The sequence below is a fragment of the Anarhichas minor genome, unplaced genomic scaffold, assembly GCF_050575085.1.
Source record: "Anarhichas minor isolate MPS153535 unplaced genomic scaffold, ASM5057508v1 ptg000017l, whole genome shotgun sequence".
Lineage (NCBI taxonomy): Eukaryota > Metazoa > Chordata > Actinopteri > Perciformes > Anarhichadidae > Anarhichas > Anarhichas minor.
Genome location: NW_027466463.1, coordinates 16,715,219 through 16,769,342, shown reverse-complemented (window position 1 = coordinate 16,769,342; position 54,124 = coordinate 16,715,219). Strand labels below are relative to the sequence as shown.

The window sequence follows — 54,124 nt, the reverse complement described above, 5'->3', positions numbered from 1 at the left end:
GACACACACACACACACACACATTGCATAAGTGCATGCACATGCACGGACAAACACTCTCTCCAGGGATCAATATTGATTAATGCAGGTCTTGTTCTGAACACAGTAGGCCTTTCTGAACCACTGATTTTGCCTTTGCGTCCGTGTATGTGCATAATAGAGATGCGGATGAGTAGAGGGAATACAGTGACGGCTGTATCGGGTTTCCACCGACGAGCGTGCCTATGTTCTTCCACAGTGTGAGGGCTGCTAGCATGGCGGTGCTAAAAGATGGTGTCACACGGATCCAGAGTGGCTCACTAAATGTTTAATGTGGCATGAGTGGGAGGCCATCAGAGGACAGGCGGGTGGGGCTGGAGGGAGCCATAGAGCTTGAGAGGCCCTGTGAGTGTGTGCGTGGTCGTGTGTGTGTGTGTGTGTGTGTGTGCGTGTGTGTGTGTGTGACAGCCCGCTCCGCGCTCTGGCTCAGAGGTGGGACAGCGAACAGCACATAGACACTGTCAGAGAGAAAACAAATTGTGATTTCACTGAAAAATCTTTATGTGCGGTTGCCTGCGTGGGAACACAAAAGCTGAAAAGGTTCAAATATTATGAGGCAATATCTGCAAGTGCAGCCTGCTGAATGCGCGATGGAGAGCAGCAAAAGGAGGCCAGCATGTGTGTGTGTGTGTGTGTGTGTGTGTGTGTGTTATGTGGAAGACAAATAAGCACTGCAACGTAGGCTACTAGCCCTCTCCTGCCCTCCTTTTCCTACGTGCTAACCCTGCTGCCTCTCCTCCTCTTCCTCCACCTCCTCAGCCTCCACAGAAGTTATATAATGGTGAACTCCTCAGCCTTTGTTATCTCACGCCAACCACACACTACGCCTTGCCCGCTTGATGAGAGACAGAGGAGCAGAGGAGGGAAGAGGAGTGAGAGCACGGGAGGCCGGGAGAAGAGAAAGTAGGATGGTTCCAGCAGAAAATTGGCACTCAGTCGAGGGATAGAAAGAAAGAAAGTCTGCGTGCCATTTTCCATATTGTAGTATTATTATTGTAGTATTACTGCAGTCAGACCTATATCCATTCTCATCTTGAGCAGCCCCATTCTTCACTATATGCACTTAATGTGTGTGTTACTCCAGTTCTCGCTCATAAGACTCGAGAACACCAGCTGACTCTGACTTTACCCTGACACGAGAAAGCTGTCCAGCCCCCTCTATGTCAAACCTCCCTCTTCATTTTGCAGTGGAAAAGGTCACATGACGATGGCAGCTATGTCCGTTGACATCACTTCGTGTTCTCATGAAAGAACCCTGCTGTGAAAAAACAGACTCAGCACTTTTGAAAACGACTGACTTTTTGTTCAACCATATTTAGTCAATGGAGACATCTTGCGCTGTGCATGTTCTCCATCCAGCTTCATGTCACTTGTCTTTTTGCATGGGGCTATTTGAAGCGTATTTATGCTGACGTGTCAATGCTTTTCTTGGAGCTAAAACAGTCCTGTGGTATGATCTGCATGAGCCAAATCATCACATTTGTGTTTGTAGCAGACATCCCATGGCTAACTGAAGCTCTGCTTGAAATCCAGAATAGACTAATTGTGCAATCAGAGCTCCAGTAGCTGCGAAACATTTAGGCATGACTTTCTTTTCTTTGTTGTGACTAATGAGGGTGAATATGCCATCTGTTACATCATCACAACTGAGAGAGTGGACGAGGCCAAGAGCTGAGTCATGACACTCCTGTTCTGTACTGCTTTGGAGACGTAATCTGACTGGGCGGGGGGGGGGGATGAGTAACTCTTGTTTTCCCTTTTCCTTCGATAGATGCCTTCGTGATGCCCTGGAGCAAGGAGCTACTGACCTCCAACTGCTCAGTTGTGGACGGTCGTGGTCGCGTTTGGACAGCGTCGGCCTCGGCATCAGTGTGTGTGTGTGTGTGTGTGTGTGTGCGTGTGAGTGTGAGTGGCTGTCCGGGTGAAAAGGAGGGTGTCGCTGATGAAATGCCAGCGTCAGCTCAGTCAGCTCAGTCAGCCAGTGTAAATAAATAACGGTACGTTTTTGAACATTGCAGCAAAAAATCAGAGGTGACATGCAGTCAGCCCCCGTTCCTGATTCAAGGGTTCAAGGATAATTTATTAACATTATGCAACACAGGGATGCTCAACAACATTCAGTTGTAGCCAGTTTGTAGCTCAGTTTTGTAAATTAATAAATGAGAGAAAGTTAAATCTACATCAGAGGATTTGGTGCCATTGTTTTGCTGGAATCAACCCTTTCGTTCAGAGGTCACGTCCTGTCAATGTAAGTGATGGGAAACAAAATCCGCAGCCTTCGTTCTGTGCAAAAACACATTTCAAAGTCACAGTAATTTTAGCACAAACTCCTGTGTTAATATCACGCCACCTCGGCTCAGCAACACGGTTGAGGTAAACACAAAGAGAGAATTTCACATTAAAATCACAGCAACTTTTCATCCCCACTTCATCCGATTAACTCAGAAGTGGATGCTGCACATTAACATCAGACAACTTTATAAAATGTGAACGGTATGAATGATCACAGCAAGCCAAACGTTTTTAAACGTACATATGGGCACGAGAATATTGTATTGAGACAGACTTGAAAAAAATTGAAGATATCCTTTAAACTTGGGCAGCATAGAAATCTTCTTTTTGTTCATCTTCAATTCAATAATGCAAATATCGTAGCTATTTTAAGACTGGCAGTGTTGGGGTACTTTAATGTAATGTAATGTAGGTTCTGTCCATCACTGGTCCGTTGCAGCGGCGAACAAATACAGCTGAGACCAGAAAAAGTGAAACTTTCAGTCATTGTTTGTATAAAACATGCACAAGGATGCACAGAGGAAGGAGCAGCTCCTACTAACAAAATCTTTGTGAAAATATTGGATGCAAAAAAAACAAAGGTGGGCAGCAAATGGTGGCGATGGAGAATTACATTTTTTTGATTGATCAGTACCAGCTAACAATAGTTTAAATAAGCTCGCTCGGCTCTCCTGTGTGCATCCTATTGTTGCGTCACTAGCTCAGTTGCTTTGCATCTTTACTTTTCTTGTTTGTCTTGACTTGTATTCAGGTTCAGCTTCACTTTCTAATACCGACGTAAACAAGAGTTAACTGAAAGAAGTGAACACACTGGAAATGGCAGTTAAGTTTCCGCATTCAAGGCCACCGAAGATACGAGATTAAGAACTTGCTTCCTCGTGGTAAGAAGCCAGCTATGTAGTCTGGAAACAACACATTTATACTAATTTCACCTTTTTTAAAAGATTTTTACTTTTACCTTAATTACGTGCATTTCAAAATATTTTTCTTTTTTATATAAAATAAGTCCTCTCTGACAAAATCATCTCATTTAAGTCATCAATGTTGAAGCAGTTTCTTCTGATTAAAGGATACGTGCATGATTCTCAAGTCTGTCTTGAAACCATATTCAGATGCTCGTTTAAACACTGAAACTGGTTTTAATCGTTCCTCCTGTTTATAATGGCCAATAAAAGGTCCCTTCTTTAACGCACTTTCAATACAAGTGATGTAGAACAAAGTCTACAGTCCTCGTTCATATATATTCCAAAGTTTTTTCTGAATCAAATATGAGCCTTTGGCAGTCTGAGTTCGACAAATCAATTGGACAAGTTCATTTTTAGGAGTGAACAGTTTCTGTGTTAACAGGAGGAATGTTCAAAACAAGAACAACCTGTTTCAACATTCACGCGTGCCTGAATATTTTAAGGCAGACTTGAAAAACTTATCCTTTAATGTTACATACAACATTTGCTGTACAACATCATTTACTTGAGGTAATGTAGATACTTAGATATGTTTTAACTTGCAATTTTTGGAAGGATTCCAAAAAAAACTACAAAACAGCCTCGGTCCAAACTAATATTGGCATCACTATCTGCCTATAATGAACTCATATCAGTCACAGCATGTCCTGCACATGGAGGAAGTAAAACGGCACAACTTGCACTTTGCTTCCACCATCTGTTCAACAGGCAAAGATGCAGCATGTAGAAACTGTCACTGTAAAAACAGAAACTGAGACCCAATAAAGAAAGCAGTTCTTCACTGCGCTGGTGAAATGATTACATGTCGCTCGATGGAGAGGACCCGAGTGACAGAGTGTGAAGACAGAAATGGAACAAAAAAACTTATTTTTGAGAGAAATTGATCAACTAGGGGCTGCATGGTGGTGTAGTGCAGCACTGTTGCCTCACAGCAAGAAGCTTCTTCTTCCTCCCACAGTGCAAAGACATGCAGCTTAGCTGAATTGATTACTCTAAGATTGCCCGTAGGTGTGAATGTGAGCGTGAATGGTTGTCTGTCCATGTGTCGGCCCTGTGATGGTCTGGAGACCCGTCCAGGCTGTACCTTACCTTCGCCCAATGTCAGCTGGGATCGGCTCGAGTCCCCTGCGACCCTGAACAAGATAATGGATGGAGGATTAACTAAACAGAATTTTCTAATTGTTTTTTCACCCCCAAAACACCCCAATATTTTGCTTTTGTTGAAATCGATGATGATGATGATGATGATGATGAGGGGGTCAACAGAAATGATCAGTGGAGGCTCTTTACAGATCTGTGAGTCAAAGATTTCTCACACTGTGACGTAATAACAGAAAATGGCTGCTTCAGATTCAAGAACATATATTACCTTTAATAATTCATCACACATTACTGATGAAATCGTCACAATAGTTCTATCACTGTGTTATGCGTTCTTGTTCTTGTGGCGTGGCTCTCGGGATGATAATGTCGGTCCGTCTGTCGGTGCGCCGCTTTGGTTCAGACTGAAGTACCTCAAAAGCTATGAGATGAACTACGGTGACATTTTGTACAGATATATATGTTCAGTGGAGGATGAATCCCAATGACTGGTGATGCCCCGATTTTTCACATAGCACCACATCTCTGCAAACCCTAATGACATTCCCATCAGCCTCATTTGTACTTTGTGTTTAGTGCTAATTATAAAATGTTGAGATGGTGAACATGATAAACACACCTGCTTAATTTCAGCAATTTTGCATTTTGCATTGTGGGCATGCTAGCATTTAGCTCAAATCACTCTACACAATACTAACACTGAGCAGTTTATCATGTTATCTACTCGGATGTGTTTTCTCTATTCGCAGCATTTTTTCTTAATGTTAAATTGATAAAGATGTTTTCTTAAGTCTCTTGTATTTTGTCTAATTGCTTGTGTTTCAGGGCCTCGCAGAGCTGCTGGCACCACTGTAGACTCTCGTTTCTTAATGAACTGAAGTAATGATATTAAATGAGGAGTGTATGTTTATCTTCAATTTGCAGATGTTACATGATTTTAAATTCTCATAAACTAATGTAAAATGATAGAACATGTTCATGATAAGAATACTGACAAAAAGAAAGAAAGATCCTCATAATTTCCAATAAAGCTAAAAACATGTTGCAGCAATTTTTATTCAACTGACATTTTCTAGTAAATGAAACTGTTCTAAGAGCTGCGGTTTATTCGAGGAGCCTTTACATAGTGCTAGACGGTGCAGACAAGAAACACCAGCTTCCTGTTTTCTTCACCTTCAACCAGGAAGGAAGTAAAACACGTTTTTTGTTTAACACACAAATAACACTCCGCTGTCAGTATGTGAATCAGATGAGATTGAAGCAGGTCAGCATTTCCTTCAACTTTTAATCTATTGGATTTCATTAAAATCCCTGACTGAATTTTGTATGTATTTGTATGTATTTTGTCTGTATCTGAAAGAATGTTTGTTTTAATTTAATGTCATTTGATCCACTGGAAGTAAATTAAAGGACCTGTACAGGAAAGTCTCCGTCTCATGCCCGAGACCAAGACAACTATGAGACGTATCAATCCACAGAAATCACCGGGGCTACGAGGGAGCAGATGAGAAAAACATGGAGGAAAAGATTGTTGCTGATGAAACAGACGACTTTCTTCGAGGTAAGGATGTCAAATTAAGAATAAGAAGTTCCTATGCCAATGAATTGGACCAACAAGTTATGAGGGTAAAGAGGAAGAGTTCAAATCCAAAACCATGAATATAGAATTTGTCAATTGATAAAAAAGCACCAGAAACATCTTAAAATCTAGCTGTAATAATAATTTCTGCTCCACTACACGGTATTTTCGTAACCAGCTACTGAAACTGAGTTTTGTGTTTTTTCTCAGAGTTAGTTCCCTCTATTCAAGCCACGGTTCATCATTTTCAACCCAGCTACACCGCTCAGACCGGAGGCAGTGTGGTCGCTCCCTCCATCATTGGTTCTAGCGTTGGCACCATAAACATCAATATCTTCTCAACGAGCCGAGGTAGATATATATAAGACGTGGGAGTATCCGATACTGGGGGTTGGGCCGTGCTGATCTTGTTTCTTCTTTTGCAGGGTCTATTGTTTCATCGAAAGAAGAATTGAACCATGACACTGCAGACAACTGTGGTGACCTGCAGCCCCAAAGTCAGTAATACCTTGTTTAATGTTTTTGATTCTTAAAAAATATCAAAAAAAACAAAAAAAAACGATTAACCTTTGAATGCATTTCCACCTTCAGACGATAAGATTGCACAATGTCAAGAGACACTAAAAGCTACTCTGAAGAGAAAGTTCAGCCATTTGTACGAGGGGATGACGAAGGAAGCAAACAGGATACCTCTCAATAAGATCTACACAGAGCTCTACATCACTGAGGGAGGAAGTGGTGAGGTCAACAAGGAGCACGAGGTGAGACGGATTGAGACGGCATCCAGGACACATGTGGCCCAGGAGAGATCCATCCACTGCAATCACCTCTTTGATCCTCCACCTGGACGGGACCACTACATAAGAACTGTGATCACAAGGGGAGTCGCCGGCATCGGAAAAACCGTATCTGCCAATAAATTCACTCTAGACTGGGCTGAGGGGGAAGCAAACACCAACCTGGCGTTTGTATTTCCTCTCTCTTTCCGTGAGCTGAATCTGATGAGGAAGAAAACCTTCAGTCTAGTGGAGCTTCTCAGTGTCATTTTCCCCGAAACAAAAGACACAGGAATCTTCACTTATGGTAAAAACAAAATGCTCTTCATCCTGGACGGGCTGGACGAGAGCCGCCTGTCTTTGGACTTCCACAAAAGTGAAATACTGTCTGATGTGACGCAGACGACCACGATTGCGGTGCTTCTGATCAACCTCATCAGGGCAAGGCTGCTTCCTTTGGCTCTTGTTTGGATAACATCTCGCCCTGCAGCTTCCGGTCAGATCCCTCTGGAGTACGTTGATCTAGTGACAGAGGTGCGAGGGTTCAACAACCCCCAGAAAGACGAGTACTTCAGGAGGAAAATCAGTGACGAGAGCTTAGCAAACAGGGTGATCGCGCATGTGAAATCCTACAGGAGTCTTCACATCATGTGCCACATACCAGTCTTCTGCTGGATGGCGGCGAGTGTTCTTGAGAAGAAGTTGTCCACGGGAGACAGTAAAGAGACGCCAAAGACCCTCACTCAAATGTACATACACTTCTTGTCCTTGTACGTGGAGACCATGAAGAAGAGGCTTCCTGGGAGAAGAGAGTCAAAAACTGACTGGATGAGAGATAACCTCATCTCGCTGGGTAAACTGGCCTTCAAGGAGCTCGAGAAGGGCCACCTGATCTTCTATGAGAGCGACCTCAAACGGAACGGTATAGAAGTCAGCCAGGCGTCCATGTTCTCAGGAGTCTACACGCAGATCTTCAATGAGGAGCTGGCGCTGTGCGAGGAGAAGATGTTCTGCTTTGTGCACCTGAGCGTCCAGGAATTCTTTGCTGCGCTGTACGTCTACCTCGCGTTCAACAACGAAAACAACAACGTCTTGGTCAAGAAGTCGTCCACTTCCAGACGTTTCCTGTTCAGAGATCCGTCAGAGCTCATCCTCTACAAAGAAGCAGTAGAAAAGGCTTTGCGGTGTGAAAATGGACATTTTGACATCTTTCTGCGCTTCCTTTTGGGCTTGTCTATGGAATCAAATCAGACTCTGTTGAAGCATCTAATGACCAGCAATAGAACACACCAAAGAACAAGAACGGAGATCATTAAACACATAAAGGGGAGAATCCAGGAAAGTCCGTCCCCAGACAGATGCCTAAATCTCTTTCACTGTCTCAATGAGCTGAACGACCACTCTCTCGTGAAGGAGATTCAGAACTACCTCAGCGAGGGCAGTCTCAACAAAACCAAACTTTCACCTGCCCAGTGGGCCACTCTGGTCTTCGTATTGCTGACATCAGAAGAGGAGCTGAGTGTGTTTGACCTGAGCAACTACACCAGGTCAGAGGAAGGTCTTCTTCGGCTGCTGCCTGTCATTAAAACAGCCAGAGTGGCAAAGTAAGTGATTTCTAAAAACAGATAGTACTTCTAAAGCTTTTTCTTTTTTTGCCCCAAAGTTAAAGATAGCCAGCTTCAGTGCTGGGATTATTTTTGGCATGAAGAATAAGTGATCAAAGAAACTTGTGGTCTGTCGTACCTGAGACCACTTGCAATGTGTGGAAAGATTATTTACCTGGGTACAGTTGATATATAATATAATAGGAAACAAAAGGTTAGGTAGGTAACAAGGAACAAATTCATTCCAGTTGTCAGTGTAAAAAGCTAAATATGCGGAGCTGAGATTCATCAAATGACTGATCACCTGACTCTGCAGGTCCCTCTCAGCTTAAGAAGCATTGCTTTCACTTTACACCACCTGCCCGGCACAAAACAGCAGATAGATAAAGTTAGTAACTAGCTGGATATGGATATTTCTCTATGACTTACCTTTCTCATACTTCCTTTCCTCCTGCAGTCTACATGCATGTAATCTCACTTTGAGTTGCTGTGAAAACCTGGCAAAGGGCATCAACCCATCACAGGTTACAGAGCTGGACCTGGGCAACAACAACCTGACAGATGACGGAATAAAACTGCTCTCTGAAGGACTGAAGAACAGCAAATTGGAGACACTCAGGTCAAAACCCAACAACCACCCCACATGGTCAAGTAAAGATGTTTGAGTTCTAAGCAAGTTACATCTTTTCTGTATTTTGTGTTTGTTAAGACTGAGGAGCTGCAACTTAACAGAGCGCAGCTCCGATGTTCTGGCCTCTGTTATCAGCTCAGCCTCCTGCCAGCTGAAAGAATTGGACCTCTCTGACAATGACTTTCAGGACGAAGGAGTCAAAGCTCTCTCTTGTGGACTGGAGAGTCCTCACTGTAAACTGGAAAAACTCATGTGAGTGTCAGATGAGTTATCTCACAGCAGGACTGTTGTTATGGAGATATATTGGATGAAATGTCTTGGTGTTTTTGAAGTGTGTCCCTGTGCAGAGTGACAGAGGAAGGCTGCACCTTCCTGGCATCTGCTTTGAACTCATCCCGCCTGAGAGAGCTGGACCTGAGCTACAACCACCCGGGAGAGTCGGGCCTGCAGCTGCTGTCTGCTCTGCAGAACGACCCACAATGCAGCCTGCAGGAACTCAGGTAGTGGCGGTACAGATACATTGGTATCGACAAATGTTCGGGCTGTATTGTCAACAGTCTTAAGAAATTTCTATCTTCATGTAAGAAGTTAGTTTTTTAAGCTAAATCCCCAAGATGATCTACTCCATATCATTTTCAGTATAAAAGAGGAAAAGACGTTATCTCTGCTGCATTGACTTTGATCCTGAAATGCTAAATTGGTGGTTTACTGTTTTAACCCCATTAATGATACAAGTGTCTGGTCTTCTGTCATGTTTTAGTGTGGAGCAGTGTGATGAATCCAGAGCACAGCCAGCTCCAAAGAAATGTGAGTAACCAGCACTTCATAAAACAGCATTCAGTAATGTATAATACTGACTGACATGTTTGTTCTGTTCCATCATCAGACACCAACAAACTCACCCTGGACCCAAACACAGCTCACAGAGACCTGTCTCTGTCCGAGGGAAACAGGAAAGCGTTGCGTTGGACCAAGCAGCCGTACCCTGATCACCCAGAAAGGTTTGATTTCTGGACTCAGGTGTTGTGCACGGAGGGGCTGACTGGCCGCTGCTACTGGGAGACAGAATGGAGTGGGAGAGCTTTCATAGGAGTCGCCTACAGAAGGATGTGCAGGGAGGGAGAGGGTCAGGACAGCTGGTTAGGCAAAAATGACTGTTCCTGGGGACTAAACTGCACCAAAGACAGCTACAGGGCCTGGCACAAGGACATGAACACTGCTGTAACCACCCCACCCAACACCAATAAAGTAGGAGTCTATCTGGACTGGTCAGCGGGGGAACTGTCCTTCTTCAGGGCGTCCTGTGGTGCACTGACCCTCCTCCATACCTTCCACACCACCTTCACTGAGCCCGTCTACCCAGGGTTTCGTCTTGGCTGGGTTGACTCCACAGTGTTCTTGTGCTAGATATTACCTGGCAGTGTTAAGGTGGTCAAAACCACCTAAACCAAGTCACTGTAAACCACTTCCTTGTATATTTACAGTACGTCACTGGCAGCACAGTTGCCAGCACATTGCTGTTTTTCTATTTACAATAAACTACTGTAATAGTGTAATGCTATTAACTGTATATGAAACATTAGTTTCTACTCAACAGTATTTTACTGTATTTTATCACAGTATATTGTAGCCTACTGTCATTTTTTAATTACTTGAAATAAAAGTCTTTCTGAGACAAGACATTACCGAGTAAAAATGCGAGACCTTCAGAAAGCGGTTTTGAGATCAAGACCCATCTCGAGTATTACGGTTACATAGTGACACTGTTGACATGTAGCATAATGTTGTGTTTTCTTTCTCCCCGTTCTTGAGCGTTAAACTTAAAGGGTTGGTTCATCCAGATAACTCCAGAACAAGATTCCACCTCTAGTTGTATCGTCATGCAGACAGTTTGGCGTTTATTTGCTCAGAATTCCAACTGATACTGGCTTTTTGAAGGCTGAGACCAATACTGATAAGGGTTTTAAAAATCTGATAGCCGCATGGCTACATTTCAAGAGGAAGTGAAAATAATGTTTTGTATTTTGGGAAACTGAGGAAAAACAGCAATATCAATAGAATGTAATTTTGATGAAATGTAAAATATGTATGTTGTAATTAAGACAAGAACCACCAGAGAAGGTTGAAGCATGTGGAGTTTCACTTTTAACAATCATTTTATTAGCAGTCCCAAGAGGCAATGAAAAAAAAATAATTCAAAACAAAAAAGAACAGAAACTAAGATTACAGTAGAGGTTGGACCAATCAAAGTCAGTGAACGTAAAGACGGAACAGAGGGCTACACACACACACACACACACACACACACAAAAGTCACATTGTTAAAAAAGGAACAGAAAGTGATAAATGAAGACTGAATTTAATCTCACAGGTAGTGTATGTGTATGTGTGTATTTATGCATGTGTGTGTGTTGGCTGATCCCTCTGTTCCTCAGCAGAAATTCACCAGGACCGACCCCACATTCTCTCTCTCACTCACTCTTACACACACACACGCACGCACGCACACATATCAAAAAGCCAGTCACGGCGTCTTCCTCTCTTCAGTAAAAGCCATGATTTTATATTTCGGCTATTTTTGACAGCGGAACCAACCACCAACGAACCACAGCTGTTCAGGCGGGTCTTTAAAATGGTTATTTTCTGTTAATTCTGTACAGATTATATATTTTATTTACACACTGAACATAGTCAGTGCGAAGACAACTCAAAATTTGCAAACAGTAACTTATGTCCATTTATCTGCCGTCGTTCTGTGCTCATTTCTGTCTGCTGGAACTTGTTCTTTTCTTCTTTCTTTCTTTAAATACATTTTTGGACGTCAGAACGTGTGATTTATACAAAGTCTGCAGCACGTCATCAACAGGCAGAATCGTCCACAGACACTAATCACGGAAGAATTTCCCATCGCTGTGATGCCAAGATCAAAAGTTCACACCTGTCCTTCACTTCCTTTTTTCTATATTTCGCGTCAGGCCTCTCTCTCTTTGCTGCATAGACTTTGAACTAATGAAAGCTTCCTCTCACAACAGAATCATGACAGCAACTTGAAATGCACGCCGGCTTCATCGGTGACGCAAACATCTGGACCAGATGTTTGCGTCACCAACAGAAACTCAACGGAAGCCGATTTGAAACAAATCTGGATTATACCAATTACTGTAATAACACAGCAGCAGGTGTTTCAGTTCCCTCGTGGACACTGGAACCAGATTTGATATTTGGAGATTCCTCTGCAGGTAAACAGGTCATCAGACTCCAGAGTGAGCTGTTAACTTTTGCCTCAATTTGGATGCTCACACCCGGAAATAAGAATTGGTCAGTAGACGACTAATCCTCTAACATCTGGAAACACAAACACACACACATTATGGATGATTGGAGCAGCATGGGGAGGAGTACTAAGGCCATGATTAAAGGGGAGAAGAGACAGAACGACCAGCATATATTTAATTCCATTTATGTCTTGGTATGTAAATCTCCTTCACTCTATTGGGATTCAATCATATAAAAAGTGTTTGCTATCTGAGGGTCATTAATGCACTCAAAACAGACTTTCAGTGCTCGTAATACAGACAGTACACCGACTACAGTCAACACCAGCCGTCTCCTTCACTCACTCACTAACACCAGCCGTCTCCTTCACTCACTCACTAACACCAGCCGTCTCCTTCACTCACTCACTAACACCAGCCGTCTCCTTCACTCACTCACTAACATCAGTCGTCTCCTTCACTCACTCACATCAGCCGTCTCCTTCACTCACTCACTCAGTTGCATACATATCAGTTCACTTGTGTATATACATTACCCTCCCTCGCCAGTTATTTTGCTCCTGCTGTATTGGAGCAGTAGATTTGAGGCAGAGTAAAGCTCTATTAACATCAGACTCTCACACACACACACACACACACACACACACACACACACACACACACACACACACACACACACACACACACACACACACACACACACACACACACACACACACACACACACACACACACACACACACACACACACACACACACACACACACACACACACACACACACCAGCTGGCCTCTCAGCTGACAGACAGCTAGGAGAGCTTTAGTTTATAAGGTTAAAAAAAAAAAGATAAAGCGCTTTCTTTCACAAGGAAGGGTGAACCGAGGGGGGGGGGGGGGACCATACAGGTGGAGGTGTGTGGGGGGGTGTAGGCCTAGCTGAGAAGCTGGCGGATCTCCTTGTGCATGTGACACAAGAAGTCCACGTATGACGCTCCCCCGCTGGCGCTCTTGTCCTCGACCAGGAAGTGCCTGAATATCAGCTCGGATTTGTCTTCCTGTTTCACCACCATCAGCTGCAAACAGTAGAGGAGACAGGAGTGAGAGCGAGCTCGTGTGAGTTAAAGAGGAGGGAATCACACCTTAATGTGTCCGTACAGTAGAGTATGAAGAACTGGCAAGTAAAGCAGAAACTAACAATTATTATTTTTCAAGTGTTGAAACGTGATTTGTAGAAAATGATATTCTAAACGAGGCATCAAATAAGAGACAAAACGGAAGCGGGACACAAAGCAGTCGGACTGAAAGACATCGGAGAGGTAACAAAGAAAAGAGAACGTTTACCTTCATGTATCGTGATCTCTGTGCTCTGAAGGATTCGATGATCTCCCTCAGTCTCTGAGAGAAGGGGTTGTCCAGCACTGGCAGACTTGTCTGAAACAGAAAATTTAATATTTTAAACGTTTCATATTCAGTCCATCACATGACTAGTTGATGAAGTGAACGGACAGAAACTGGAAGCAAAGAGTTGTGTAACGTATAAACAAAAACCAGGATGAAGCGTCAACAAGCATCTCACCAAGCTCGGGTCTATCTGGCTGAAGCTCGGCGTGCCGAAGATGCTGACCAGCAGCTCCTGCTGAGCGCTGGCTCCCACCCACAGGAAGAGGTGGAGTCCCGTCTCCAGGATGTAAAGTCCGCCTTTAGACAGCCTCTCCTCCGAGTCCCTCACCGCCACCGGCAACGAGCCACTCTCAAACTTCGTCTGAAAGTCCGACAGTAGACGAACATGTTAGTTTTACTGGCGGAGATGAGCAGAGACTTGAGGGAGTATAGCACAAAGCAGCATCTTCTCTTCTCACAACGGTCTTTTCTTGTATTCACAGTTTGAACACTAGAGTGTGCAAAGCGTGCAGGTGTTAAGCTGAGAACACCACTACTGTCGGGGCTTCAACCGAAGTGTAAAGACATGAGCAGACATGCTCCCAAAGTTTACAAGTGTGATGCAGAACACCACAGAGCTTGTTAAGTCAACAATGCTCCAGACTTAGCATGAGAGAAGTACACACTGTGGAGCATTCTCATGATAAAAATAGTTGTGATGGAGGAAGTTCAAAAGCATCATCATCATCAAAAAGAAAGCCCCGTGTCTGCTTCTTTGTTCTATGAGAGCATAATTATGCAGATGTATTTTCATCTGGTTTGAATACAGTATTATGAATAACACACAGGCTATTATCCTCCTGAGTCTGATAATAGAGGGCAGCAAACTCTTGTTTTTATGGATCTACATATGATTCATACGAGGCTTGCCTCTTTGATCAACACAGAAATGCTTCTGCCCGATCTAAAATGTGATTATTCTCACACAGCTGATGCTATTTTAAGTTTGTCAGTACGTTGGGCTTTGGTACCGGGCCAAATAATTCAGGACCGAAACCCTCCAGGAGAGCACGCCTCTGTGTTGCTGTGTGGCCTCACCAGTGGCAGCAGGCGGGGGTAGAAGAAGACGTGGCTCTCTGAGACGTCCATGCCGCTGATCAGCTGCCTCAGGTAAGCACGGTCGTCCAACGACACGTCGGCTCCCGGCATCAGGACGTCACTCTTCAGCACACAGTTCAGGTAGACCGGCAGCAGCTTCATGCACTCCGGGAGGATCAGCTGGAGACAAACACACACAGTTTCATAATTTTGTGTGCGATGGCATCTATATTTTTCTAAGTGCTCTGAATCTATTTACTTTTTAATAAAACTAAATATCAGCCTGAGAAATCTCTGATATTTAGCGTGATGCAAAATATGATCCTGAGCCTAAATGTCACATAACATTAATAATAAGAACTCTGAAATGTTTGGTATGATTGTGGTGCACTGCGGTGTAGTTGGTTCTTCCATATCTGCCATTGATGCTCAGTGTTCCTCAACGTGAGGGGGGGGGATGTGGTCTCTGCTGGGTACTAACGCACTGTATGCCGAGGGGTTTTCAGTACCTGACCAGCTGATGAGGGGCTTGCACAGTTCTTTCGGTAGCAGGCCAGAATCTGAGCACACTGGTTGATCAGAGTGTCTCTCACTGCTTTAGTGGGGTTGCTCAGGAGGCCTCGGAAAGCTGCAACACACAGAAACAATAAAAATAAGCTGTTTTACACTGGAACCAATTACAATCTGCCCTCTTCCACCTTTCTGAACGCGGCCCGGCTTCAAACTTACAAAGCTGCAAACATTCATAGCAGCAAGCTATCGGGAACAGGTGCGGCTTTCTACTGTTGGCGAACTGGAGCAGCTGGGCTTTGCTTGATAGTATTTTTAGAAAATGTAACTCGTTCCTCCACTCGCACCTTATTCAGACTTTGAGAGTACAATGCTGAATGTGTACATTTGTACTGTACAAAGAGAGCCCCCCCCCCCCCCCCCACCACCCTGTGGCCCGACAATGAATAACAGTGAAGAAGAGATTCCGCTGTGCGAGCTGCTCCTCACCGTATTTGGAGAGGAAGTTGATGATTGTGTCGGTCTCACAATTGCGGTAGAGGTCAGCCAGCTGGGAGCAGCAGTTGACCGCCATGTTGTGGACGCGCAGACGCCGCTGGCCGCTGCAGCTGGTGTACAGCACGGCGCACTGAAACAAACAGGACGAGCATTTCTCACTAAATGAACTGGCTTAGGCTAAGACTATCTTAAATTGGCTGATTCGGGAAACTACAAATAGAATGCGTCTCCTCTCCTGAAAGGACTTTGTTGCGCACACAAACCTGCATGAGTGCCCCCGTCTCCTCGCTGAGCTTGTCATCGTGTTTGAACTCGACGGTGACGGCCTTGTCACAGTCCAGGCCCGCCAGCTCCACATCTGTGGTGTTACTCATGAAGAAGGAGCCGAAGAAGTCTGTCGCCCGGATACCTGAGGGGAGGGGGAGGCAGGAGAGGAAGGATCATGAAGTTAGTCGTCGCATATCTCTCGGGCCGGTGTTTTCAGTTGTTGTTGTGGTTGTTTTCAGCCTCACCTGTGCTGGTTCGCACCCTCATGACGGCATCAAAGCCCACTAGCTTCTGAACGTCTCGTCTGAGGTCGTTCAAGAATCGCTCCGTGTCCGACTGAGCCTGGGATAAAGAAAACACACAATGAGTCACAACGGGAACATGTTACACAATGGCGACTGACCCAGGTGGCATTTCAACAGAGCAACACAGAGAAATGGCTACAGGGGCAACATTATATCATACAACTCAGGTAGCACAAATATAATCCACAAAACACTGAAGGAGGGAAAGAGTGACTGTCTCTCACCTGGAAGTAGGTGTATTTGTAGACGGACCCTCCAGTGGAGACGGGAACCACCCCTAACGTGGCAACGTCCACATACTGGTTGGGGAAGAGGAAGAGATCCACACAACAGCCCTGCGCTACACACTCCTTAGCCAGCGTGTTGTAGAAAGCCACCTGAGGCTGAAACAGAGACTGAAGAGGACGGGGAGTCAGTCAGGAGCTAAAATAAGAGCTTATTTTTGTCCCAAATAAATGAGATACCTATTAAGATGCTAAGTACACAATAAACTTGCAACACTGGTGTTTACCTTCTCCTTATCCGTCCCGATCAGCTTCTTGTCTTCTCTGTTCTTCAGTTTTCCAGGAGCCTCTGCGATGGGCAGAGAGGAGTGAAACACAAACAGCTTCCCTGAGCAGTCTGCAGCCTGAGAAAGTGACACACAGCAACATACAAGTCATCAGGCATGTCAGCGGATTGGGAATTAAAGTGGCAAATTAACATAGTGACATGTATTACGCCTGGGTAAAGATTCATTAGATATGCATTCAACACGCTGTTAGACCTCAAAGATACACGCAATGCGTTTTGGTGAGTAACACTGGATGTAAACAGGCCCGTGATGAGAGTGGTAATACGTGGTTACCTTGAGGGCCTCCAGTCCTGCCTGGATGACGGGTCCAAAGACCGTCTCCGTCTCCCTGGTTTCTGCAAACATCTCAGGGATCTGGTCCAGCAAACTGGAAAACACAAACAATGCGTCATTAAAACGGATCAATCGATCCGTCCTTACACACCTCATGTATTTGTTAACGTGTGTGGTGTTTTGTTTTGTTCTCCCACCTCTCGATAACTAGCCGGCTCTCATTTACGTTGACCAGGAAGCCGTCGAGCAGCGGCACGAACATGTCCGATACGTCTGACACCACCAACATCTGGGGCTGGGCCAGGCTGGCCTTGACGTTGTAGAAGTGCAAAACCTTGTTGTAGGTGACGAAACCCACCCGCACCACGGAGTCCATTTCTGGGTTCTCCCTGTGGTAAAGTAAGAAAGCATAAAAGTAAAAATGAAACACCAAAGTACGGTTTACATTTTGAATTATTTGTCACTTGCAAGTGCCTTCATCAGTTCAAGTGTTAATCGTAAAAATAAATGTATCTTATTATATGAGCAGAGGATGAAATGGGAGAATGGTAAACTTTGCATTTCCTGACATGAGATAGAAAGGAGCATTTAAACTAACAGTTTTAAAATCCTCACTCTTAAGAGGAAATGTTCCTTCTTCTTTTCCATCTCTGATCCTCTTTACTTCCTCCCTTTCTCTTTATCGCCTCACTTCATCATTTACTGCTTCCCTTTGTCTCCTCTTTAATCCCTTCACTCTTTCCCTTTCCTCTTCTGTCCATGTGTTTGTGTGAGTGCGTACCTGGGCAGGTAGTCTAGGAGGGTCTTGAGCTCCTGGCAGACGATGTTGACCATGCCGCTCTTCACAGCGTTGTAGGACACATCGATAAGGAAGATGAAGGCTGGAGGCTGAGGAATCTTGTTGTTCTGTTAGACACGAGCACATACAGTGTGTGAAGTCATGTGTAAAGAACAGTAATGCAACATCAACCTTACACACAGATTCTGCAATTCTTCCATTCCAGTATTGTTATCTGCGCTGCACAGAATCATTTCCAAACAAGCAGATACAATAAAATGTAGACCAAAGCAATTTCAGCCAGACTGAATTAAGAGAGTAGCCTACAGGCTTTGCTTTCATTAGTTCAGTGGATAATAACTGACAGAGTGGCTTGTTTTTGTAAATAGTTGATGATGGCTTTGTTCATTATTGTGACCTGTGATCAAATTCATTAAACAAGCTGCTGCTACAGAGACTTTTGCAGATCCTTGAGGGGTTTTGTGGGTAAACGGTCCGCTGCAGACTCTCTCAGAATTTCATGACAATAGCAAAACAGAGCGCTCAGAACAATGATGGTGAGTCCAGTGAGCAGAAGGTTTGTTTTCCTGCAGAGAGGACTCACCTTACAGTAGTCGACAGTGGCCATGAACTCGTAGCTGCCCAGCGAAAGCTCCGGTCTGTCGTAGCAGTCCACCCTCTTACCGGTGTGGTCCAGATGCTGGAAGTAATGTGGCGGCACTGAAGGAGAGGAGCAGGAACAGTGAGTTGAATAAAAACAAAAATACATATTTTATTCTATGAACCTAGAGAGAAACTCACCCTCTGTGACGCAGCTGCAAAAGCCACACTGGAAGCGCCGACCTCCCTCTATGAACTGCATGTACGGACACATGTAGGCCTTGCAGCGGTTGCAGCGGATTGGACCCCCCTCGCCGTGGTCCACCAGGTATGGAGGCGTCTGACAAGAGAGGCAATGAAAGGAGTGAGAGAAGCCTCATCGGAATATCTGAGACCGACTTGATTCATACAATTTAGCTACGAGGGTGACTTCATCTAAAAACAGAATTACTGAAACAGGAGGTAACGTAACACCCCGTTTTATATAACGTTGTTTTTCCTGCCAAAGTGATGTAACGTAAAACTAGTCCAGATGCATATTGGTTACACATGTGGTGAGTGCATGAAACAAGGTCATGAAGCCACTCCCACCTTTTTGTTTTTCAGACAGATTATCCCACTGACATATCATCCCGTCTTAAATACGACATACCAGGCACTGCCGAGAAAATTAATCTTTTTATCAAATCAGGTTAAGGCTAAAAGAAAGAAAAGCAGTGTGGAACGTACAGATGAGTGAAAAGCAAAGGATTAATACAACTATCCGTCTAAACACTTAAAACTAAACAGTGAAAAAAGGCTGCTTTCATTTATAATAGATTTATGATATTTTCATTGGTCAAAGGGTCAAATGGCAAAAGATATTCAGCATACATGATAAAAAAGAGCACATGTTTGCTTGCTTGCTTGCATTTAATCGATAATCAAAATAGTTAACTAATCAGTTAATTGACTTATTATTTCAGCTCTCAGTGGAGCCTCGCTACGTATTTTACATCTTGCATGGAATGAAAAATGTGCCTTCTTTTGCTTTCTGATTTCTAAATAACATTTCGATGATGAAAAAACCCGCTACAGATCAGACAGAAAAAGAGCCCCGTCTACAAAGGGCTCACAACATTTACAGAACAGGAGAGAGTGGAGAGAGGAGGGGCTCATCGCTCACCTCATCCGGCGGCAGCGTGGCGAGGGGCTTGATGACGGCGGCCAGCGGCACCTGAGACTGCTTGGCCATGTCGGCCGTGCACGGCATGTTGTACGCCGTACAGCGGACAAACCGGGGACTGGCATTCCCTAAAACACAGAGTGTCCATCAATATTACAATCGTTACTCGATCCACAAAACCTGTTTCACACGGAGGGATTGAACCTACCTTGGTCTTTGACCTGGAAGTTGGTGGTGACCAGCGGTGGGGCCTGACCCCTGACCCCTGTGGTGAACGGCTCGGTGGTCTTGACCTTGTCATCCTCTATTACCTGGATCTAAAAAAAGGAGGGATGGGGACAAAATAATTCATACATGTTTACGGCACACACACACGTGAGGTCACAATACATTGTCCCCCCCGAGTCCCACAAAGTCGAAAAAGAGGAACACTGAACAGACATGCAGGAGATGACTTTCACACAACCCCGACACGCACACATCTGCAGCTACTAAACGCACACTGAAAACCCCTCAACATCTGTGGATGAAAGGAAATCACAGCCGAGTCATGACTACGGTGACGTTTCTCCTAGAAAAAGCGCAGGATTTATCAAGGCATGCCATTAATGCAAGGAATTGTGGGTAAGGCAAAACATCGCAGGCTAGCATGCAAAGGCACAGAGAGGTTTTTGAAGACGTGGCTGTCAAACCTTTAACACTACTCTCAAGCTAACTTAAGACAGGCTTTCTCAGAGTCCCGACTAAACACAGAATCAGTGAGATGGGTGTGAGGTAGTAGGAGTGACCAACACATGGGTATGATGCAGCGCATATGGTGATGGGATTAAGATTAGATGTATTCTGTGAAAGGCCAAAATATTGCTCATAATCTCTAAAACACAAATATGATCATTTTGGGAAATGTGCTTTCTTGCCGAGAGATAGCTGAGAAACATTTGTCATTTTTACACTTACCCCCTTGATTCCAGTCTTTATGCTAAGCTAATTTAGCATGCGTTTAGCGTACATACATGTGAGTGGTATCGACTATCTTTTTGTTTTCCTCTCAGCAAAAAAGCAAAAAGGCATTTTCCCCCAAAATGTCTCACTACTTCCATTCCTTTAAACAATCATTTACACTGGTTTCGTTTGGACTGTGACAGTTTTATTTGGGCATTAAGCGCTGGAATATAAAAGATGCCAAATTGTCATGACATGACCCATTAACATAACGCATCATATAAGTCAAACCTTTTCCCCCACAGGAGCCCATCTTTCCCCATTGTGACTATTACTGACTTTAGGGGCCAGCAGGACAGAACAGGAGGTGGAAGCTGTGGGTTAGTGCGAGCGGGCAGAGAGGACAGGATGAAGCAGAGGAAGAGGCAGAGGCAGGCACACAGGAAACTTACTGGACTGGGGATAGCGTCTGGATCTATTCTATGTCTTGATTTCTGCACAGCCGGCATGTCAGACGCTTGCTTTACATTCAAAAGTTTGTCCAGCAAAAATTGTGCAAAACAGGACAAAATAAATCAATACAAAGAGTGGAAATATAATTTAAAAAGAAAAGAGTGTGAGAAGAGAAAACTCAGCAAGACTACGCTGAGTAGCAGGCAGCATCGTTGTTATTCAGACAGAAACTGATCAGTAACTGTAGATTAGTTGTACTGCAGACTATCACAGTCAAGCGCAGGTAGATACTGACTCATATACCAGTGGCCTGTTTGACACACATGCTAAGCGGCTGTAAATATAAAGACCACAACAGAAGGTTACAAAGGTAAAACTACATGAGACATGTGAGTAAAAGACGCGCGAGACAATACGACAAGGTTAGACTTCTGTGGCGCTAGAGCTGGGCAATGTCAAGATAACCATCGGGTCATTCTCAAAAAACATCAAGATATTAACATGTTGTGTGATATCCAGTAGTGCGAGGCCCCAGGAGGAGTTAACTAATTCGTTTTTAAGTTATTTCTTTGTGAATTTCAAGAAACATCGTTTTCAATAGAGATCTGCCCTGTAAGGCAGCTTTAAAACCAGCATTATGACAACAAATACAACAGGAACAAGCCATGAAAAACTGCCGATAGCAGATATTTGAATTCTTATTAGACTGCAGAGTAAAGTCAATTGTAATATTGAACAAATACTGTGAATGTTATGTGATTATTGTCAAAAATACTGAATGCCTGGTGTCATAAATTGAGATGACAGAATTGGTTATCATGATACAACAATGTGATAATATGATAGGAAATCCAATTCCATGTAAGGATGGTTTACTGCCCAGCCCCCCAGAGGTACATGCAAAATCATATACACTCAGTGGACATCTTTCCAGACACACCAATTCAACACAACAGCTCAGTGTACCTAATAAATTGGACACCGAGTGTACAATTAAAGTCATCTTTCCTCACAACTACTTCCAAACTGAGAAATGATTTTAGAGAAGTACATGTTTGTGTGTTTGCGTGTGCTTACCGGGCTAGGAATGGAATCTGGGTCAAGTCTTTTCTGTGCAGCGGGAGCAGGAGCCGGTGCTGTTGCAGGGGCCCCGTAGTTTGGTTGACCGGGATACGGGCCTGCATAGCCGGGTTGAGGGCCTCTGACCTGCCCAAACGCACCTGAACACAACAAGATAAAGGCTTAGTGATGGAGACAACGACACAAACCCATCTAGCTTCTACTTTGTGGCAGTCTGCTCACCGTTCTGCTGAGGAGGGTATCCTCCCTGCATGCCGGGCTGAGATGGAGGCTGCTGCATGGGCCCAAGAGGGCCCGGCGGGCCCTGTGGTCCGGGAGGCAGGTGGTTGCTCTGGGCCATGGAGGTGGGAGGCATCTGAGCTCTGGGAGGAGGTGGACCCGAGTGGTACGGAGATGGCTGGGATGGAGGGGGCTGCTGTTGGGGTGGCATGGGGCCTGGGTACTGGCCAGAGGGCATCGAGATTGGAGAAGGACCAGGAGGCGGAAAAGACCCAGGCTGAGAGGAAAGAGGGGCGGCTCTAGGCGGGAAGGAGCCCTGGGCAGGGGGAGGCGGGCCGGAGACGAAGGCAGGATGGCTGGCAGGTGGAGGTGCTGAGGAGAAAGGGGGCTGGGTCGGAGGGAAGGACTGCTGTGGCTGGGACGCGGGGGGAGCGGGAGCTTGGCCGGGTGTAGGCGCAGGACCCGAGTAGGAGGAGGAGGGAGGAAAGGTTTGCTGTGAGGAAGGAGGCGGCGGTGCGGGAGAGGCGAACTGCTGTTGAGACGTGGGCGGAAGAGAAGAGTTGAATGGCTGTTGAGAAGGAGGTGTTGGGCCTCCATAGTATTGCTGGGAAGCTGCAGGGCCGCTTGGAGGTGGCGGTTGGGTCGGGGGAGAGGACGCGGGGGGAGGGGCTTGGGTGTAAGAGTGTGGAGGTGCGGCTGAGTAGGCGGTATTGACAGGAGGATGGGAGCTGTGAGGCGGAGCTAAGGAGAGAGCGGCAGACAGCGTGATTATCACCAGGCGACATTTAAACCTTTGTCACGTCCACATCACATCACAAAGAAATATAAATCCATCCAAATTTACCATATCCGGGCCCCGCAGGTGTTGGCGGTCCAGAGGTGATCTGCATCCCGGTCATCTGGTTGGCGACCTGCTGCATTGAGGGCTGGGGCCCGTAGTGTTGGGGATAGGAGGGTTGTGGCCCCGACAGGTTCACAGCTCCCTGGTTGTATTGCTGAGACGCAGCAGGCCTGGAAACACATACATATTTCAATGTGTGTACGCACTTAAGTACAGTCTGTGTTCTACAGTAAGCTGATTAAATGTCACGTAAATGCTAAAATCTGGTTTCTGTAATCGGGATAGCGGATTAGAGAAATCTGGTTTCCAAGTTATTTCGCGGCCATGTTTATGAGTAACCCCGTTTTGTTTTGCATCGTATTTTTACGCGTGCGCTTGTGCAAAGACCTCGCATGAGTCTTGTAGCAGCAGAAGGACTAGTGAACAGAAACAAACACAAAGTAGCCAAAGTTCCACAACTGAACATTTGTATAATTCAGACACGCTGAGAGGGCGTTTTAAGCAGGAGCCACTGCTGTCTATTACGAGTCATAATTTCTCTCCAACACACATCGTATTGAGTGCGTTTTTGAATAATTTACTTTAGAGTCCACTTTCACTCCAAACTAACCACATGACTTCTTGGAGGAGCACCGAGTCCCGAGGTTTTAGACCTTCTCGGAGCAGTTCTCTGGTTTAATTGATTCTGTCGCCTGCTTGACTGAGATGAACTTATGACGTGAAACCTGCGGAGTTTGAATAATCTGCTACAAGTGGACCTCACGTAGGAAATGAAATGTTTAGGTGCGTACAAACAGGTCACTCTACGCTGCACTAAAGACACAACTTGTCTGATAACATTGGAGGTGTGTGCACAAAGTTTGATGAAACCCACGGTCTAAATGTACTTAAGGGAATAACAATCAACACGTAATTACCTGGGTGGTGCCTGTGTCATAGGCGGGGGTCCGTTCTGCATGTCCCCTTGACTGTGACTGTACTGATTATATGGTTGAGGTGCTGAGACTGGAGTTGCTCCAGAGGTGGGAGGACCCCTGGCAGGACCTGAAATGCAGGGACAGAAGATTACACCCATACCTGCAAAAACCACATTCCACCCTGCGACAACTAATCCTGGATTCATTCCGATACCAATCTTTCTAATGTGACGAGATTAGCAGAACAGGCTAAACGTGGCTATAGGCCACTGCGGTGCCCAAATACATTTTTAGAACCAACTGATTACATTTCCAGATTTTGCCTCTGGGGTCGGGAGCACAGACTCTACACTGAAAACAGCACGGTTTTCTGATGAAGGCTGGAAATAAACACCAGAGGATAATTTTAGGATGCAAAACCTAGCCGAGCAACTGTCAGGTTGTCAACTTGTCTTTGTTTTATTACTGTTTTAAAATTGCAGTCCTGAGAAACTGTCAGCCTAGTAGTTTGCTGATTAAAACAGTGATGTCCATACTGAGAGGGTGGGGCACAATAAACCACTGAAATAACTATAATATGGGTAAAAATGCAATGTTGACAAATAGAAAATAAATACAACCAGCAGATATCAAACTGACATATTAAAAGCGTGGCACACATTTGTAGGAAATACAAACGTCGGGTAATAAAAAGGATAGTAACTGCTTGGCTGCTATGCTTAACCGCTGGCATTAAGTAGACTCAAATGATCCTCCTCTATTGTACTTGATGAAAAGAACATGGCAGGAAGAATAATGCCCGCGGGTACAGAGGACCCCATGGTTGCAGAGCATGTGGAGTGTGAAATGAATGAGTAAGAAACAGAGAGGAGGCAGTTACCTAAGTCGAGAGGAGAGGAGAGATCAGAGACTGGGTTGGCAGCCACAGCCTTAGAGGGAAAGCTTGTGAAAGGAGAATAACCTGAAATACAAGAAAAGGGGGAAAGAGGGCAAACACAGAAAGATGTAGGGAAAAGCTTAAAGCAATGTGAAGATATGAGAGGGCAGTCAAGACTCAGATTAGTATGCAGAGGCACAGTGCTGTTCTCACACATATATGAACAATCACATGGCGGGAAGCAGGTAGGTAGGTAGGACACTCCTCTATGAGAGCTTGCAGAGCATCAAAGCTGACCTGATGTGTGTGTCTCTCTTACTCTGAACTAACTCGTATGCAAACGTGTTCAGAAGCAGTGTTTACCTTGTGGTGGGGCCCCTGGCTGGTAGGCTGAAGCAGGGCCGTTGAAGGGAGCGTAGGGTGCGGGGTATCCCCCATCCAGGGGTGCGTAGCCGGGTTGGCCGTAGCCAGGCTGGGGCTGGCCATACGGAGAGGCCATTGGAGTGTGCTGGTTTACATTCATCCTCAGATCATCCCTAAATCTGGATACAATTGTGACACAATCACAAACAAAAGACTAAACTCGTTAAGCCTGCTTTCAGAGATTTCATCGCCACGATGCCCGGAGTTTAAACGTAAACAACTAATCCCTCTCTCTCTCTCTCTTAAGAAAAATAATTGAGCAATTCAGTTTTAATGTTCTCCAATATATAGGGGAATCATTTCTGTTATCGTCTAAAGAAACAGGCAGAGATAAATGAAGGCAGTCCCACGAAAACATACATGACCACAACCGAGTGTGCTGCCACATTGCACCCGAAGCAACAAACAGGAAGAGTAATGCAAAACACTGAAAGCCTGTCGGGCTCTTAGCTCCACAAGTTTCAACAGTCGGACACAAATAAAAGCTTTCTAGTGACGTTAATATGTCCTGGTTCAGTGACAACACCCTTAATGGCTTTTTATGTTTGACTTGGCCACACCTACGATCTACCATCTTGGACTATTCAATTTACACACGCACACGCACACACACACACAGCAACAATGAATGCTTTATATGAGATAAACTTCTTACAAAGACACAATACCCACGCTGAAATGAGTACAAGTCACTCAAAGTGGACCAAAACTAATATGAAGCTTAATAGACACAAACCACAAGACCAGTGGCAGATGTTAGTGTTGTCAGCTGTGAGGGTGAGAATAACTGTCTGATACTGTGAAGATAGTGTGTCATACTGGACTTATACATGTGCCACAATGTTTACAGGCCATGAGAAGACCCCCAGAAGGTAACTCAGTGGTGGAAGTCAACTTTACGAGCATGATATCTCATGTCAACTTCAACCTCGCTAACAGAAGTTCACCACTAGCGTTGCCTGTGTTTACTTGGCGTTTGGAGACCGGGCATAACCTATATGACAGAGTGATGAGTATCACCTAGTACACAAACACGGGCCTTTTGAATAATTCAGCGGTGCAGGTGCCACAACGAGAAATACAATCGCTGGAGCCGTACAGCTAGTTAGTATGTCGGGCCTACTGAGTGACCCACATCTGGGTGAAGGGACCGGGTTAGCAGTCTCAGTCAAACACTAGAAAACTATCCAAAACTGATGAAGAAACTTACCATTTGAGAATGGCAAACGTATGTCAGAAAAGTCAACGCCAGCCTCGTAGAGGTTAAGTATGAAAAGCTAGGGAGCGTAGCGGTGTGCTAACGAGAGCACTCTCCGTGCCGCATTACAGTTAGCTCGCTAGCTTAGCTTTACGTTGACATGTCAAAGCAAAAGCTCAAAACACAGAGCCTGGTTGTCGTGGTGTGGCTAACAGTTAATATTTGATCCAACAAACTTCTCATACACGAGAGCTAAGTAACCGTTGGATTGCTAACGTTAGCATCCAGACAACTTGAATCCCGGTGACAGCAGCAGTGGCTGAATCAGCTGTGACCAAATGTAGCTAATGTTAGCCTACTAGCTTAAGCTACTAGTTTAGCTAAGCTAGTAACCTCCAGCTATTCCGCAGAGCGCTGCTAGCAGAGCCGTAGCATTTAGCTAGCATTAGCAAACGTAGCGAAAGTCCAAACTCTCCTGTCAAAGCCGGGCAGCGATGTCACGCGTTAACTAGTTTCCATTAGAAACCTACCTCCGATGTGTTGTGAATAGCTATTCTCTGCTCGGGGAAAAACTGTGATGTGATACCCGGCGGCCGACAAACTGGAGCCGATGTCGTCCCGAGGTGTTTCTCACTAATCCCTTCTTGGTATCAGAAGCGGACATTCAGCGGAACTGCTGCAGCGCTGTGCCACGTCCACATCCGGGCACCGCAGAGAGACTCCCCCCCCACGCGCACCTCATTTACTGTAGTGAGAGCACCACACTGGGTACTGACTGGGAGCAGGTACTGTAGGCCTGTGTGAGGGTACTGTAAACTCAGGTATTGACGTTTAAAATAATAGTAAAAATACATAATTACAACTCTAGCTTTTGTTAAAGTAATTGTGTAGCTGGTGCAATTTTAAGGAAGGTAGGCAGTCCACATACAAGACTTTAACATTTGAAAAGTATTGAATAAATTATGCAAGGACTTTGATTCATTTTAAACTAGATTTGTCACAAACACATTTTCTTGGCTCTTTTAATTTTCCCTTAGGCTAAGAGCCAATATGACTTTGGTTATCCTCTATCAAATTATTATAATGTGACAAGAGGATAGGATCTGGATAGGCCAAAGTACGTTTTTGGGCTGCAAACTGCTCCACTTTGGCCAAATCTGGCATGCAGTTTTATTAGATGATAAGATTTAAGCTGTTGTTGGGCCAAGTCATTTTGGCGAATAAACTCTGCAATCCTCTGCAAGATCAGAGATGTTGAAGCTGATGAACAGCAGCACGAGAGCCAGTATTCACCATCTTCCCCAACAGTGCTTTACCAAAACACTTATGTTTCTTGACAGCTGAAGGATCAAAAATTATATTTCTTTGGCGATCAACTCCCTCCAGTACCCGCTGTAATGACGATGAATTGTATTGACAGAAAACCAACTGAACCCCCCCCCCCCCCATCTGTCCTTTAAGGTCGGGGTGCTGTGGGTAGATGAAGACAAATCTGTGAGCTGCCTCAGCAGACCGGCTGCTGGCCAGACCGGCTGAGCTGGGGGTCAAAGTGGGAGTGGTGGTTGTGGTTATTTCGGGAGGCTATATCAGCAAGCATCCCGTCCTGTACAGAGTGCTTGAGAGTGACATGGCAAGTGTTGAATGCTGAATAGAGGATGAACACACACACACACACACACACACACACACACACACACACACACAACCTTTTTCCCCTTCTCACCCTCCCGAGTGCCCACCCCTCCGTCACAGCATTCCAGTGTAAGCAGATGAAAGCCAGCCACCCCCTGTCTCCTCATGGGTGGAGTGATTTGCCGTGAAGTGGAGCGGGGAGGCAGAAGCCTCACTTTCTCTCATTGATACTCACAGAGTGTGAGGAACTGAAGAAGGGGAGATCAACTTATCCGCAGTCACACACACACAGCAGGCTGTGAGCTGTGAGCAGGGATGGTAGCCGAGGAGATTGTGGTCTCCCTCTTGGGAGGTTCACCGTGGGGCTTCAGACTGCAGGGAGGAGCAGAGCAACAAAAACCTCTACAGGTGGCTAAGGTACAGTGGAACCTATACGTGTGTGTGTGTGTTTGTGTGTGTGTGTGCATACAGTATGTATCAGAAAGACTTACTGCCATGGTGGTAACATGAGTAGACAGGTTTAATAGAGACTGCAGCTGTTAATTGCGGTCTGAGGCCTTGATGGTGAGTCTTGTGGTTTGCTATGTTTGTAATTTTGGTGCTTATCGGTATTTCTAGTATTTCTAGGGGTATACATAAACTTAATACTAGAACTTTTTGAAAGGCATGCATTACCTTACTTTGGAGAGCATCACTGAATTGGAGAGGGAGGAGTTTGATGGGCATATTGAAATGCTTATAATTAAGATATATTAATCAGGGTGTCTTTTCACATTAAACTTCTCTATCAAAGTAGTGTTACTCAGAAAAATGCTACTTTTATACTGTTACTTTCCCCCCCTCTACAACAGTGCCTCCATGATATACCACAGCTTTCCCATGCTCATTTGGCCCAGTCAATTTAAATCCCCCTTGCTGTGATTCAGTTGTGTTTGTGGGTCACAGAACAGTGTGAACACATTGGGATTGATCTAGACTCGGGTTTCATCACTGCATCCTGATAGCGATCGTACGGTATCAGAGACTTGTAGGTTAGTCTACAGTGCATATGTGTCCATACATTCTATATTATTACTTTTCTCTTAAGTGCACAACGACACACACACACATTGCGTGTCTCTGTAGTGGTCGACAATACATTTATTTCAGATTAGTCACCAGCACACATTTATTGGACACAATAATCCAATTTAAAGCCCCAGGAATATTCTTTTTTTTGAGTTTGGTTTCTCCGAAAGCTTTTGGTGTCTGTGTTTATATTTGTTGACAGTCCAGAATGTTGTCTCTAATAAGAAAATCTATTCTGGAGAGGAGGAACGCGAACTCGCTCACACTGACGTTTAGAGTTGGCCGGTCACTCATAAACTGTCATAACCTCTGATTAAAAAAATTGCGGCGGAGTGACTCTGGCACCAAAGGCATCTCTTCATCCAGGGTTTTCAAGCAGATAAGGTCACCTTTGGTGATAGTTTGATCAGTGTGTGCTTACCTCAGATAAGCCCGGTTGGGACTGGAGCACAAAGTAGAGGATCAGAATAGCTAATTTAAGAGGCGCTTGGAAGCTGAGCATGGAAAAAGGCCTTTTGTTCACACACACACACACTCGTACACGTTCCTGTCTCATAAAGCTCTAGTATCGTCTGTGTTTTTGCCTCCCATCACAGTCCCTGTCTTTCTTCGTCTGTCTAGGAATGTGGTTGACCTGCGAGGTTTAATTTTGGGTATGCGGGGAACATATGGTGAATGACAGGCATCCCTCCTGGTCCAGACCGGTGATGCAGCTGTTCAAACCTCCTTTTTCACGATGTGTGTATATGTGGGTGTGTGTGTCTACATTTGTCTGGCTGGGAAAGTATACGAGACAGCCTCGCCTTACGTGTGTTTGTGTGGAAGCCGCTTTGGGATTATTGGGTGAAGAGATACTGACAAAGGCAAATACTTGAGACTCCAAGTAGGTGCGGGAACACACTTTCCTCCCCTCAACATTTCTACAGTGATACGGTGTGTGTATTAGCCTGTGTATACGTGAGGAGACAGAGTTGAGGGCCTTATCTTCTTCTTGTAGAGGAAACTGCAATCTCGCGGACGAGAATACTCGCCCCCCCCCCCCAACCCCCCACAGACATACTTCCTGAAGGATCCTATGACATCATCTCTTGGCGACCTCTAGGAACAGCTGCCTGACTTCACGAGCTATTCTGATACAGGGACAAAGATGGCTGTCAGTGGAGGAGAGCTGCCTGTTGCTGAACACTGTTCATCAGTTGTCAGAGAGGCTTCAGGCCATTTCACCAAATAATGCTCTCACTAACTTAGGAAGTATGCTGAAGTAACAATCAGGACGACCGCTCACAATATGTCACTGAGATGGTTTAAAGCCCCTGAAAAGTACATTCATTGTTATGGCATTTTCTGTAAGGTTAAACTTTATTATCTCTGTGAAATAGCTGCTCAAGAAACTGTTCAAATTTTGCGAGACAATGGTGGTTTCATGCAGGAACACATCACTCATAGTGAGAAGCTGATAAAAAAAATGTCTGTGACTGTAGCATTATTAAAAGGAGTTTGATAGTATGAATTTTTGTGAAGTCCGGCGCAGTGTATGTGTCGCTTTCAGACCACACGTTCTCAATGTTGGGCAAGATGTCGGGGATAAATACTACGACAGTGAGTAACCAAAGTCACCACATTTTTATATTAAACATCGGAGCATTAAGTTCTAAACGGTTCCCGACGATGACAGACTTGTTGTCTGTCTCATAAATAATGGAAAGTGAAGATCAGGTGGAAAAAGTTTAGACAGAGTTTACTGTGCTTTTACCTCAGCCACAAGTATTAACATGTGTTATTAACTCTATTCCTCTCAGGTTCGCCGGCGCAGCAAAGCGTGCAGAGCTGGACTGAAGGAGCAAGATGAGCTTGTTGCCATTGGGGACCAGATGTGTGCAGAGCTCAGTCATGCTCAAGCCATGAGCCTCATAGATATGGAGAGCGCTACCCTCCACCTGAGGGTGAAAAGGTCAGAGCACGCACAGGCTTTGTTACACGAAGACGTTTCAAACAAACAGATGCACATTTCGCGTTTTTAACAACTCGTCATCTGTATGTTTCCAGAGCCCCTTCTGGACTCCACTCCTCATCTTACTCCGTTTGCTCCGCCTCGCCCCGCTCCCCCATGAGGGCCCCGTCTCCCCCTGCGGCTCCCTTGCCCTCCCACCGTGCCTCCATCCTCTCCCCCACCGGGATACCCAGGGGCATCACTTCCCCTCCAGACAGCGAGGCTTACTACGGAGAGACAGACAGTGACGCAGACACGCAGTCACTCACGCACCGTCGCCAACGGCGCACACCTCCTCACACACGCTCACCTGCGCGCCACGGCAACCAAGAGGAGGAGGAGACCTCAGAGATGAGCGGGTAAGGGACGTTGTAGAAGCTATTTCTTTGATGTTACTATTTACTTATTTTATTAGTATTGTTTAATTATTCTAGATGTTTGCTTATTTAGGTTTGATTCTTTGATATATTAAGATAGCCTTTTCTTTTGATAGTCATTTGTTTAGTATAATTATTTTGTTGTTGTTGTTTAAGTACACTTAGTTTTTTGGTTTGTTTGTTTGTTTATGAATTGGGTAACACTGGGCACCTGAAGTTATATATATGAGTAGGCAGGTACAGGACCAGCATGGGCCTATGGTTTTTACCAGAGCTGGAGAGCCAGCAACAGGAGTTTCTTTGTTCTTTTGTTTGTTCTTTTGTTTTGTTTTGCTAAATAAATCATGAGAAAAATGTAATCCTGTATGGACAATGCATTCTTTTGCCTGCGTAGACCACAAACCCACGGTGCGTCAGTGGCCCTTTGATTTATTTTTGTTTTTGATTTTTCGGACAAATGGCCACTACAGACGTATACCTCCTGTACTCAAAGTAGCCTGTCATAGAAGGCTTCTTGTATCAGTCTTTCCAAAAAGCTGCAACATGATACTGGGGGTTCCTATCTACCACTGCCGTCTTTAATCTTTGTTGTGTTCCGTCTTTCCCCTGAGGTATGAGAGCGCCACAGATGCAGGGGTTTCCATGCAGGGGCAATGGGAAGGTCAGTGTCTGCCTGGCGTCCCTCGCAGAGAAATCTACCAGAGTCACCAGACCGAGTGGACCACTCCAGCACACACCCCACACACTCTGACCCCTTACACGCTCACACCGACCCCTGATCAGGGGTCGATGGAGACGGAGGGCGAAGGGGACAGTGGCTTCCAGGAGGCCGCGAGCTGCATCGTGCTGACCTGCCCACCGCTCGTGTCCCCTGAACGGGTCAAAGAGGCTCTGCTGTCGGCCTCTAGTAAACAACTGGTGCCCATGGTGGGACCGCAGACCCCGGTCAGCGACGAGCTCTCCAACACCTACAAGGACAAAGCACGGCAAGCTAGTGAGTGTTTATCCTCATACCAAACATACACAAAAATATTCAAGAGATTACAAAGTACAAGGTAAAGGTAAACACACACAGAAAGAAACACCAGAAAGGTCATGACAAGAAGTTCAGACGTACTGTTTGACGAAACTATTTATTGTTAGTGATGTTACAACTCTAATTATAGTTCTTTACAGCACTGCCATGGATGTGTATATCACTTCCACCCACTAAATACAGTTTGGATCTTGCATCTGAGTTTGTTCAAAGTTTTTCTTCCATCAAGTTTGAGGATGATACACCAGCTGTCGACCAAAAACAGGAACCATGCTGGTTTCTCCTGGTGATGCACCTATTTCAGTCTTGACCGCAGTGTTTTTTCTTTTTAATTTAAATACCAAAGATTCCCTCGGTGTCTCCGAAGGCGTCAGCCGTGCAGTCTTGAATCTTATCAATAGCTAGATCACCCTCTAGTGGTTATTTTCCACAACTGGAGCATCCAGTTACATTTACAGGCTGGTGGTGATGGGATGAGGTATACCAGATACCGGCAGAGGTATTCCACCTCCCCCCTTCCTCCCCTCTTCTGTCCCCTGAAACAGCAGTCCGTCTTTTCTGTCAGTATTCGGAGCATTTGTCTCACTTGCTGTATTTATAGGTGTTGACGCTTCTGATCGACAGTCTGGACGTGACTCTGACTTACAAGCCACACAGCTGAATATGTGTTATATAAGTGTGTGTGTGTGTGTGTGTGTGTGTTTCTTGCCACATGTGTGCACACTACATACTGTATCAGTAAAATGTCTTCTATTCCTGAAGCAATTAGTCGATTAATTGATCAAGAGAAATGTCAAACATCCGCCGGCTGCAGCTTCTCTAATGTGAGGATGTACTGCTTTTCTCTATTATTGTAAATTAAATATCTTTTGGTTTTGACTAACAGTCATTCTGAAGTCCCCTTTATGTGTGGAACGTCATGATGTACCAGATTCTGGCATTTTATGAGCTAAAAAATTACTGAAACTATGTGGACACAAGTTTGACTTCAATACTATAGAATGAATGATGACTGAGGTGTTCAGGGACCTGCCCTTTCTCACGTTACACGCACAAACACGCACACACACACACGCACACACACACACACACACACACACACACACACACACACACACACACACACACACATTTCCTTTGGATGTGGGAGGGCTAGCTCTGCTGCATTGGAACTGTGTGTCTCTGTGTGCAGTGGTTGTTAGGGCTGAAGTGTTAACAGCAGAGAGCAGCACATCAGTAAAGAGTTATAACCAAACGTTGCTCTATAAACTATAATTGGCTTCATGAACTCATACACACACACATACACACACACACACACACTGAATGACACTGCCGTCTAAATACTCTCTGGTGAGGGGTGTTCCGTCCTTGTGTGTCTCTCTCTCTCTGTGTATGAGATAGAGACTGGACAGGTGTTTGATGCCTGTCAGACAGACAGGAATAGTGGGTTGACATCATGCGTTGGTTTGGGTTGCTGGCCACAGACAAAGGTCTTTACATGGGCCGTGTCCTGAGAGAAGAGCTGGAAGACAGAGGCTAAACGGTGCCCCACTATAGGACCAGAACTGTACTCTCTGTGAGGTGTGTGTGTGTGGGAGGGTCTGAGGGAGTTTAAGGACACACACTCACACTTGTGAGATGAGGGACCTCACATCTTCTTCAGGTTCAGATGTAAGTGGACACACAGTCCCACACACCGTGTACGCAGGTAAGACACATTCAAACCCTTTTATTTACACACAGCTTCACTCACATTAGAAGTAATGCATATCGGTTTCAAATTAAGTGTTTATATTCTTTTTTTTAAATTAAGAGGTCTTGCTTAATTTCTATTCTATGTCAGCACCTTAGAAAGTTCACCATTAATGTCAATATTATTTGTGATTGTTTTACTGTAATGGACCTGACTGATGTTCTTTATTTAGATGTGAGGCTAAAAGCTAATAGCCTATGTGTTTATACTGTAGTGCTTTATCAACTTGATGAAGCTTTGTTGTTTATTGTGGGTTGAATACATAATGAAAAACAATTAATGATACAAAAGTTAAAAAATGCCTTGTTATTGGCCATGCTAGCGGCGTTGCTTTCTGGGGCTGACAACAACGGTTTTGTAATATATTGTATTTTATTGTTTTGTATCGTATTGTACTGTATTGTGCTGTACAGTGTTGTACTATAGTGTTTGCTGTTGAACTGTACTGATAATTAGGCGACTATATTGTAATAACCAGCCCAGGGACTACGGACGAAAATTAGCTCTTTTGTTAATTCTGTCACATTTACATTGAGGTGGAAACTGAAATGTTGATTAATGTTCACTGTCCCTGGAAAATAAAATAAATACAATTAAAAAAAAAAAAGCATTTGGAAGGATGATCATAGAATTTGGTAAGGACATTCATGTTCCCCTCAGGATGAATTATTCATTTTAATCTTTCCTCTGATAAAGCCATCATTGGGTCAAACCAAAACGAATGGCATTCTCACCAGCCTCACCTCTTAACGACGAGTCATTTTGGTCTTAGTTGACCAAGATTTCTTTCGTCATTTATTATGCTTTTTTTTATGCTGAAAGATTTACTTTAAAAAAACTTGGGAGTGCATCTCTGAGAAAGATTTAATGTGGTGCTTTTGAATGATTCTTTGAGGAGAAACTCTGTTGATTAGAATCAACTGATGAATTAGTCAACAACATTGAGTGTTAGTCCACTAACTGTTTCTTGAGTTGAGGACAGCCCTTACAGTTTTGCGTGTTGTTTGTGTTCAGTGCTGTTTAGCAAATGCCAATATACTAAACAAAGATGTGTTAGAATTTAGCTCCCTGTACCACTCTGCATACTGAGTCTAACAGAGCACCTAGCATTGCTGTAGACTGTTCTCCTTAATACCTTGTTATGTCTTTGTTAAGTCTTTGCAGAAATATCTAAACATCGCAACTTTGCAGCTGATATATCAAGTTTGATTTTGGGATTGTGTGTGTGTGTTTGTTATGTCTCTGTTAGCTTGACTGTATATGAAAGTGATGTAGAATATGGAGGCTACATCAGACTATAGTTATGTAGTGAGGATATTCATGTGAGCTGAGCCAAGATACTAAAAAGACTGAAATAGACTTTCGACTAACAAAGATACACACATGCGCATGCTGGCATGCACACACACACACACTCACACACTCACAGACACAAACAAGCATTTGTGCTGGAGAGACACTGTGATCTGAACTTCCCGTGGAGTGTGACTCAACTCTGGAGAGCAGCAGAAATTCTTTGTTCTAAATCCACAACACTCCTCCTGTCTGTCACTGAACTCCTCACAGCAGCTCCTCGCTGTGATGATACTGTACAAATCGGCCACTGCTCGCAGCCAGTGAGGGCTACCACACTGTTGTTTCCGTTATTTGTCGCCTGGGCCTCATTATGTAATGATCAAAAATCCCATTACCTTTGTTTCCTCTCACCTTCAGCACATTTATTTTGGTCTCTGTCTCTCTCTTCCTGTCTTGCAGAGTTGCAGCGTGGGGAGAGTGTGGTGGAGAAACAGGTGAAAGAAGCTCGTACTAAATGCCGCTCTATCGCCTCTTTGCTGACTGATGCTCCCAACCCCAACTCGAAGGGGGTGCTTATGTTCAAGAAACGCCGGCAGAGGGCCAAGAAGTACACACTGACCTGCTTCGGCAAAGCAGAGGGAGATAGAGGAGGCGAGACAGAAGGAGACACAGGAGGGGAGACGGAAGAGGAAGGAGGAAGCTCCGTCCTGAGTGGCTCAGAAGTTGATGAAGAGGGATTCTCAGCATCGTTTGACTCTACGTGGGACACCGGTTATCTAGACCTGCTGGACAGGAGGAGCTCTGCCTGCCCATCAAGCACACCAGCTACTCCAACAACGCCAACAACCAATCACAGCTCAGGGCTGAACATCTCAGCCTATCAGACACCAGGACTGTTGACTTCTGTCAATCAAAGCCCAGGGTTGGAGGTCTCAGGGCTGGAGAGCTCAGCCTATCAGGGCTCAAGGCTGGAGAGCAGCATCAGGAAGCAGCCAATCAGTAACCACCCTGCACACATGTCTCCTCCAGCTGTGGCTCTGACCAATGGGGGGTCGGTGGCTGTAAGTCGGGCCAGCGTTGTTCTGAACCCGCCCTCTCAGATGCCCCTTTCAAGTCAAAATGGGCAACATGGCAACCCTCATCCTAGTCCTAGCCCAATCACAGACTCAGACCTAAATCCAAGTGTTCTGAACCGCACTGCACGCCCCTTCACCCCAGGCCCGTCCTCTCGTGCATCTGTAACCTCTGTGATGTTCCGCCCCCCCCAACCCAAACCCACAGCCGTGGCCATGGCGACCAAACCAGTAGCGGCCGTCTCCATGGTGACTATCCAACCTACTTTTCATCCATCAGGGCCGGATGCGAGGAGAGCTGTGTCTAGCACCTCGCTGTACATCGCTCCCAGAAATAACAACGGCAACATTCCCCCCTCTGTTAACTCTCCCCCCTCAGCTCTCTCGCCTCCGTCCTCTCTGTCTTCTGCACCTTTCTCCCAGCCCGCCACAAATCCACCCACATATTCCCCTCAGGCCGCAATGTATGCTTCCCCCTCCGTCCCGTTCTCTCCTCCTGCAGCTCAAGGTACCTTGTTCTGTCCATCACCTGCTCAACCCTTCTCCCCTCCAGCTCCACAGGCCTTTTCCTCTCCTCCTGCTCCTTATCCACCTCCCTCCACCTACGTTGCTGCTTCTCCCATCTCTCCTCCACATCCCACTGCTCTGACTCAGGTCTCCTTCCATGCCCAGTCCACCCCTCCTCGTCCTCTTCCTCCTCCCACCCAACCTTCTCCATCTCCATCAGTCCACCCCTACATCAACATGACAGGTGAAGTGACTCCTGGCCCCCATGCTGCCATAGCAAATGCATCACCGCCCCAGGATTCACTGGCGACTCGAGAAGATCGCATCGCGGTCCCTGCCGCTCGCACCGGCATTCTGCGCGATGCACGACGTCGTAGCAACAAGAAGCCAATGTTCTGCTCAGTCCAGAACAAAGATGTTTCTCCAAACCCGGACTTGCTGTCGATGGTCCAGAACATGGATGTCCACTTTGGGGGTGGCTCCAGGGGCCTCCCGGTGACTCCAGTTGCTGAAACTGGAGCTGCACCAAGTGGGGAGACCGGACATGAGTCAGGGCCCGAGGAGGACTGGCTGAGGCTGGGGGCAGAGGCCTGCAACTTCATGCAGGCCCAGCGGAGACCTAGGCCACCTCCTGTAGCTCCCAAACCCCAAACCCCTCAGGTGCCACAGCTGGAAGGGAAGGGAGGGGAGCTGTTCGCCCGCCGGCAGAACAGGATGGAGCGGTACATTGTGGAGCGATCTCCTTCTGTCGCTGCAGTGCCTTACTCTCCCGCCCAGGCGAGGGAGTCATCACCCACACCTTCTCTCCCTTCCACCTGGAAGTACTCGTCCAACATCCGTGCTCCTCCTCCCATCAGCTACAACCCCCTTCTCTCTCCCTCCTGCCCTCTGAAGGCCCAGAAGAAGTCTGAGGTGAAAAAGTCTGCGCCAGCTGGATCTAAAAAGCAGAAAGCGGGCCTCAAGGCTGTGGACATTATGAGCCACCAGCCCTACCAGCTCAACTCTTCTTTGTTCAGCTATGGGGGTGGGGTTCCCATGAACACCCCCACCTATCAGCAGCAGAAAGGAATGACAAGTGGTCCTCAGAAGACGGCGCGAGTATATGAGGTGAAGCGCTTCTCCACGCCCCCACCGACATCCACGGGGCCAGCGCTCAAAGTCATTGTACCTCGATCAGCTACGACACTCGGAGAACCACTGTGGCGCTCTGATGTCACTTCTCCTCCACCCACGGTTGGCCATGCCCCCCACCAACCCTATCAGCCTCAACCCCAACCCTTCCAATCTCAGTGGGCCACCTCCCCTCTATCTCCCCCACCTCCCCCTGCCCCTACCGCTCCACTCCCTCAGCTTCCCACCTTCTCCGCTTCTCCTGCTTCAAATCCACTCCAGTCCCCAACTTTCTCCCACCTTCAGCCCTCCAACACTGCGCAGGCCAACAGGCAGTTTAAGAGTGCCCCAGACCTGAGTCCCCTTGGTCGGCCGGCATCCAGCAGCACTCTACCTAACAGGGTCCCCAGGCCCAGGTTCAGCACTTGCAACCTGGGTCTGCAGCCTTGTGTCTGGCGCCCTGGATCCACAGCGCACTGAACAGACTCTGGTGTGGATATAATAAACCATGGCTCTCTGGGAACGTAGAGCAACATTTTTTAAATAGGTCCATGTGTTTTTAGTATCGTAACATTGTTATTCAGGGCTGCAGCTTGGTTTTTTTTACCAGCCACGTTTTATCACAAGATCTGCTTTGATCGGTCACCCATGTAGCACATTTCATCACTTACATTTAATCTTGTTGACTCGTTTATCCAATGCATTTGGCTGTAGTTAGAGGAAACACTGTGTTTTGCAAAGGAAAAAAAATAGAAATCAACGGCAGATTGAAAGGACAGAAAGAGATGTTGGAGAAAACTGAAATAAAGTTCTGTAAATATTACATTGAATGATGAAGAATTAAGTTCAAACATAAAAAAAGAAGAACAGAGGATGTGAAAAAACAAGACTGTTGTGAGAGAGATGTGGTCGAGGATAGGAAAAAGATGAAAAGGAAAGCACAGATGAAGTGACATAATAGAAACAATGTCTGATGAGTGTAAAAGGTGCAGATTAGACTCAAAACTTCCCAATCTGTTAACATCCTACAGCACCTGTTGCATCCAGCAATATCATATAAAGTTGATTTACTAACACATTTGAAGTAGCTACTACTACTGTGATTTCCCTTGTTATATGTATTCTACTGATTTGTGTTTGATGAGTGCCTTTTTTTTAGTTGCACTCTGCAGCAAGTGTGTGCTTTGTTTTCTGTAGATTTTCAAAAGGCGAAGAGCACAGCTGCCAGGAAGAAGGGAAGCCTTTTACAGTAGCGTTGATTTGTGATCTGTTGATATGAAACAAGAGATGTACAACATGTCTGTTTCGCTGTTTTCCACAGAGACATGCGGCTGAATAAAAATAGACATGACTCACCTCAGCTGTCACTCTGTTTCTCCCTGTGTCACATGCTCCCACGTCGCTCCAGTATCTCCTCCTCCCATTAGTTTTTACCCTTTTCCCCTCTTTCAGGCATTTTTCTGACTAGTCTAATAGTTTAATTGCTCCCTCAGGATTCAGTCTGTGAAGCGATAGTTAAGGCGTCATGAAAATGTTACTTTAAACTTTCACCACATGGAGGCACTGTAGGATTTGCCATCCAGACATGCTGCACCACCTCCCTTCATCACAGATTTTACTTAACGAGAAAGACATTTAAGGTAAAACAAAAATAATTTGACATCCTTTTTATAATCTTAAATTACATTTTCTAGATTCTAACTACTAACATATTGTCTATTTAGTAATCCGACGAAATAATGAAATAAAAAAAATGTAAATACATACATCCCTTTTCTAATTCTTCTATTTTAGACTCAGTGTCTGATAATTGTTGTTGAAAACGTCCTCGCAGGATTGTTGCCCTCCATTTCAGAGCAGTTACATGACAGCCACCGGATGGCCTTGGAGCTGTGAAACCCAACCATGGCCACGGAAAGGGATCTAACCTCTGACCCTCGGATGGGATCAGGTGACAGACAGGGCTAACTTTAGCTGCTAACTTGAGTCCTGTTCAGCTAGTGGAAGGTACAAAACTCACATTCTGATTCATTTTTTTGCAAACTAGGCCACAGGATTTCAGAAATACATAAAAGCTGGAACTGCACTTATAGTAATGACTGAAGTGGCTCTTTCAACTTTTGGCCACATTTAACAAATTAGTTCCACAATCCTCCCTCTTTAGGTCTCTCTCCTCCTCTCTGTTAATTCCTCCCTCAATCAATTGCACACACGTACACACACACACACACACACACACACACACACACACACACACACACACACACACACACCATTTCCCCTATTTTCTGAGCAGTTAATCTCCACCTATTTGGCCCGGTGCTAAACTCTTAATTCTGATGGATTTTTTTTATTGAGAGTGGAGGGGAAGCGTTACCTCGTACATCCTGTCTCCTCCCGCTGCTCTGCCAAAGAGGCTCTTTAGCCACATTCTCACATCGTGTTTCTGGGTCAACAGAGTTAAGTGTTTGGGGTCAAGGGTCAAGGGTCAGGGTTGGACAAATAATTGTCGTTAACACTCTCATGTGCATTGATTATTTCAAAAGGATATTTGAAAAGGAGTTTATTGTTTTTTTTAAAATTTGTTATTAACTAATCTGTTTGGTTTAATAAAATATGACTTATTTGTAATAACCAGCCAGCTTTGTGATAAACCTTCAAATGGGAGTTAGATTCCCTGATTGATTTATAATCCAGCTACACACACATCTGTATCAAGGTCACCTGGCCCGCTCAGTTTCAGGACTACCATGCTGCAATGCAGCGGCTAACGTAAACTATAAATTAATTTCCCCACACGTGCACGAGCGAGCGTACACTAAAGGCTCTAAAGGAAACTGGAAGATCCTACATACACCCGTGTTCACAGAATGGCTCAAACTCGTGACAGAGACAGCTGCATTTGAAAATATGATTGCCAGGGTAAAGAACATTCCAAGCAGAAGTGACCAACCATGGGGAAATTTGATGGCTTATATTACAGATTCACAATCTTAGAGGAGGTGTGGAGTGCTTGCGGATGGGATTTGCGTGTATATGTATATATAGGTATATGTGCATGTATGTCTATATAGAGGTATATGTGAAAAAGAATGAATGGGGATAATGTACAATGAATATGTTTAAATTAATAGAAATTTAAATGACAAAATAAAAAACAAAGGCTCCAAAGGTGGACTAATCGATGTGATGACGTTTTGTAGCTCTTATTTAGCCACTTGTTAGCCACTGCCTTTTTTAAGACACTTAAAAGCTTCAAAATTCACAAAGGCTCTACTAGCGTAATACATAGCGTAGGACAAACCTTTACAGACTTGATGTTAGGCGTCTAACCAAAAACCCATTCAAGAAACCCTTTGACTTTGCACCATTCTACCACCACCTGCGAAACTTAAGACGTTCCCATCTGCCTCAGCTGTCCTTTGTTTAGCGTTAAATAACAAATTTTTGGTTGCTAACACACTAAACTAAGTTGATGAACATTATAAAGTTAGCATTATGAGGATGTTAGCATGCTAGCTCCAATATTTGACTTTGTTTTTTATGGGGATATGGCGAACTTGTTAGTAAGCATTTGTTTATTTACACATCCAGCAGATAGAAATGTACATTAGCTAACATCTCTGTTAGCTCTCTTTTTTGCCTCTACAAGCTCCTCAGCCACCCCTTTCACATTGTCATTTGATAAATTGTTATTGTAAAAAATATAGATTATAGGCACTTTAATTAAAGATACAGTTTCTTATCAGAGTCATCATCCAGCCCATTGAAGCGATTCTTGTTATTACTGATGATCAATACTTCGCAGTTAGCTGAACAAATCTTTGTTTACTGACTGAAATATAGAGCCTTTATAGCCTCCCCCCCCCCCCACACTATTGCACAAAAGTCAAATTGAGTCAGACGGTGACTTACAAAACTAGCTGAATCTAAAAAGCAGGAGACTGACGAGGAACTGTGACTGACATGATGACACAGCTGCCAGGCACAAACAAGGTGTGAAGTTGCAAAGGTTTGTTAGGTTGAAGGAGGACGTATAAAGAGGGGGAGGAAAACACATCAACAAAAGCATAAATGCCCTAAAGCATGTAAAACTGAGTGACGGGAAGAGAGTAACTGCTGGAAAGATGTTTTATATTCTTGCCTGTTGTTTGTCATGTTATCAAAAGCCCCTGTTCCCCTGCTATTGGAAGATGTGGGACGTTTCCTGTTACTCATCTTACCGATCTCTGAACTTGAAACACCACACCCACCTGCCTCTCTACCCCCTCCTCAATTCCACTCACCCCCCTCTCCCTCCCCCTGAAGCCAGTTCCATAGCACCAGAGCAGCCCTGCTGATAGGGTTTCACTCACTCCAGGGCGAAGAGGACAGACAGTACAATACAAGCTCTAGGACATAAACTTACCTGGGAATCTATTCCACTTCCTCTGTGCCACACCTTTTCTGGGACCTTCTGGGACCTGTGTCTTCCTGTGGATACCTGGTCTTAGGTAAGACATTAGTGAAGGGATCAAGCGTGACAGCGTCGATAAAGAGATCTCTCTCACACGTGCCTTGAGTGTTTGTGGGTTATCTTGCGCTGCTGGTCACTGAGTGGTGAAATATTTCTGGCTCCTTTTTAAGTACAAGGAGACGATTACAGTTGAATTTAATTCCTGTGGTCGGGCCGATTTTGGCTGGAGGAGAAGCCCCCATCTGTAGCCTGTGTAGGCCTCTGTAACTTAATGAATTAGTGGATGAGGGAATCAGAAGCAGATGCTCAACTTCATATTATATATTTGACTGTTTGTTTCGTTTGAAGTGCTAGAACTTGCTCGAGAAAGGCTTTACATCATACATAGTTCAACAGATATATTGCAGATTTACAATTTATTGAGTAAATTAATTGAAATATCAGTGAGAGCCAGCTGGTAGATGACTTTCCTGTTCTTCCACCAGCTCTTACTGTACCCAACACGGTGGTAGGTGAGGAATGTGGCCCTCCGCAGTGGAGTTTTCAGTCCGCCAGTATGGATGTATGTGTGTGTTTGGGAATGTGCTTACTGATGCCCTTCCTTCCCAGCTGTCCCCTCGAGATTTATCAGGAGCTAAAACAGGCTGGTCGTAGGGGGCACAGGAGCGCCTCTTCACTCACAGAGGCGGTAACAGGATCCAGGCCCTCGTGCCAATCCTATGGTGGCCGTCGGCACAGCAGTGTGCCTCCATCTTGCCTTTTCCCAGAACAACCAAAAACACCTGTAATCTCCAGTTTTTAATCCACGGCCACTGACTCCCATTAATCACAAGAGAAAAGCTATTTGAGTGCAAATCTGTGTGTTTGTGTGCTAGTGCATTCATATGTATGAACAGTCCCGGGCACTGCAGCGCTATAGAACATACATAAAAATAGCTCGCACAGGACTGAATCCCAGGCTAGAAAATGGGCTTCAATTACAGCAGATGAAAAGCAATTACATTAACTGTCTCCCTGTAGATGGGCCCTCCAGCTTTTCCTCTTGTACTGGGACTCACCTCAAGCCTTGCATAATTGCTTTCGACCTGTGCAATAGGCAGCGACATACTGCCGGCCCCTATTTCAGTGGGTAGTCAAGAGAGACACGGGCTGCCAATGGGAATTAGTGTCCTTGAGGGCATGCGGGGGGCTATACCCAATGTTCAAAGTGTGCTTAAGTTAATTTGGGAACCCAGTGAGGTTCCTGCTGGAGCTTGCTAGAATTTGGGACGTGATGTGCAACTCCATCAGACAAACACATATCTTGGAGTTTTTTCCTGAAATATTTATGGGAAAGTTTTGTTTGTATCACATTTCACTGCTGCTAATTTCGTCATCCTCTCTGTTGGGCTCCTGAGAGACCAAATACATTTAAGAATTTGGGGAATCATTCTGAATGTTCGATTAAGTCAGTTTTATAGTTTAAGATCAATTAAAGTCCATTTGTTGAAAGAGCACCAATCCAGCCGGGTCAATTTATTGACATATCTTCTTTGGAGGACAGTCTCATTTAAAGGGGCTAAATTCAAAATTTAGAACACATCTATGTTTGAGGGATTGCCTCAACACGGCTCTCAAAATGGCAAGGGATGAATGGCTAGCAGCTAGGCATGAAGATTGTAAACAACGACAATAGTGCTGACAGAGCTAACAGTGGTTTTTCACTTCAAGCTAAGCCTTTCACATTAAATATAATAAATTGATCGAATATCAAAAGAAATATTCTGGCTAGTGCAACTTTAAATCTTAAAATCTAAACAAATTGAAACTTTAATTAAAACTCTTCTATTTCTGGTTCATTTTTGACCTTGGAAGGAGCAGTTTGACAAAAAGATCCTTCTCTCCAGGATTGAAGTTTATTACCACACTCAATCTGTTGATGAAGACTGTGAGATGTAGTTTTGTGAAAGTATTGTGAATTGTGAAATTTTGGGGACTTTTTGGACCGTATTTGGACAATTATTCTAAAGAAGTCCTCATTTCTCTTTTCTGTCCTTTAGCCATGCCTCTCACCACTCCTGCCCCTTCTAACAAGAGGAAGAAGGCCACCAGGATCATCACTGACCTGTCCAGCGTCAGCCAGAATGGTAAAACACACACACACACACACACACACACACACACACACACACACACACACACACACACACACACAGCATACCAAACACATATTCACACACGGCATTTAAATGAAACATTTTTCCGGTTCATCCTCATAGCTTGAAGACCTTCCTCCATCTCCCTTGTGATCTGATTATCCAGTCCAGTAAATGTCAAATCCATTTGTAGGTTTCGCTCTGCGGTGTCTGCCATCTGCACAGTCGTGTTACACGTGTGTGTAAATTGAACTGCCTGGATGAAAATCGTTGCATGTGGTCTTATGAACCTACAATTAAATGCACGCGCACACACACACACACACACACACACACACACACACACACACACACACACACACACACACACACACACACACACACTTCTTCCAAGCAGTAACAAAATATCTAACATGCATGTGGCATCTCCTGGAGGGATGTGGGTCATTATCAGATGGCAGCCACAAATCTGTCACTATTGGACGCAACACAAAATACCAGCCGGTGATTCTGCTCCCACCATATTAGTTTGAGGCGTCTGAAGTGGCAAATGTTTCATATCTTGGCATCAGTTAGTTAAATAAATACTGCTCATATCAATGCACACATAATCCAATATAATTATAACATAGTAATCAAATACAATATAACTCTCATATAGTATAGTGAGCATTTAAAACTTGAAGTACTATATGTTGATAATATTTAACACTTTTACCTGAGTACGATTTTTAATGTCGAACTTTTAATTGTGTAATGGAGTCATTTTACATAACAGTGTTATTTTTGTATCTAGATATTTCTTCCACCAACGAGCCTTGTGCAGAAAAAAATAAAGAACTTTAAACATGGTTACCATAGCAAACTTTATACCTGTTTGACATCAGCATATTAGCATGCTGACATCAGCATTTAGCTCAAAAGCACCACTGTGCCTAAACACTGCCTCAGAACCTCTAGCATGGCGACACTTTGTCTTGTTTGTCTACCGTTTACTTGCTGCATGTATTACCAACCACAAAGTATTCTCTGCCAATCCTTGAGCATGCTATCTGCAATCTGAGCAGGCTGTGAGTGTCTGTGCGCCAGTTTATATCTGCCATTCAACAATCTGTTGACGTCCTCCCCCATTTGTGTCCTTTGCCGTTTTCCACACTGCTCCCTCTGCCGTCACATCTGCAGCCACATCTGTATCTTTCCACCAGTTTGTTGTCAGTCAGTCAGGAGCTTACCCTGCTTATCCCTTATTTTTTTCTCCAGTTAATGCCCACTCATCTATCCATCATCCCTGCCACTGACAGTTGTCCCATGCCTGTGTGATGTCCGTCTGTCCACCCCCTGCCTCTGTCAGTCTGTCCAGTTTCCTCCCAGTCAGCAGCAGCCAGCTCCGGTTTCACATTCTTCCGAATTAACACTCTAATCAATATCCCCACGGGAGAGTTCGCTCTGCTCAGCAGCCTCAATTATTCTCTCTCTCTCTCTCTCACACACACACACACACACGCACGCACACACACACACACACACACACGCACACACAGTTGAACAAGTCTGATTTACAAGGTACCGCTAACAGCTCTCCGCAGCATTGCAATGCCAACTCCCTGCTTTATAGATGTGTTCGTGCGTGTGTGTGTGTGTGTGTGTGTGATGGTTTATGGCTGGACTCCAGGTGTTATGAGTGATATCAGAGTGTATGTGGTGGATGAGGAGAGTGTTTTATGAGGAGCTCTGTGGAGCAGTAAAATCCATCAGATCTCTCCATCACTGAAAGAGAAGAGTGGAGAGAGAGAGAGAGAGAGAAGAGAGAGAGAGAGAGAGAGAGAGAGAGAGAGAGAGAGAGAGAGAGAGGTAGTGTGTTATGAGGATTTCCCCCCATAAACAGTTCTACCAGAAAACCTGCCGTGACATTCCCCAGTGCCCTTTTCTTCCATATTGCTTTGGCCTAGTAACCCCTACAACTCCCCTGGATTCACACACACACACACACACACACACACACACACACACACACACACACACACATCCTCTCACACCGTTAGGTTTCATCTCTAATTCATCTCAACAAGGACGACATGAAAGCCAGAGGAAATAAATTCGCCCTTTACAGCCGTATCTCTCCCTCAGTTAGTATCAGATATATAGCAGAAGGTAAACCCACCTTTTAATTTACAAAATGGGTTTAGCTGATAGGAGAGAGCACAGCTTCTTCTTTTTTTGGTGCAATTTAATCAAACTTGAATATATTTTTCCGAAATGTAGTTTTTGTCATGAAGACTTTCACACAGTGAATATTTTTTTGGGGTCGATTTTTCTGAGCTTTCTCACTGTGAGTAAAGGCGTCAACCAACCACTGAGGATTGGACCTATTTAAAACGCACACTAAAGTGTACAACAACACGGAGGCTCCATAATCCAAACCAAGACACACAACTTTAATACTCCTTTCAAAAAAAGCAGCGCAGAGCTGATCCACTTCTTCCGTTTTTACCTTTCACAATAGAAAGACATATACACTGCGTATCTGTTTACCAGACGCTGCTCTGAGTCAATAGAATCCTGGTGGTTGGTCCTCCGCCTGCACAAATCTATTCAAACCTTGTATTTGAAAAAGTGTTGCAACTGACACAAATTCGCATCGCTTCCCATATGAATAGTTTTGATGCGGAATATTCGCAGGCGAATATTTTTCATTTTTCGTGGTGTTCATTCCTCACGCCCCTGTGTGTAAAGGCCTTAAAGCTCAGAAAAGAAAGTGAATAAAGATATCTCCTGAAATGTTGAACTATTTCTTTGAACAATCTGTTTACAGCTGTTTGTCTAATTCACTTTACCACATTGCATTTCCCTCAACATATGAGCAAACCATGGCAATGCCCCCTCTACCTTCTCTCTGCATATACCCGTTCCATATTCAGTCCCTTCATTTTGTCCTCCTCCTTTTTCCACGTCAGACGATGAGTCCGACCCCGAGGCCTCTGAGCTTGACCTGGGCACCAAGATCAAGACGCCAAAGGACACCATGCTGGAGGAGCTCTCCCTGAACACGAACAAGGGCTCCAAGATGTTCAGGAAGAGGCAGCAGAGAGTGGAGAGGTTCATCGTCACCAACGAGAACAAGGTAAGAGCGAGCGAGTGCGCGTAAAAGTTGTGTTTATATGTGTGCACTGATCAGACTACATCTTCCTGTATTTGTCCTCCAGCAGAACCTCGAGAACCTGCTCATGTGCCCTCCCCCTGTCGCACCAAAGCCCGAGAAGGCAAAGGAAGAAGGTGGGGTCACAGATGTACTTTTTATTTTACATTATTTCTTTCTGTTAAGAGTTTGCATTTAATCTCCCTGGTCCAACACTTCCCTGTGTGTCTCAGTGGTGGAGGAGACGATAGATGAGGAGGCGGAGAAGAGGAGGTATGGACCCACCTATATATCTCCATGGGAACGTGCCATGAAGGGCAACGAGGAGCTGACAGCCACCATGAAGTCCTCCATGCCGGGACCCATCCAGATGCACCCAGAACTGCCTCTGTACAAGAGCTTCAACAGGTCAGGCTTTTCTCATACACTGTTCGTAGCTACCAAAAGTATTGCAATATAGCTTTAGAGCGACAAATTCCACATAAGGAGAAGGTCGCGCCATTGATAATGTAATATGTGTTCAGTAAATCATCATTGGAACAAGCAAACATTGTTTAATGTGGGAATTTCACTTTAGGTCAAACTTAATCTTTTGGTAATTTGCAGAAACGTATCATACATGCAGTGTGTCGGCGTCAATGTTCTTGTTGAACGGTGTTCATCCTGGCGTTACCTCGAGCTTCCTGTTTCTTCCTCTCCTCTCCTCTCCCCAGGACGGCGCTGCCATTCGGCGGCTCCGACAAGGTTCCCAAGACACTGACCTTCGAGCTCCAAGAGCTCAACGGCGCCTCCGAGGAGCCGGAGCTGGGCGTCTGCTCACGGCCCTCGTTCAACCGCACGCCCATCGGCTGGATCTGCAGTGACGACAACCCGAACATCCACATGGACCTGGACAGCATCCCCTTCGACGGAGAGACGGACGACCTGTGAACACACGCACACAAGCAGTGCATGCACTGGAACTCATAAACACACACAAGAATAACCATATATGGGAGCATTAGGCACAGGTCATAATTTAGACCACATACACTGACAACACAGTTTTGACATACAAAAAAACGATTTAAAACCGACTTGATGGAGAAGGACAGCGTCCCTCGTCTCCTGTGTGCTTTCTAGTCTTTTCATCCCCAACTGTGTCTGAGTCCTACTACGATTTTGCAAACTGTACAGATAGATACAGATGAGCACTCTGCACTCTTAAGACAATGTATTTATGCAATAAAGTTCTCCTTTACAGAATGTCTGTGTGCTTCTGATGTTAACACTGCATGTGCAAGTCTCGGAGAAGTGTTATTCAAAAGGACAAAATCAGATTATTAAGGAGAAAAGAAATGCTAGTTTTTGACAGTCTGAACTATTTTGTGTATATCATAAAGTCCAAATGAATGAAGTAGCTGCTTAGAGCCCCACAGCCACCAAACATCAAACAAGTAAGGGTCTCTGTTCATTTGTGTCATAATTTCAGTGTAAGAAGGGAACTGTGAAGGGCCGAGCTGGTAGCCATGAGGAGTCACGGGTGGGTTTTCAAAAGGAGGGTTTTATTTTACTTAAAAATGAAGCAATTCAATTTACAAAATATATAACAAAGTTCTTGGCCCATGAAAGAAGTGAACTAGGCTCAGACTTTAATAAGTCAACAGAAACTGAATAGAACTGAACAAACTAAACTCAGCTGACAATGACGCACACTGACCACATAGTGGAACATACAGTATATATGGCTGATCAGACCATTTATGAAACAAAGAGGTAACAAACACAACCACCTAAATTAACAAAACAGGAGAGCTATCAGTATGAATATTAGTATTTAACCCAAACAAAAGCAACAACAAATGAATAAGAAAATAAACAAAATATATATACATCCCATGCACTTGGTACATTCTGATTGGCCACTTCCTGTATTTAAGAGTTCTGCTATAAGTTGTTTAAATATTTTGCTCTGGTCAGACAAGATGCTCCAGCAGCAGCAACCAGCAGTGACACCCTCTGCTCTGGAAACACAAAGAAGCCCTACACTCAAAACTTTCCACATTTAAATAGGCGCCTAAACCCTCAAGACCGCCCCCCCCCCCCCCCCCCCCCCCCCAAAAAAAGCCCCCCTGACGTCTCACCTGTTCTGTTCATAGTGGGTTCAGGCTGTGACTTTAAACTGGTGCTGGCAGAATGATAGCAATTAAACAGATGTCCTGCACGTTACTGGCAGCGGGCTACATCAGAGAAAAAACAGTGTGCGTACTCAAACAGGTAAGGCCACACGTTCAGCTACGGGATGACATCATCACCGTCCTCGCGCTCCTTTCGCCTCGTGCCCAGAAGACGGCGGCATCGGGCTGAGCTAAGCGCCTGATAATAATAATAATAAAAAAAACAAAAAACGCTACGTCACACACACTCCAGGAGGAGAGCTGGAAGATGGCACGGTATCGCGAGAGCGGCGTGCCGCGACCGCAGCGCCGGATGGCGCTGGTGGGGGCTGGATGCGCCCACGGCTCGCCCTCTCTCCCGTTAAATCACACGGTAGGACACGCGAGCGGACGGAGACTGGCGGCGACAGCACCGGGGGTGAGTAACAAAAACTAAAAAACAACCCTGCACACTACGCACTGCATGGGCTCCATCACTGCAAGAGAGGCCGGGGGCACGCGCATGTGACCGGACAGAATACACCATCAGTAGGTGTGTGCGTGTGTGTGAGAGAGTCTCTGTGAGTGTGCGGTTATGTGGGAGGGGGGGAGTCAGCGTGTCAGCCAGATGTGATCCTCAACAGATGTGTTCTTGTGACAGTCTCAGAGGATGTTATCATCTTTCTCCATCATCACCATTGTTACTCTCATCAGCAGCACACGCATCTTTGTGTCCTCGTGCCGGGTTCTCCTCTGTAGCTTTGTTGTATTGTGTTATCAGGTGGTCGTGGGTCGGTGATTCCCCTCTACGCAGCAACTCTCCCTCGTGCTGCTCTAGCGGACAACACGCGTCCCTTCCCCTCAAGTTCGTCCCGGTTTCATCGCAGCCCCGGGCTCGTTTCCACACAGTTACAGGTGTTGTTGCGTCCACTCCAGGTGCATGCCACTACTGCGCGCGTGGCTTCTGTCCAGTGCTGCGTGTTTTTTGGTGTTCGGTGGACTGTGTGGACTTGTTGATGGATGGCTGAGAGACCGCAGCCTTTTACCGAGGCGGACTCACTCTCCGCTGTCATCGCTCCCGGGGCAGGGGGGGGGGGGGGGGGGGGGGGTTATTGATTTAACGTTGCGGTTTCGATCTGCGTGATGACTTTGGCCCCCCTGCCGGGCCCGCATCATCGTCAGCCCATAGTGCCGTCACATTAGCGATGGGGACGCGGACCTCCGCTGTCTGCCTCACGTGCGCTCACACACGCGATTAGGCTACTTACCCCCCCCCCCCCCACCCCTCTTAAATACCCCCATCATTAATCGGGAGCACTTTTGTTTTGGCTATACTTGCGAGGACATTGACTTACAGTGAAGTCTTGTTCTAACAGTATCTTAGACTCAAACCCAGCCCAAGTAACCTAAGTCTTAACCCTAAAATAAAGGCTAAACCTTGCAGAGAGCATTTTATCAAAAATAAAATGTTGCTGGTAGAACAGGTTTATGTCCCCATAACATGAGGAATACAAACTACACACAAGCAGCGTCAGCAGCACACCTTCACCCTCCAAACTGAGCCGAAATGTGGCCTTGACATTTAAGTTGGACTCATCATCAATTTCCGTTTTTGGAGATGAAACACTCAGGCAGTGCAGTTTTGCATAATATGGTGTGTCCATTAGTGTGTGTGTGTGTGTGTGTGTGTGTGTGTGTGTGTGTGTGTGTTTATCTGCTGCCTATAGCTGAAAAACAATGCTCAATGCCCGTATTTGTACTTTATTTAATAAGACATGTCCTTTATGTTCTGCTGTTTCCATATTGTATGAGCTGTCACTGTAGCCTCAGTACAGTGTTCTGGTCTCACAGCCTTGAGCCTTTTATACTGTATGAATAGTGGGGATGTCCTGGAAGGGAAGCTCACTTTACCTTTTATCTACAAATGAGTTTGTCCTTAGTCCAACTCACCACACTGCCAGAAAAGCCTGGCTTCCCTCCTCTCGCTTAGAGTCATTTTACTTGTGTGGGGTGTTTCCTCCGGCATTATTGAAACACTCAAACCGATCATACGTGTGAGGTCGTATTTCCGCTATGGTGGACACCCTCAGAGCTGAGGAGGAAGATCTCAGGATCTATTTTTAGGTTGTTTTTATTTCTTAGTTCTCTGACTATTGTTTATACTTTTGTGATAATTATTTTGTTTTTCGGAGTTATGAGTTACCATGCAACTAAACTGCACTCTGAAATACATTTTGAGGGAAACATAATATCTCCCGGATTTACGGTCTTAGTTTTAATCACTGTCACATGGTCACATTGTAAATTTAAACGAAACAACAACAACAAAAAAACGTTACAAAACCACTTGTTAAGGTTTAGTAGAAATCGGAGGAAGCGGGACACGAGCAGCGGTCCCCCGGGTGAAAGACACAACAAAACAAGTTTCCCTCGAAACGTTATTCCCAATGCAGTTTTGTTGACTGGGTGCGTCATTTTTGTTCGAGGAGTCAGTTTCAGGATCCAAACACACAACCTCCATCCTGCATGTCTGGGCAACATGTGTTGATCTTTGAGGAACAATCAATCTCAAGTCCTCAATGACTTATTGCATGTGTTTGCATGTGTCGGCTCGTGTCTCGGGACGGTTTCCCGAGGAATTCATCTATTGTGGAGGATGTCGGTGTAAAGTCTCCCTGCCTCGGTGGTCAGGGTTGGGTCCACATGTGTGGGATTATAAGAGGTTTGAGGTAAACGGAGGAGCAGGTGAAGTTATGGCAGAGGATGAAGAAGGAGGAGAGGAAAGAGAAACGCATGCTCATATGTCTCCTTTACATCCACTGGAGTGCTCTTTCTCTCTCTTTTTGGCATGTGGTTGGTTATTCAATCTAATGTTCCACTTGTTCCTCTCCTCTCCTCCTTCACACCCACCTGTTCTCCTCTCGTCTTTCTCCTTGTATCGTATCTCCTTGCCTCCTTTTTCATTCCGTTCCTCTTCTCTCCTCTCATTCCCCTGTTCACCTCTTTTCTCAAATTTTTCTTCTTCTCTATTCTTGTCTTGTCGCCCTTTTTCTTTCCTCTCCTTCTCCTTTTCTCCCTTGCTTTCTTTTCATCTCCTCCTCTCCACTTTCTCCCTTCCTTTTTCTTCACCTCTCCTTTGTTCTCCTCTCCTTTCTGACTTAAACTGTGAAACCCCCACACGACTGCCAGCATGCATCATAAATAAGAATGGTTATGTAATAGCCTAAATATTAAGCAAATATTCACCCCTCTTCATATATTCTACTAATAGGATTGGTTGTGCACGTGTGCCACGGCGATAATGGGTTGCATCTAGGTTATAGCGTGCGTGTGTGTATACGTGTGTGTGTTTAGTGCGTGTGCACGTGCACGTGATAAACGTGTGTGTATTCACATGAATACTTTAATGTTACAGAGTCTGAGCGGGAAAATGACCTTGATGCTGAAGAAAAAACAGTCTCGCTAATATGCTCACACATTGAGCGGCACGTGTGCCCACTGTATGTTCACACACACACACACACACAGACACACACACACACACACACACACACACACACACACACACACACACACACACACACACACATATAACTTTCCTTTAGATTTAAAGAGGAGGAGAAAGAGAAGCACAGAGGATGAACTCTGGGCCCCCCTATTGTCAACTAAGGCTATTTGAAGTTACACATAACCCAGTTAGGGAAACCACTGTGTGTGTGTGTGTGTGTGTGTGTGTGCGTGTGTGTGTGTGTGTGTGT

General features: G+C 45.1%; 4 protein-coding genes across 5 annotated transcripts; 3 read left to right on the top strand and 1 right to left on the bottom strand.

Annotated features, from left to right (window-relative positions):
- The first annotated feature begins 5,558 nt into the window (after positions 1-5,558).
- On the top strand, positions 5,559-10,668 carry LOC142952013 (NACHT, LRR and PYD domains-containing protein 3-like). The gene is made up of 10 exons (XM_076093974.1): positions 5,559-5,660; positions 5,797-5,957; positions 6,186-6,326; positions 6,401-6,472; positions 6,567-8,355; positions 8,813-8,974; positions 9,065-9,238; positions 9,319-9,486; positions 9,747-9,793; positions 9,873-10,668. The coding sequence occupies exons 2-10, from the start codon at positions 5,912-5,914 to the stop codon at positions 10,391-10,393; spliced, it is 3,120 nt and encodes a 1,039-aa protein (XP_075950089.1). The 5' UTR covers positions 5,559-5,660; positions 5,797-5,911; the 3' UTR covers positions 10,394-10,668.
- A 450-nt stretch (positions 10,669-11,118) lies between these two features.
- Positions 11,119-27,349, bottom strand: sec24c (SEC24 homolog C, COPII coat complex component). 2 transcript variants are annotated; one of them, XM_076093972.1, is made up of 24 exons: positions 27,190-27,349; positions 25,402-25,580; positions 25,042-25,122; positions 24,162-24,288; positions 23,248-23,414; positions 22,407-23,144; positions 22,182-22,324; positions 19,918-20,026; positions 19,710-19,837; positions 18,746-18,884; positions 18,549-18,664; positions 17,948-18,072; positions 17,364-17,555; positions 17,167-17,260; positions 16,831-16,947; positions 16,544-16,714; positions 16,260-16,356; positions 16,011-16,156; positions 15,739-15,877; positions 15,249-15,367; positions 14,740-14,919; positions 13,838-14,023; positions 13,603-13,692; positions 11,119-13,334 (listed from the first exon to the last, which is right to left on the bottom strand). In XM_076093972.1, exons 2-24 carry the CDS (start codon positions 25,559-25,561, stop codon positions 13,194-13,196), a joined length of 3,705 nt encoding a protein of 1,234 aa, XP_075950087.1. In that variant the 5' UTR covers positions 25,562-25,580; positions 27,190-27,349; the 3' UTR covers positions 11,119-13,193. The 2 variants fall into 2 exon arrangements, with proteins under 2 accessions (XP_075950087.1, XP_075950088.1); XM_076093973.1 differs by lacking the exon at positions 25,042-25,122.
- A 1,257-nt stretch (positions 27,350-28,606) lies between these two features.
- synpo2lb (synaptopodin 2-like b) lies at positions 28,607-38,984 on the top strand. Its single transcript, XM_076093114.1, has 5 exons — positions 28,607-28,708; positions 31,159-31,310; positions 31,406-31,708; positions 32,338-32,720; positions 36,274-38,984. The coding sequence occupies exons 1-5, from the start codon at positions 28,607-28,609 to the stop codon at positions 38,982-38,984; spliced, it is 3,651 nt and encodes a 1,216-aa protein (XP_075949229.1).
- A 6,017-nt stretch (positions 38,985-45,001) lies between these two features.
- Positions 45,002-49,350, top strand: myoz1b (myozenin 1b). The gene is made up of 5 exons (XM_076093787.1): positions 45,002-45,086; positions 48,050-48,216; positions 48,299-48,368; positions 48,465-48,639; positions 48,945-49,350. The coding sequence occupies exons 1-5, from the start codon at positions 45,002-45,004 to the stop codon at positions 49,159-49,161; spliced, it is 714 nt and encodes a 237-aa protein (XP_075949902.1). The 3' UTR covers positions 49,162-49,350.
- Positions 49,351-54,124: the final 4,774 nt, after the last annotated feature.

Coding starts and splice junctions, on each gene's coding strand:
- LOC142952013 (XM_076093974.1), top strand. CDS start 5,912: ATGGAGGAAAAGATTGTTGCTGATGAAACAGACGACTTTCTTCGAG. Junction 5,958..6,185: donor AACAGACGACTTTCTTCGAG/GTAAGGATGTCA, acceptor GTTTTTTCTCAG/AGTTAGTTCCCTCTATTCAA. Junction 9,487..9,746: donor TGCAGCCTGCAGGAACTCAG/GTAGTGGCGGTA, acceptor GTCATGTTTTAG/TGTGGAGCAGTGTGATGAAT.
- sec24c (XM_076093972.1), bottom strand. CDS start 25,561: ATGAATGTAAACCAGCACACTCCAATGGCCTCTCCGTATGGCCAGCCC. Junction 17,556..17,947: donor CTCCTAGACTACCTGCCCAG/GTACGCACTCAC, acceptor ACTTTACCACAG/GGAGAACCCAGAAATGGACT. Junction 16,357..16,543: donor ACAAATACACCTACTTCCAG/GTGAGAGACAGT, acceptor TCTTTATCCCAG/GCTCAGTCGGACACGGAGCG.
- synpo2lb (XM_076093114.1), top strand. CDS start 28,607: ATGGTAGCCGAGGAGATTGTGGTCTCCCTCTTGGGAGGTTCACCGTGG. Junction 28,709..31,158: donor AACCTCTACAGGTGGCTAAG/GTACAGTGGAAC, acceptor TATTCCTCTCAG/GTTCGCCGGCGCAGCAAAGC. Junction 32,721..36,273: donor GGACAAAGCACGGCAAGCTA/GTGAGTGTTTAT, acceptor CCTGTCTTGCAG/AGTTGCAGCGTGGGGAGAGT.
- myoz1b (XM_076093787.1), top strand. CDS start 45,002: ATGCCTCTCACCACTCCTGCCCCTTCTAACAAGAGGAAGAAGGCCACC. Junction 48,217..48,298: donor TCGTCACCAACGAGAACAAG/GTAAGAGCGAGC, acceptor TTTGTCCTCCAG/CAGAACCTCGAGAACCTGCT. Junction 48,640..48,944: donor CTGTACAAGAGCTTCAACAG/GTCAGGCTTTTC, acceptor TCCTCTCCCCAG/GACGGCGCTGCCATTCGGCG.